The sequence below is a fragment of the Ursus americanus genome, chromosome 21, assembly GCF_024610735.1.
Source record: "Ursus americanus isolate L20-20 chromosome 21, mUrsAme1.1.p, whole genome shotgun sequence".
NCBI classification, from domain to species: domain Eukaryota; kingdom Metazoa; phylum Chordata; class Mammalia; order Carnivora; family Ursidae; genus Ursus; species Ursus americanus.
In genome coordinates this window covers 57,669,973-57,730,920 of record NC_142147.1, presented here as the reverse complement: position 1 = coordinate 57,730,920, position 60,948 = coordinate 57,669,973, and the positions used below count along the sequence as shown (strand labels likewise).

The following is a 60,948-nucleotide window of genomic DNA, read 5'->3' as shown; positions in this document are numbered from 1 at the left end:
AGAGAGAGATCACACAAGCTGGGGGGAGGGGCTGGGGGAGAAGGAGAAGCAGACTCCCTGCTGAGCATGCATCCTGGTGCAAGGCTTGGTCCCAGGACCCCGAGATCATGACCTGAGCCGAAGTGAGACACTTAACTTACTGAGCCACACAGGTGCCCCTCTGCCACTCTTAATGGATATCCTATTAGCACTTTTAATAGCTTTCAGAAGTTTTCACAATCTGAGATAATTTTTTAGTTATTTTGGGATTAATTAGAATTAATCTCTACTCCCCATGCAGACACTGTCACTGCACTTACAGGTGAAATGATAATCACTTCCTGGCAAGCAGATGAGATCACAGACCAAACCTTTATCTCTGGCATACATATCCTATTGAGACACTTCACAGATGCTGTGGCGGCAGTCCTTGTCCTGGGAGCAAATCTAAACTGTGTAAATAGCTTTTCTTTTCAGGTAAGTATCATATTCTTAGAAAATACTTATCTTAGGAAATCCAAGATTATTCTTTTTAAAATTGGCCTTTTGAGCTGGTAAGGGGGGAAGTCTTAGGTAGATGATAGATACACAGACACATAAATGATAGGTAGACAGACAGCAGATAGAAAGATGATAGATAAAAATAGATAGATAGATAGATTAGGTAAGAAGACCAAACACATACAAACAGGAAAGACATTTGTTGAGGAAACCACAGGCATGTCACCAGTCTTGTCAAACCGCCTCAGGGCACCAATAAGCAGATACAAAATTTGCTTTATGTTTCCTAATTTCTCAATCATGTTGGAAAAAAGATTGATACAATACTGACTGGCTCAGTATACAAAGGTCTCCTGTCTTCATCCCCACAGCTGCTGAGCCCTCATTCAATCACCCAGAAACTTATAGATGGACACTGAGGTTATTTCTTTTATTTGTTTGTTTTTGTTCTTTTGGCAGAGTTTTTTTTTCTCTTTCTTTCTTCCTTCTATTTTAATGGATTTTATTTTTTCATTGAAATGTATTTGACAAAGAACATCATTGTGCAAGTTAATGTGTACAACATGTCAATTTGATACATTTATATATTGTAATATGATTGCCATTGTAGTGATAATTAGCACCTCTATCTTGTTACATAATTATCCTTTCATTTTAGTTATTGGAATAATTAAGTTATAGTCTCTTAGCAAGTTTTATGATTATCAGAGGCTATTTCTAATCCAGTTTGTCAGTGGATTGCCTTTTGCACACACACACACACACAAAGCATAAAATGTTAATACCCACTAAAAGTGAGAAAATAAGTTTTAGGATAAATGCTGAAAAGTACTCTGCATAGTGTTGACAAGGCATTTATTTTTGCTTTTTCCCTCTCATTCTTCTGACTTCAATTAAAATCAGCCCCTAGATATTGATGCAATGGGTTCTGGCAAATTGGAATTGGGGATTATCTTCGTCACTCAGACTGGAGTTGGGATCCTAGGAAATTCATTCCTTTTTTGTCTTTATACTTTCTCTTTGGTCACTGGACACAAGTTGAGACCTACAGACTTAATTCTCAACCAACTGGTCCTAGCCAACTCCATGGTCCTTTTTTCCAAAGGGATCCCTCAAACAATGGTGGCTTTTGGATCCCAGTATTTCCTGGATGATGCTGCCTGTAAACTTATCTTTTATTATTACAGAGTGAGCACTGGGGTTTCCTTCAGCACTATCTGTCTCCTCAATGGCTACCAGGTTATTAAACTGAACCCTAGTATTTGTAGGTGGATGGAGCTCAAGATTAGATCCCCAAAGTTCATTGGCTTCTGCTGTTTTCTCTGCTGGATCCTACATCTATCGATAAATTCATTTATTCCTGTAATAGTGAATGGTCCATCAAATAGCAAAAACCTTAGTGTCAAAACTAATGGATACTGTTCCTGGAATGGGGTATTGAGGTTTAACATATTATATACAGTCATATATTTTTCCCTTGACTTTATGAGTTTGGGCTTCTTGGTGTGGGCTAGTAGCTCCATGATCTCCACCCTGCTCAGGCACAAACAGCAAGTACAGCACATTCGCAACAACAGCCGTGCCCCCAGAATGTCCCATGAGGCCAGAGCCACACGCACCATCTTCGTCCTGGTGAGCTCCTTTGTTACTTTTTATTCAATCTATGCTATTTTGACTGTTTGGATGACTGTGGTTGCAAATCCAGGCCAGTGGAAAGTGAACAGCACTGTGCTCCTCTCGTCATGTTTTCCAGCACTCAGCCCCTTCGTGCTCATGGTCAAAGACACTCGAGTCTCTCAGTTCTGCTTTGTCTGTAGGGCAAGGACAAATTGTTTTCCCAATGTGGTTACAGTGATATGAGTCTGTTTTAATAGCATTTAATCATTCATTTAAACATTTGTTAACATTCTATTAACTACTGTGTGATAGGAAATTATGATGTCATGGCAAATAAGGCCAGGAAAAGCCCATTGTCTTATAACAGAGATAAAAAGGAACACCACATACTGAAGTATACAAAGATTACTCACTCTGTGTTAGGATCTTCAAAGGAGAAGTTCAGAAAATTTTGAAATAGTGTAAAAGAGGGGCGCCTGATTGGCTCAGTCGGCTAAGAATTTTGACTGTTTGGATGACTGTGGTTGCAAATCCAGGCAAGTGGAAAGTGAACAGCACAGGCCAGTGGAAAGTGAACAGCTAAGAATCTGACTTCAGCTCAGGTCATGCTATTGGGGTCCTGGGATCAAGCCCTGCACATGGGGCTCCCCGCTCAGTGGGGAGTCTGCTTCTCCTTCTCCCTCTCTCTCTGCCCCTCCCCCCACTCATGCTCTCTCTCTTTCAAATAAATAAACAAAATCTTTTTTAAAAAGTTCAAAAAGAGGGGCACCTGGGTGGCTCAGTCATTAAGCGTCTGCCTTTGGCTCAGGTCATGATCCCAGGGTCCTGGGATCGAGCCCTGCATCGGGCTCCCTGCTCAGCGGGAAGCCTGCTTCTCCCTCTCTCACTCCCCCTGCTTGTGTTCCCTCTCTCACTGTGTCTCTCTCTGTCAAATAAATAAAAATCTTAAAAAAAAAGTTCAAAAAGGAAGGAAATTTTTAAGTTTAAAGAATTTGGGGAAATCTCTCACTTTGGGTCTTACAAAAATACATGCAAGGTTTTTTTAACATATTTTTGAATCATAATTGAGTCCAGTTCTTTCTGACAGAAAGAAAATCACCTGGAAAGATCCTATGGAGCCTCGGGGGACTGAGAGAAATCCTGTGTGTTTAGATTGTCACGAGGTGGGGAGAGCAGCAGACTACGAATAAGAAAAGGATGGTGATGGAGGGTTCTGGGTGAACACTTAGGACAGGCCAAGAAAGCTGAACATTTGTTTAAAAAAAAAAATAACAGGTCAGAATAGGAGTTCAAACTATGGGTAAAAATGTCAGCTCTCCTAATTTAAAATTATAAAATATTTAATTTTAAATTTACTTGCTTAATCAATAACTCTTTAAATATTAATACAGTTTAAATTGCATCAAAAAGAATAAAATACCTAGGAATACATAAAACCAAGGAGGTGAAAGACCTGTACACTGAAACCTATAAGACAATGATGAAAGAAATTGAAGTAATTAATGAAAGAAATTGCCATGTCTACTGATATTCCATCTCTTATCTGAAATCATTTCATGGTGTCTATTCCCAGTGATTCCCAGTTCTTCCCTTTTTCCTTTCTCTTATTTTTTGCTTTTTTTTAGTTCTATCATATATTTTTATTGTACTTAGTGACTTCATAAATTTAGTCTTGTTAGTGTTAAATTAAAATGGCTTTTTTCTATAAATATTTTGAATTGACTCATCTATATACAGAGTTAAAGTGAATATTCATACTGACACACTACCCCACTTCTCCCTCCTCATCTCCTCAATCCAGGGAAGGAACGCTGTCTACAATTGATGAAGATTCTTCCAAAAAGATTGTAACTCAACTACAAATATTGTGCAGGGTCTCTCTTAACTCCCCTCTGCTTGCCTTCCTGCTGAGCAAATTTTTTCTCTGAATTCCCCTCTCAGAATTTACTAATCAGTGTCCATGGACCACATAGCATCTCTGTCGATGGGATCAGTGCTTCCACCTCCAGCAGCTTCCACTGGGGAAGTAACAGTGTCCCTGAGTCATTCTTCTTCTTCCCAGCCCTTGACACAATAGCCTCCCTTTCCTCACACATCACACCAAAGCTGTGACGGTCAGCCAGTGCTCAGCCCACAGGTGAAAGGGCAAGGGAAGGATCAAAGAAATTGAGGGTCACGTGAGAGAAATAGAGTCAATTGTGGGAATTTAGGGGGTCAGAGGTGATCATAGAATTAAATGCTGACATCTCTCTTATCAGTGGCTGTCTTTGGCCCAATATGTCACCCTGGATTTGGGAATTATATTGTGGGTTTGGAAATTATTGTGCTGCCTGGACACCAGAACTGAGTCTTTGAGAAAGGAAAGGAGAAGATGGAGGATGTGTAAATAAGGAAGATGAATATTCAGATATCTGATACTCTCTCTACCAACCTTCAGAAGTCAGGCTGGTTTCTAATTCTCTTATATGACAACACTTCACAATTAATGACGATAATTGGGTGTTTAGTCAACAATGAGACTATATATCCCCAGCTCAGCTCAATGAAAACCACTTTGTAGTCCTGGAGGTCCTTCCCAAGCCTGAGAAATTCAGTTCTCTCCCATTATCATATTTCTAATGCTAGGACCTCAAGTACCCAGTAGGAAATGGAATCACTCTCTATAATAGAAGTTGACCTGATGATACATGTTCTCTCTTCTTGTTTGTGACTTCATCTTACAAAAAAATCTCCCTGGGGTACCTGGGTGGCTCATTCAGTTAAGCATCTGCCTTCTGCTCAGATCGTGATCCCAGGGTCCTGGGATTGAGCTCCATATTAGGCTCCCTGCTCGGTGAGGAGTCTGCTTCTCCCTCTTCTTCTCCCCCAGCTTGTGTTCTCTCTCTCTCTCAAATAAATGAATAAATAAAATCTTAAAAAAAATAAAAGAATATCCCTATCTCCAGGAGACCTATCTAGGGTGGGATCTTGCTGCTTCAAGAAGTAAGATTTTCTTCCTTTCTTTACCTGGGCTAGAGGTTTCATTCCCCATCCTGTGCTTTCTCTTGGACTTGCAATGAGACTTCCAGGAAACATAGGCTGCAAGTTAACAATCCCCAAAGAGTGTTTTCCTATTCATAACCACCTTCAGAGTCTTATATTACTGCACTAATAGCAATAATGATTTTCAGACCTTTCCAGGTATTGTTTTAAAAACTCTAAATATTTTCACTCATTTAATCCTCATTGTTACTTTGCAGTCCTCAAACAGCCAAGACACTCAAACCATGTCATTTCAAAAGCACTTAGGCAACTTGCTTTTAACACAAATGCTTAGGCTCTTTCTTACCTCAGTGATCTAGGGACTTCTGTGTTCTTGTTTCTCCAGTGATTCTGATGTACCCCCAAAGTTTGAGAATACCTGCACTAGAAGGAAATGCCAATTAAAGAACTATCTAGTGTAAGACACAAGCACTCGAGATCCACCTCAGACATAAAGTCACACATCAGAGAACATGATGTCCCCTGCTCATCAGCTATTGACCAGGGAGACAGGCACTCCCCCACATATAGATTCACCATCACATTCTAACCCTCCTCTAAAACTGCAGAGCTTTGTTCCTATCAGGACACATTTAAGCAAGTTTTCTTGATCTTCCTTGCTCATCTTATGGAAAAGAAACCTGAATATCTTAGGTATACTTCACATGATTAATATTTTAGGTTTTGACCAGATGTGTGCTGTCTGAGGTTGGGTTTTGTAGAAGCAGAACCTGGCACAGGGTTCAATGACATGTGATTTATTGAAGAGAAATTATCAGGAAAAATTGAAGCGCGGAGAACGAGGCAAGGGAAGGAGCCACACAGGGCTGCGGCCTCATGTGGAATTTACATCAGCCTGATCCCTCACACATCTCTAGAGTGTAAATGGTACCACAGGTGGTCCTAGTTTGAGGCATAGGAGCACTCCTTTTGTTACTCTAGGTCAAGCAGTATTTACTCCCCAGATAAACTGCTTCTGTGTTTACTTTTTCTAAAACATTGGACTTACCTGTAACTGCAGAAATCCATATATGAAACATTTTACTTTGTATTATTTCTGAACATTAATTTCTTCTTCTGTTGAGTCTGGGTTGCAGAGCTATGAGCATTCTAGAAATCAATCTATCAGTGAATTAAAATGCTGACATTTTTTACAAAAAAACTAGAGTTCTATATTGAAATGTCTACAGTCTGCCTCATTTGGGTGTTTAATAGATTCTAAAACAAAAAATGTTCAAAAGTGAGATCCTAATGTTTCCAAGCTCTTCATTGGCACCACCACCACCCCTTCCCATCTCAGTTAAGGACAAAATCCATCCTTCCGTTTGGGACACAACCCTTGAGTCATCCTTGACTAAGCATGACATATAAGCTGACCAGTGGAGGAGAAGCCACATTCTGATCTGAGGACATGGAGCTGTGTAACAACAATCATGTGCAACTTCTCATTAACAAAGACGCTATAGAATGAGAACACAGGGCACCTTCTCAAAGTGAATTTTTATTGAATAAATGTTAACACATAGCATGAGGTAATTAGTAACACTGCATAATTTTGCTAGGAGACGAAAACTGGTAAGGAGTAATTTACTTTTCACAAATGGTTTTCAGAGATAATTTCAATTCTGCTGGTAGATACTATCATTGCAATTACAGCAAACAGATTGAGATCAAGAAAACCCATTTATCTTGGAGTTCAAATGGTCACTTTCTGCACATTCTCTGACCGTGGCCATTACAGTCACCGTCCCAACAGAAAATGAAATTTCACAAATATTTCTCCTTTTCAAATAGATCTCAGGTTTCACACTACTGAAAGAAACAAGATATATCTTGGAATGTGGGGTAAAAAATACCCCATTGATGAGACGGTGCTGCTCGCTAGGTTGGATAGGTATACAATCTGTGAATATACAGGCAGAGAAAAAAATGTATTTTCTGAGGGAAAAGGAGACAGTGCCTTGGCCACGTGATTTAAGGCTGTCTGACAGTTCCGCCCTCTTTCCCTCTCTCTCAACTGCTCCCCGGCAGTGTTTTCTCTATTGTCCCTGCATGATTGAACCCCACAGAGTTGACTCTCAAACTTCAGTCTCCCTAGAACTGAAGAGCAGCAAGACAGAGAGTCCGCCGTGTCCTTTTGGGAGCCTAAACTTTGGGTACACATGAAACAATACGTCTAAGCATTTCTCCTAATCGGAGAAGCCGTGCCCCAGAAACCGGGTGGTGGCCAGTTAAGAAGGGACGAAGCCTCGCCGCAGCCCCAGAGTCTGAAGGCGTCATGTCCCAGAGGCCCTCACGCAGGCGCCACTGGTCGTTTGAGGTGATTTCTGGAAAGGCGCCCCTTGAAGCAGCAGGCGGAGCTGCGGGAACCATATTACCCAGCAGGCTCAGCGGCAAGAGGCGGTAGCTCTGGGCCAATCACAGCACAGGGCTGGGATCCCTCGTCACGCGAGACCTACGGCGCCTTCCTCGTGGAGGTTGTACTGGGTGTTCCTGGTTCTGTTCACGAGGTCACGGCTGCGGGACCCTGAGTGGGCTTGAGGCCGCAGGCCAGAGAGGCTTGAGAAGAGGCGTCGTATCCCCTTTGCACCAGGGCAGGGCTGAGGGTGTGTGGGGCAGGTCAGTGGAGCCCTTGGGACCCTCCCCGGCCTCCCACCTACCGCGGCCCCCGATCCACGCACAGGGCCCCACGGAGGCTGCAGAGTAGCAGATGGACCCGGCACAGGTGAGTGGATGACCCCTCAGGCCCTGTGGACCCCCAACCACGCAGTCCCAGCACCTCCATATCGAGGATAGTGTTGTCCTGGGTCTCGTCACTTTCTCTAACTGTGTCGTTGTGTCTAGGGGGCCGTCTTGATACGGAAGGGTTCCCACCTCTGTCGATCAGTGAGGTGTAGAGGGGTGTCTCAGACACACGCACCAAGAGGTGCAAATGCGGGGAGGTGAGGCTGAGCTGGGCGGAATCGCAGCTCTCCGTTTTGCGTGGGGGAACAGACAGCCTCAAGGTTGGGAGCCAGGTCTGGAATGACAGGCTGAGGAGCCGGGTCTTTTTGAGGTTGGTGGGAGCCATGGAGGATTTGAAGGAGGGGAGGAACGTGATTTGGGTCAAGTCTTTAATAGGCTTCCTCTAGCTGTAGAGTGGAGAGTAGGCAGGGGTGAGAGGAGGCAGAGACAGCAGGGAGAAGGCTCCTGCAACCCCCTCATAGTACCTGGAATTCTCTTTTCCCCACGTCACCCTCAGCCACCCTTGCAGCTGAAGCATGTGTCATAGGTGTGCAAAACAAGTTACAAAGCCTACAGCCTGGGTTCAGCTCCAGGCTCTGCCACTGCACCTCAGTGGGATAGTCGGCTTCCTTGGCTGTGAGACGGACTGATTGCAGTGTCTTCCCTCTGGGGTCCTGGTGGCAGATGTGGGGGGCAGAGTGTGAAAGGCAGCACAGCATATGCAGGGAATGCCCAGTAAATGCTGGTTGTGGTCATTCATTTCTGTAATTTCTGGGGTCGAAGGAGGCCTTTGACCTGGTTGTCTCCTCATGGCAGTGTGGGTGAGAGGGAAATGGGGCTTCCCAGAATCCCCCTGTCCCTGCACAGTCTGAATGAATTGAGTTTCAGAAAAGAGCCCATTTAACAATGTAGAGACTTCAGGGGCCGTTCTGGCTATGTCCCAGGGCTTTTGAGTGAGTCTCATCAGTGCCTTTGTCTTCCACCTCTTGGGGTCAATGGGAATATTGACATTTCCTCCCCTTGGCTTGAGGGGGTCAGAGAGGGCATATGTGTGATGTGTGTCGTCCAATGTCAAACACTGCCCAGGTAGCCTCACTCTGAGCACTGTTCTCAGGAAGCAGATCCCCTTGATCTTAGGAGCTTACCCCAGGGGAATCCTGCCCTGGGGATTCCCCTGTCTCAGGCCTGCATCCAGCCGAGGACTAGGGGAAGAGAGAGTCTAGGGGCAGACTCACAGTGGGAGCAGTATTTTTGGAATCACTGCTTCTCTGCTGGGATGAAAAGGGCCCTTGGGCACTGGGAGCCAGGAAGGTTACTGGGTTCATCTTGCAGTTGCCATCTGTTTTTTAGGAGTAAAGCTGGCTTGCCACTTACAGTGGCAAAATTATTTTTCTGTTTAAGACATTTACTTTTATGTGAAAAGCAGATGCATTAAAGATTCAGTGGTGGCAGTGTGCAGGAGCGTGGTATGCATTTAGATGTAAACACACAGTAGACCCCAGATCTCTCTCCACTACGTGTCCCCCTCCCTTCATTCCAGCCATTCCAGTGCTCCTCTTCAGCAAGGCCATCCCCAGCTTTCCTTTTAAAATGGCCCCGTCTCTCTAATCTTGTCCCTTTTTTTCTTGGCCTCAGAACTCATCTGCATCATCTTGCTCAATTATTTAGGCCTTGTTGGGGATCTTTCTCCAACGGGGGCTGTGATTCCTCTTTGCTGCTCTGTCACCAGGCCTATGACAGGGCCAGAGCTGTAACAGGACCTCAATAGCTAGTTGGAGAATGAGACTCCCCTCAGTGGGCTCTCATCACACTTAGAATCTATGTTCAACCCCCCCCCCATGGCCTGCTACACCTGTCCCTGTGACTGCTCTGTTCCACCCACGTGTCTTCCTTTCCTTTCTTCCCCATTTCATGGTCCTGCTGCTATGCCGTCCTCCACTTGCCAAGCTCTTGCTCACTTGCCAGCCTTTGCCCTTGCAGTTCCCTCTGCCCACGACACTGTTTCTGGAACTCTGCAGGGCATCCCTATGCATTCCTCAGGCCTCTGCTCAAATGCCACTTCTTCCATCTTTCTAGTTGTAGCTAAAGTACCCCCTGAACCCACATGCTTGGGAGCTAGCATTTTTGTCCAGAGTTGAGTGCCAGGTTGAGATTTACCGGAAAGGAGGAAAAATAATCATAATCAAACAGTGGTCATAGCTGAATTTCACTGAGCCCTTGATTTGCTTTGAGGGACAGTTATTATATTTCATCTCATTCAGTTCCCGTCTCCTCAGAGTTAGGTTCTGTTATCATCCCTGTTTGACAGAAGAGGAACTGGAGGCTCAGAGACGTTAAGTTACCTACCCAAGGTCACACACCTCTTAAGTAGTTGAAACTCACATATTGTCCATTGGCTACCAGAGCCTGTGTTCCCAACCACAGTGGGCTGGGGATGCCTGAGGATGACACCTGTATTAAACTTTGTCAGGTGGGCAGGGCTTTCTCCTGCAGGTGAGCTTGAAAACAAGGAGGGCAAGAGGAGCCATCCCAGATAGAGGGAACCTCGTGGACAGAGGCAGTGAGGACAGAGTTGTTTAAGGAGGCACAAGAGGGCCTCGTGATTGCCAAACCCCCCTCTCCCCCGCTGAGATGTGTCTTGGGAAAGGGAGCATGTGTGGTCATTTGCTGGATGTTCCCCCCGCCCTTACCCAGGACACACATCACAGCCAGTCAGAGGGTGCTGTGTATGTTCTTATGGCCTCAGTGGCGTTATTCTCACTCACTGGGGTTCCTTGGTCCTTACAGTGTTCATGACTCAGGGACACATGCTGTCAGGACTCAGGAAGGGAAAACTGACTGATAGCTCACTGTGGAATCTCCTGGGGAGTCTGAGAAGGCTGGAGGCCCAAGCGGGTGTGGGGAGCTGGCCCAGGCCCTGCCTCTCCCAGGATGAGTGGCGCCCCCATCAGTGCCTCTCCCATGAGGAGGGTGAGGATGGCTCCAATCCTCTGTCCATGTCCATGGAAGTATGGTCAGGGATGCCAAAAGTAGATTAACAGCAGCAGTTATTAGAAGTGCTTCACCTGGGGCGCCTGCGTGGCTCAGTCGGTTAAGTGTCTGCCTTCGGTCGGGTCATGATCTCAGGGTCCTAGGATCGAGCCTCATGTTGGACTCTGCTTCCCCCTCTTCCTCTGCGCTTCTTCCACTGCTTGCTAATGCTGTCTCGCTGTCTCTCTCTTTTTCAAGTAAATAAATAATCTTTATTAAAAAAAAAAAGTGCTTCACCTGCAGTGATGGAGGAGTGTGAGGGTTACCACAGACCTGGGCCAGAAGGACCTAGGTTCAAATCCCACCTCTGCTGTGTAGTTTGGGAACTCTCAGGTGACTCTCTGTAGCTCCCCGAGCCTCAGCTCGCTGACTGTGATGTGGAGATGATGATGGCATTTAACTGCATGGCGATGTAAGGGTTAATAAATGTACAGAGCACTGTCATGAGCCAGAGACTCTAGTGTTGGCTTTATGAATGTTTTCCCTACGCCCCCAGGCACCCCAGTAAGGGAATTATTATTATACTGACAGGGGAGATCGAGGCTCAGAGAAACTGAACGGCTCCCCCAAGTTGCATGGCAGGCCAGGTGTTGATTCAAGAGGTTGAATCCAGGGGCGCCTGGGTGGCGTAGTTGTTAAGCGTCTGCCTTCAGCTCAGGGCGTGGTCCTGGCGTTCTGGGATCGAGCCCCACATGAGGCTCCTCTGCTAGGAGCCTGCTTCTTCCTCTCCCACTCCCCCTGCTTGTGTTCCCTCTCTCACTGGCTGTCTCTCTGTCAAATAAATAAATAAAAATCTTAAAAAATAAAATAAACAGGTTTGTTTAAAAAAAAAAAAAAAGAGGTTGAATTCAAACTTGGGAGTCTGCTCCAGAGCTGCGGACAGTTAATCCCTTTACCACAGCATGTGAAGCCCACAACCCAGGGCAGGCACACAGGAAGGACCAGGGAGGTTTAGCTTTGGCTTCTGCTTTTCTTATTGTTGGAATTATCATCATGATTATTTCCATGTTCCTCTGACATCCCAGACCACTTACTGTCTGCCCTCACAGTCCTCATGGGAATGCGATTGTATGTATCATTCTCCATTGTTTCCACTATAGAAGGCTTCTCTGTCTGCCTTCATGTCTGCCTCCCCCTTAAGTCCAGCTCAGAGCTCGGCCCTCAGGAGGCCTCAGTGATTCAGGGCTGGACCTCTGTGCCCCTTCACCAGAGACTAAGTTATAGGCTCTGATCCTGCCTAACAGCCGTAAAGCAAATAATGCCACTGTGTTTGATTTTCCAGGCACCAGTGACCTTCAAGGATGTGCTTGTGACCTTCACCCAGGAGGAATGGGAATTATTGGACCTGCCCCAGAGGACACTGTACTGGAAGGTGATGGGGGAGACCTGCAGGCTTCTGGTCTCACTGGGTAAGTCTTCTCCTCGCCTCCATGTGGGGACATGCAGCGTCCTTCTTGGTTTCTTCTTCTTTTCTGAGGCCTGACTGGCAGAGCAGGCCTTTGGAGCAGCCTGCCATCCTCCCCATGGTCCCCGCCATGTTCTGGGCTCACTTCCTCCTACCTGTTCTCCATTTGTCTCCATCAAGAATCACCAAGATGGTGGCTGTTCCTTTTTTGATTTGTCAGATTTTTTTTTTGTATATTCCTGATACTAATCTTTTACCCATTATGTGTGCTGCAGTTGTATTCTTAAAAGCTTAGCTTTTTAGAAATTTTCTTTAGGGGCGCCTGGGTGGCACAGCGGTTAAGCGTCTGCCTTCAGCTCAGGGCGTGATCCCGGCGTTATGGGATCGAGCCCCACATCAGGCTCCTCTGCTATGAGCCTGCTTCTTCCTCTCCCACTCTCCCTGCTTGTGTTCCCCCTCTCGCTGGCTGTCTCTATCTCTGTCGAATAAATAAATAAAATCTTAAAAAAAAAAAAAAGAAAGAAATTTTCTTTAAAGCATCTTTTGATTAAAAGAAATTCGTATTTTATTTAGTCAGATCAATATATCTTTTGTTTTATGATTGCTGCTTTTCATGTCTTGCTAGGAAATCTTTCCCTACACCAAGGTCAAATTGTATTCCTTTTCTGTTGCTTACTAATCTGGAATTAACTTTGTGTATGACATGTGGTAGAAATGCAGTTAACTTTTTCCTGCGTGTGGGTTACCAGGTTTTTAGCTTCATTTGTTATATAGTCCCTTCTTTTCCCACTGATCTGCTGTGCCACCATTGCAGTCTGTGAAAGCTGTATGTATTCATGGGTCTGTTTCTGAGCACCATTGTGGCCTGTTGCCAGTTTTCCTTATGTCTATGCCAATACCACGTTGTCTTGATGTCTGTACTTTCATCGTAACCCTAATACTGGGAGGGCAAGCCCCATCTCCTTATTATTCTTTTTTCAGTAATATTCTTGGCCTTTAACTCTTGCATATAAATTCTAGAATCAACTTGTTGAGTTTCATGGAAAATCATGTTATCTGGACTGGTGATGAACTTATAGATTTGAGGAGAGTTGACAAGCTTGTTATTAACATCTCCATTCGTATAGCTTCTCTTTAATATCTTGAAGTAAATATTTCAAATTTGTCTACTAGCTTTCGTCTATGTTTTAGTCACCTAGCTGTTTCTCACACACAGTAGATTTAATATGTCCCCCTGTCAAGTCCTGCTCACCCTCAGCCTTGTAGACACTGTCCTGGGAGTGGAGGTGGCTGTATTTACTCTCACCCTTCCAAACTCTGGAGTCTGCACCCTGTCTGCGTTCCCAGCCACATCTCCGCCATCCTCTCGTGCTCTGAAGTTCCCTCAGCATCCAAGATTCTCTCTAGACTCTGCATCTTTGTGCACTCTGCTTCCTTTGGCTGCAGTGCCCTCTCACTTTCTATCTGTGGTAACTCTTGCTTTGTTAGGACTCAGATCTCAAGATACCTCCCAGTTGTCTTTCTCTCTCATTTGGCCTAGGTTAGATGCCCCCTTCCCTGTGTTCCCTGTGACATCCTTTCTTAGAACAAACATAGCACACGATGTCGTCATTTCTCTCCCCTCTGGATAGTGAGGAAGGGATTCTTCTCTGGCCCCTAACCCAAATTCTCCCCAGGGTTGTCCCTTTAAAGATGTCAAGAATCCAAGGACCAGCAAACAAAACAAAACAAAACAAACCCAAAACCAAAAAACAAACCTGAGTTTCAGAGATGTGAAAATATAGCAGGTATCAGTGGCCCTGTTTCCATCTTTCTTTTCCCAATGGCTTGGTGATTTTCTCCCTTCTATGTTGGCGTTGCTAATAGGTCTTTTTTGTGTATTTGATTCCCTTCAGATGACAAAGCAAAAACCAATACCACAAAGCCTTCTGCTCCTCAGCCAGCCTTGTTTGAGGGACGCTCACCCCACAGGTTACTGACTGAGGAAGACTCCAGTGTTTCCACATTGGGAGAAGCCAGGGGACAAGAAAGACCATCAGAAGAACAGGGAGGGCACATAAGGACAGGGACACTCCCCTACAAGGAAACCCTCCCTGGAAAGGTAAACCCTGAATGTGATGATTTGGGAACAGGTAAAAATCTGTGCACAGATGATTTACAGGAGCAAGTCTCTCCAGGAGATGCTCTCCTTGAGTGTGAATCACATAGATCAAAGAGAGACCCCTTGATTCATGGAGGAAAGAAATCCTACAAATGCAAGGAATGTGGGAAAGAGTTTATCAACAATCACTTCCTTCTTCAACATCAGTGGATTCACACTAGAGTAAAACCCTATAAATGCAAAAAGTGTGGGAAGGCCTTTCTCAGGAAGGCAGATCTCACTGGACACTACAGCATTCACATTAAGAAGAAGCTCTATGAGTGCATCGAGTGTGAGAAGGCCTTCAGCCGCAGGTCACACCTCACAGAACACCAGCGGGTTCACACTGGGGAGAAGCCCTTTGTGTGCATCGAATGCAGGAAGTCCTTCAGCCGCCGGTCACACCTCACGGAGCACCAGCGGATTCACAGTGGAGAGAAGCCTTATGTGTGCAGTGAATGTGGAAAGGCCTTTGCCCGCCACTCTGATTTTGTTCGGCATAATAGAACCCACACTGGAGAAAAACCCTTTGAGTGCAAAGAATGTGGGAAGGCCTTTGGTAACAGCTTTTCTGTAACTCGACACATGAGGTCTCATTCTGGGGAGAAGCTCTATGAGTGCAGTGAGTGTGGGAAGACCTACAGCTACAGCTCAACCCTCAGTACTCATCAAAAGATTCATAGCGGAGTAAAGTCCTACAAGTGTAAGAGATGCGGGAAGGCCTTTGACCAGAAGGCAGGCCTCAGTCAACATCAGAGAACTCATACTGAGTTCTTCTTAAAGAGACCTTTTTAAAGTAACTACAGTGGCAAATTGTTTGACTGGAGGGAAAATGTTACTTGGCATCTGAGAGTTCATTTCCATGGCTTTCCTGCGTACCGTGTCCTCCTTCATGTGCAGTTTGTGCTGTGGCTGCAGCATTACCTTTACCGAGGCTGAGCCCTGGCACTACAGAGACTGGACGCCAGTCTCCCAAAATATGACGTGGCTCTCAGCAGAGGGACCTTTTCACGCCTGAGAGTGCTTTGCTGTCATGTAGCCCATGAAGAGACCTGGGCCTCAGTTTGTCCCAGAGCAGAAGCGATGTGCTTTGCAGTGGATGAAGGGTCCTCTCCCCTCATGGTCCATGTCTCCCCATCTAACTTTTTGCTTTTACAGGGGCCTGCTGTGCTTTTGCTGGTGTGATGGGCAGGAGTCACGAGAACCCCATCCTTCGTGCCCATTACCCCACATGTGCCTTGTGTCATGGAAATACATGGGCCTTGCTGTCTAGAAGGGAAAAACACGTGGTAACACAGAGGTGTGGGATAGCAACTCTGCTGCGATTACAATAATGTGCTTAATCCGGCTCAAAACAGGCATGGAGGACAGATGTCCATTTGGAAGAGTGGTTCAGTGGCTAAGGGCTTGGGCCCTCGGGACAGTTGGAATTCCAGCACTTCCAACCTGTGCCGTCACCATCTGGATGACCTCAGTCATGTCATTTACCCAGAGGCCTGTCTTGTAAAAGTGAGAAGATGTATGTTAAACTGTGAGGCATGGGCAGAGGAGCAGACAGTACACAAAGGGTGATATCATGCAGACCCATGAGGAATGGAGGAGCCCCAGCTATGTTCGAAGATGAGGAAGAACTTTTTTGGCAAAGGGAACAGTGTGTACCAAGACCCTGAGGCAGGCAAGAACTGGCCTTATTAGAGGAAACAGCTGAAGGCCAGTGTGTCTGGAGGAAATGAGTAGTGAGCAGTGAGATGGAGAGAACAGGGCCAGATGTACAGGGCTTTGTGGATTTTATTCTGACTGTTCTGGGAGGCCGAGGATGGGATTCAGCAGGCCAGTGGCACGATCTTGTCTCTAAATTTGCCCTTGGCTGCTGTGCGGAGAGTGGACTGAAGAGGCAAACATTGATGTGGGAGAGCGACATGAGGCCACTGGGTGGTCCAGGGGTATATTGTCATTGGACTGGCCCATGATGGTGGCATTGGAGTCAGTGGGGAGATGACGACTTGGGACATGTTAGGAGGCAGAGCCAACAGGACATGTGCATAATTGGGATGATGGGTGAGCCCCAGGGAATGACTTTCCCTCCTCATTCCTCAAGAGAGAGCACTTTGCATCCATGGGAATGTGACGTGGCCTGTCCTTGTGTTCCAGGTTTTCAGTCAGCACCTAGTGTGTTGAGTGAGCAAGTGAAGCTGAAGACTTCTTTTCTTGGACAGAAAAAAGGCAGGACTCCTTCTCCCCTTGATGGTCACATGGGCAGTGAATTTGCCATGGCTTTATTTCTGTGATGCTGAGGGGCCCTGGCCCTGCCCCTGCCCAGATTGGATGAGTTTGGGCAGGAAGCCATGCAGGGCTGATGAGCACCCTTCTCTGCTGTGCTTCTTAGTAGTGGCCATGACAGTGCAACTCAGGGACTTTTGGGGTTCTTGGTTTCTTCCTCTGTAAACTGGGTGATCTCATATCCGTTGTGAGGCTCAGCTTCATTATCTATGAAACCAGAGTGTTGAATGACACACCTCACCAGGTGGTTATTTAGGTTAAAGGATTGTGTTGTAAAGGACCTGGTGTCAGCTGTGGATATTCTTAAATGTTAGTGGTTGTTAAAATTATTTTCACTAATATGTTACCCCTTCGTGCCATCCTATTCCTTTCTCATCAGGGGATGTGCTGATGGGATTTGTTTGTAAAAATATACTGCAGGTACTGATGACATCTCAGCTGACTTTAGACCTTAAGAAGCTTGATTATAGATTCTGGTGACTCTCAGCATAAGATCTTGGTTCCCCAGCAACCAAAGCCAGGACATTCTTTGCCCCCTGGTTTCTTTCCCTGGTGGAGATGGGGTGGCCGAGGATGCCAGAGAATGTTAATTGTTCTTTGAATGGAAATTCAAAACCTGCCCTTGAAATTTATTGATGAAGATTAAGTATCTTGTGAAGGGAGGTTTTAACTCTCAAAAAGTACTGACTGTTAATTTATTTCATACTTACCTAATATAATATTTTACCTCTTTGGGTTTAAATATGTCCTCTTATTTTGTGGCTTTCTTTGCTTCACTTGTTCTTTTTCAGGTCCTTAAAAAAAATAATTGTTACTTAACAATCCAGATTTTTTTTTAATTCTAGTTTAAAAAGCTTATTCTGTTTGTTATTGTTTAAGCTAAAATTTACAAACACTTACTTAAAACAGTAGAGGACAGACTTAAAAATGCTTTTCCTTCTTCCCAGCCAATATAAGGGACTTAGAAGATTAACTAGTATGTTCTAGCTCAGTGTATGCATTGAGATTATGCACGTTAACTCCATCAGTCTGACTCCACAAGGAAATGTTATTCATGTTTAATGCAAATAATGAGGAGATGTATCAATCTACATATGCATTCCCCTCTTGGGTCCTCATTCCTTCTATCATTGTAAATACTTCATCTGAGATTACTTTCCAAAGTTCTTAAATACTACCCTTAGGATTTCATTTTATGTGTGTTAATCTTCCATTAAAGTCCTCATTTTTGGTTTGAACTAGTCTTATTTTGTACTCTTTCTTGAAAGACAATTTTGACATATATAGAAATCTAGGTTGGCTTGGTTTTTTTCTTCAGCAGATCCTTGAATAGGTCCTTCCCCAGTGTCATAGAACCATAATTATATAGGGACTGAGTGGCAACAAGTAACTTACTTTGTGTATGGTTTTAAGAATAGAAGTATTAGGGCTGGCTGGCTGGCTCAGCCAGTAGAACATGTGACTCTTAATCCCAGGGTACTGAGTTGAAGCCCCAGGTTGGGTGTAGAGATTACTTAAAAATAAAATCTTAAAAAAAAAAAAAGAATAGAAATATTAACATTAAGATGGAGGCATGGAGTTTTGGTTTATCACCCAAAGGGTAGTAGTGCTGAATATGTAGGAAGAATAATAAAATGGATATCTGATGAATTGTATTAGAAAGTGGGTAGCTGCTCTCCAATCCAGTTTTCCCTTTATGGACACACAGCTTCATTTACATGCACCATGTAAATGAGTTTTGGGCAATGGAATATAGGCAGGAATTATTATGAAATTATATCTTCATCATGTTTTCTCATTTGTGCTCCTCCACAGGGTATCTTCTCCAGCCTCAGTGATTTCAGTTTGCACACACCTCCCCAGGACTTAGCCGCAGGGTCAAGCGTGGACTGGGGCCCTTCTGGATGCATTTTTAACATATTCCCGTGTGATGCTAATGCTACTGGTTTGGGAACCACTGGGTTAGAGCACTATTTAATGTTAGAACACAATGATGCTGCAAGTTATCTTTATATCACCTATTTTTAAACCTTTTAAATATTATTGTTTATATAGTATTGGTAACCATAGTCACCATGCTGCACATTTCCAGGACTTTATTTTATGGTTTTTAAGTATATTTTTTCCCCACAGAGGCTAAGGAGGCTTGCCTAAGGCCACTAAGGAGAAGTCTCCTATTACAGCTGGCCCAGGTTGGGGCTTCGCCTAAGGTAGCCACAGAAATCTGGGCCGGTCCTTGTGTTTGGAGCCCTAGAGCAGTATTTCCGAAGGTCCCTGGCAGCGGTTTTCGGCCAAGGTTGTGGAGAATGGGAAAGGCCCATCCTAACCTGGTCACGGGCAGGACAGAAACCACATTACCCAGCAGGCTGTGCCTTGTGCGTGGGTGGCAGGCACTAGTCCCGTAACAACCCAGGAGCCAGGCGTTTCCTCCGTAGAAGTGGTGGCGGGACTTCCGAAGGCGTCAGAGAGGTTGTGGTGGGTCTGTGCCTGTTGGCTGAAAAGGGGGGAAGGAAGGAGAGTAGGACCCACCTCTGCGCTTTTGTGTGAGCCCTGACCCTAGCCTTGCCCGCACTGTCCGGGACCCGCACCGGTCCTCCTTTCTCCAGGTGCCTGGCGGTGGCACCCTCGGCCTTGAGTGCCTTTTACGGAAGTGCGGCCGAGGTAGGGAGTAGGCCGGCCAAGGTCACGCCCTGCCTGGGGCCCGGCAAGATGGGCAGTGGACTAAACTCAAGGGCCCAACTGGTCCCGCTCAGTTCAGGCAGTGGGCTGGCGGTGGGCGAGTGGACGCCAACTGCTGGGACCCTCGCCCTACTGGTCTCAGAGCGCTGTTATAGAGGATCCTGTAACCTAGGGCTTCCCGATCTCCCCTCTGCCCACCTGAGTTTGGGCTCCTGGAGGCCAGTCGCTCTTGGCCCAAGGTCCTTAATCAAGACCAGGAATTGTATGGAGCACTTTCTATCTCTGGAACCAGGTAAGATGAAGGAAGGTTTTCCAGTCACAAGAATGAGCATGAACATACACTTGAATGTGGTACTGAACTGGAAATGTTCGCAAACGCAGGTCCACAGTGTCTTTTATGGTTCCATACAAATTTTAGAACTGTTGTTCTAATTCTGTGGAAAATGCCTTTGAAATGTTGGAAGGGATTCTGTTGAATCTGTACATTGCTTTGGTTAATATGGACAGTTTTAACAGAATTATTTCTTCCAATCTAAGAGCACAGAACATCTTTCCATTTATTTGTGTCTTTTTCAATTTCTTTCATCAAAGTCTTGTATAATATTCAGCATACAGGTCTCTCGCCTCCTTGGTTAAGTTTGTACCTAGGTATTTTACTCTTTTTGCGGCAGTTGTAAATGGGACTGTTTTCTTAATTTCTCTTTCTGCTATTTTGTTAGTATAAAAAAACATGACATTCTTATATATTGGATTTTTTACTTTATAGAACTTTAACTGAATTTGTTTGTTCTAATAGTTTTTTGGTGGAGTCTTAAGGATTTTTTTATATAAAATCATGTCATCTGCAAATAGTGAGTTTTATTTCTTCCTTTGCAATTTGGATGCCTTTTACTTCTTTTTCCTGTCTGATTGCTCTGGCTAGGACTTCCAATGCTATGTTAACTAAAAGTGGTGGGAGTGGGCATTCTTTTTCCTGATATTAAAGGAAAAGCTTTTGGGGTGCCTGGGTGACTCCATCGGTTGAGAATGTGACTTGATTTTGGGTCAGGTCATGATCTCAGGATTGTGGGATCAAGCTTGGGGTCAGGCTCTGCACTCAGCATGGAGTCTGCTTGAGATCTCCCTCTCCCTCTGCCCCTCCTCACCCCGCTAACACGCTCTCTCTAAAATAAATAAATCTTTTTTTTTTTAAAGTAAAATCGGGGTACATGGGTGGCTCCGTTGGTTAAGCATCTGCTTTCGGCTCAGGTCATGATCCTGGGGTCCTGGGATCAAGCCCCACACTGGGCTCTCCACTCAGCGGGAGGCCAGCTTCTCCCTCTCCCTCTGCCTGCCACACCCCCCTGCTTGTGTTCTGTCAAATAAATAAATAAAATCTTTAAAATAAAAAAAGGAAAAGCTTTCAGCTTTTCAATGTTGAGTATGATAGCAGTAGGCTTGTCCTATATGGCCTTTATTATGTTGAGATATATTCCATCTATACCCAGTTTGTTGAGAGTTTTTATCATAAATGGATGTTGAATTTTGTCAAGTGCTCTTTTGTGTCTGTTGAGATGATCATACAACTTTTATCCTTCATTTTATCGATGTGTAGCACACTGGTTGACCTGCTGATGTTCAATCATCCTTACATCCCTGGAATATGTATTGTATTCCCTAACACCGTGACTTCTGTTTGGTATTTTCTTATATTTTCTCTCTCTTTGTTAGAGTTCTCACTATACTCATTTATTCTTCTCCCGAGTTCAGTAAGCATCTTTATGACCATTACTTTGAGCTCTTTATCACGTGAATTACTTTTCTCTGTTTCATTAAGGTTTTTTTTCTGGGGTTTTGTCTTGTTCTTCATTTGGAACATATTCCTCTAGTTTTTCATTTTGCTTGACTGTATTTTTTTTTCTTTCTGTTTGTTTCTATGTATTAGGCACAGTAGCTCTTTCACCCAGTCTTGAGGGAGAACTTTATCATTTAACCTTCCCTTAGCTCTTTCTTTTAAAGATTTTATTTACTTATTTGAGAGAGGGTGAGAGAGCATGAGCAGAGGGTAGGGGCAGAGGGAGAGGGAGAAGCAGACTCCCTGCTGAGCAGGGAGCTTGATGCACAACTGGATCCCAGGATCCTGGGATCCTGACCTGAGCCAAAGGCAGACACTTAACGACTGAGCCACCCGGGTGCCCCAAACGGTCCTTTAGCTCTTCATTATCTCTCAAACCTTTGTCATTATCTAAGTAGCCTGATTTATTCTTGATACGACTTCGTTGTTGAGGGTGTGCCAAGACCCATAAGTATTCCAGAGGGAGGACAGTAATACCTAGTTTCAGGCTAACTGGAGGCTAGATCATAAGGCAGCAGTTCTTAAGATATGCAAGTACATACAGTTGCATTGGATCATAATCCTAAGCCCTGCTGGCCTTGAGGTCAGGTGATCTACAGGTGTCTCTTTGGTGACAGTTGCAAACGTTGGGGCTCCAGACAAGTGCATGAGCTCCCTTCCAGGAGGTACTGGCTCACTGTAGCAAGACCAAGGAAGAGCACAAAGATGGTGTCCTCTGGCCTACGTTCCCTAGGAGCATTTCCATATCCTCCAGATGCATGGTAAACCTGAAGCCTGCACCTCCAAGATTAGTAAATAGGTCTTTTCCACAGGAAGATGGGGTGTGTTTCAGTCTCCTGTCTGTGCTGTGCCCTGGGGGTGGTAGCCTGCCAAGAACTTTCTCTGATTGTTTGGGGCTTTGTGAGGCCCAGAAATGCTGTTTCCCTGGCCAGAGCCAGGTACTCAAGGGACGTCCCTTCTGTGGGCTGTGTGTGCGGTGTTCAGCCACCCTGCTTTGGTGGGGGCCACAGGAGTGGGACGGGGGCAAGGTTCACACACTGGTGCTAGCAGGTTAGAGAAAGAGTATAAAGCTGGTGCCCCCCAGTGCTGGCACTAGTAAGGTAGAGGGAGAATGCAAAAATGGTGTCTCCACCCCAGGAGAGAGTTCTAGCATGCTCCTGCTCATCCAGCAGATGCTTTAAAATTAACACATATTATTAACACATTATTAACATTAAAATTAACACATCTCCACATATACTGTAGGAGCTTTTCAAAACTGCTGCTTTTGTATTGGATCCTGGGCTGAGTGATTCTGCGTGCCAGCCTTTTAAGAGTCGAATCTCTAGGCACCTGGGTGGCTTAGTAGGTTAAGTGCCTGCCTTCAGCTCAGGTCATGATCCCAAAGTCCTGGGATCGAGTCCTGCATCGAGCTCCTTGCTCAGAGGGAGCCTGCTTCTCCCTCTGCCTGCCACTCCCCCTGCTTGTGCTCTCTCTGTTGCTAGCTCTCTGTCAAAAAGAGTGGAGTCTCCATTCCCTATAGCCTATGATTCTCCGGACATAATGTCTATTCATGTCTTCTGCCCATCTTTTAATTGGATTATTTGTTTCCTGCGTGTTGGATTTTACCAGTTCTTTATATATATTGGATACTCTTTATCAGATATGTCATTTGCAAATATTTTCTCCCATCCTGTAGGTTGCCATTTAGTTTTGTTGATTGTTTCTTTTGCTCTGCAGAAGCTTTTTTTATGTAGTCCCAATTGTTTATTTTTGGTTTTGTTTTCCTTGCCTCAGGGGACCTATCTAGAAAAAAAGTTGTTTTCTCTTTGTTCTTTTCGTATTAGTGGGTTTAAAAAAAAAAAAGATTTTAGAGAGATCACATGAGAGTTGGGGGACAGAGGGAGAGAGAGAATCCTCAAGCAGACTCCCCACTGAGCATGGAGCCTGACATGAGGCTCGATCCCTAGACCCTGAGATCATGACCTGGAGCTGAAATCGAGAACTGGCTGCCCAACTGACTGAGCCCCTCAGGTGTCCCTAACAAACTAGCTTTTTTTTTTTTTTTTTTTTTTTAAGTAGGCTCCATGTTGGAGCCCAGTGTGGGGCTTGAATTCACAACCCTGAGATCAAGACCTGAGCTGAGATCAAGAGTTGGATGCTCAACTGACAGAGCCATCCAGGTGCCCCACGTATTAGTGGTTTTTGATTTGTGGTTACCATTAGGCTGTGTATAACATCTTCTGCATATAGCAAGTCTATATTAAGTTGATGGTCATTTAAGTTTGGACCCATTCTTTACTCCTCTCCTCCCCCCCCTCCACACACATTTTAGGTGTATGTTGTCATATTTAGTAGTTTTGTGTTCCCTACCTTCATACTGTCATTTTGGCCTTTCCTTTCCAAAGAGTCCCCTGTAATATTTCTTGCAGAACTGGTCTAGTGGCCATAAACTCCTTTAGTTTTTGTCTGTCTGGGAAACTCTTTATATCTCCAATTCTGAATGTCAGTCCTGCTGGATAGAGTATTCTTGGCTGCAGATTTTCCCCATTCAGCACTTTGAATATATCATACCACTCCCTTCTGATTTGGAAAGATTCTGCTGAAAAATCCCAATAGCCTTATGGGGTTTCTCTTGCATGTAACTGTCTTCTCTTGTCTTGCCACTTTTAAAATTTTTTATCACTATATTTTGGCATCTTAATTACAATATGCCTTGGTATGGATCTGCTTTTGATTTTATTAGGGGTTCTGTGTGCCTCTTAGATATGGATATCTGTTTGGTTTCTTCTTCTTTTTAAGATTTTACTTATTTGAGAGATAACAAGTGGGGAGGAGAGGGAGAAGCAGGCTCCTCGCTGAGCAGGGAGCGTGATGCAGGGCTCCATTTCAGGCCCCTGGGATCATGACCTGAGCCAAAGGCAGACACTTAACCGACTGAACCACCCAGGTGCCCCAGTTTAGGGAATTTCCAGCTATTACCTCTTCAAGTATGTTCTCTCTCTTCTCCTCCTCTTCCTTTTCTTTCTCCTATAATGCGAATGTTAGTACATTTGACAGTTACTGAGCTCCCTAAGTCTATTCTTGTTTCACATAATTTTTCTTTTGTTCATCTTGATTACTTTCCATTACTCTTCTAGGTCATTAATTCATTCTGCTTTTTCCAGCCGGCTGTTCATTGCATCAGGTGTGTTTCTAATCTCGTTTATTGGACTCTTCATCTCTGATTGTTTGTTTATCTCTGTGTTAAGGGTCTCACTGGTATCTTCCACTCTTTTTGGCCCCTCACGCTTTCCACGCTAACTGCTACAGGTACTTGTTTTCCCGGTGCATTCTCCTCTGTGGGAGTGTCTCTTGCTCTTCTCCATCAGCGCAGCTCTCTCCCCAGCACAGCAGCCACGATCCAGTTCTCTCCCAAACCATGTCTCCACACTTCCCACCTTCTTTCATGCGCCTTCTTCTCTAGCTTTGGTTGTGGAGTTGGTTCTACCAGTCTTTAGGCTGATTTCTGGGATATTTAGGATGGTTCCTAGTCTGCCACCATCACTCCCCTACCTCCAAATTTTTTTTTGCTAAGGTTTTGCTGTATTGAGGTTCACTCTGTAATTTGTTTTAGTATCATCCACATTTAGTATCATGTTAGTATCGGGTTCCCTTAATTAGTTGGGAGGTGTTTGAACTTTTTTTTAAAAAGATTTTATTTATTTGAGGGGCGCCTGGGTGGCACAGTCCTTATGCGTCTGCCTTCGGCTCAGGGCATGATCCCGACGTTCCGGGATCGAGCCCCACATCAGGCTCCTCTGCTAGGAGCCTGCTTCTTCCTCTCCCACTCCCCCTGCTTGTGTTCTCTCTCGCTGGCTGTCTGTCTCTGTCAAATAAATAAATAAAATCTTTAAAAAAAAGATTTTATTTATCTGAGGGACAGCGAGAGAGAGCAAGTAAGTATGAGCAGGGAGAAGGGCAGAGAGAGAAGCAGACTCCCCACTGAGCAAGGAGTCCGATGCAGGGCTCGATCTTGGGACCCCGAGATCATGACCTGAGCCAAAGGCAGATACTTAGCTGACTAAGCCACCCAGGTGCCCCTGAGCTTTGTTTTGTAAGACTTTGTATACAGTTGGTACTGTTTTAGCTTTAAATATGCTATAGAAGTTCCTACATGTTCCAGGGACGACCCTAAGCTGAGAGCCACAGAGAAAACTGAAACATAAGTCCTATAACCACAAGAAATTGAAATTGTCCAACAGCTCAAATAAGTGGAAACCAGAATCTGTCTTAGAGACTCCAGAAAAGAACACATCCCTGCAAACATCTTGATTTTAACTTATCGAGACCTGTCCTGTGTAGGACTTCTGATCTACAGAACTATAATATAATGTGTTGTTTAAGCTATAGGTTTGCGGTCATCTGTTAGGACAGCACTAGAAAGCTAATACATCAACATCATTCTGTGAGCATTTCTCGACTGATCCAAGAATATTTCCTAGGCTCATGTACCTTCCTGTACCAACCTGGAAATAGCCTCTAAGGATTTCTGGGTTTTTTTTTTTTTACTGAAAAACTGTACCAATAACTGTGCATTAAATATGCTCACGCCTATTGGAATGCCACTGCTGTCTAGGCTCTCTCAGAAGAGTTAGTGGATATGTACACAGGTAACTATGTCTACATACACTGAAAATCTTTATGTACATTTAAATCCACAAAGATTTCACAGGATTGGGTAAGGACTCATAAGACTCCAGCATACTCAGATAAGGCTTTTATTTACAAGCAACGATATAGTACCATAAGAGAAAAAGAATATAATACGAAACATGCAGTTGCTAAGAAATAAATAAATTGAACTTCCTGAAAATGAAAATTCTGCCCTAGGAAAGAGATTGTTAAGAAATGAAAATTTTAAAAAAAGAGAAAAAAAAAAACAAAAATCAAAGGCACAGACCGTGAGAAGACATTGGTAAAGCATATATCAAATAAGGAACTTCTATGTAGAATATATTAAATCACAAAACAATTAGAAACCAACCAATTTTTCTAAAAGTAGGAAAAAAACATGAAAAGATAATTCACTAAAGAAGATGTATGGGTGGTGGATAAACACAAAGACTAATGCTCAACACTGAGTCATTAGAGAGACAGGTTAACACCACACACCTACTAGAACGGCTGAAATGAATGGCCCATGTGTTACATACAAGGATCAGCAATGATGTGAAGAAACTGGAAATCTAATACTCTAGGAAGAAATATGAAATGGCATTAACCATCTAGAACACAAGCTGGCAAGTTCTTATAAAATTAAATCTTTAGATCAACTTCCTGCATGACAGTGTGAGGAGCTTTGCAGGCCTGCTTCCCATTGACACTGGGGAAATTATAAAAACACAAGTTAAAGTCTCTGGAAATGGTCCTACAGTATACAGCAAATGAGGAAACACTTAATCAAGAACATCTAATATTCAGTAAGAACAGCAAGAGCCAGTCACATTTGAACTAAGACCATTCCCTCTCTCCCCACTCCAATGATAGAGATGGAAACTCCACTCCAGACTAATACATCTAAGAACACAGGACTCCCTCTCCCTAGAGCTCCCAGGCAGAGGCTTAGCTTCTCAGGAGGCAGTATGTCAGCATATTTGGATGAATGATGTTCAATTGCTGGCTCCCTCATAAAGGCTACTTTCAGAGCTCCTCTCAGTTTTCAGTTAGGTTAATCAGGAGACTGCATGTGTACTGCACTCCTAAGGCCTCTCTCTAGTCTGAACATTCTGGTGCTCAACAAGGTTAAGCCTTTGGCTGAAGCCTTTCTTCACGTTTATTCATTAGGCCTATGTGGACTGAAGTTTCTGTTGCTGAATCAGGGCAGACCTCTGGTTAAAGGCTTGTCCACATTAGCTGCATTCAAGACTTTTCTCCACTGTGAACTTTCTGGTGCTGAATGAGGTTGAAACGCTGGCTAAACGATTTCCCACAGTTGCTGCACTCATAAGGCATTTCTCCCGTGTGAATCCTCCGATGTTTAACAAGGCTGGAGCTGTGGCGAAAAAATTTCCCACATTCCCTGCACTCATAAGGTCTTGCTCCAGTGTGAACCCTCTGATGTTTAACGAGGCTGGAATTCTCACTAAAGAATCTTCCACATTCATTGCATTTAAAAGGCTTTTCTCCAGTGTGAACTTTCCGATGTTGCATGAGGCTAGAGCTTTGGCTAAAAAACTTACCACATTCGCTGCACTCATAAGGCCTTTCTCCAGTGTGAACCCTCCAGTGATTAATAAGGCTTGACTTGTGGCTATAGAATTTCCCACATTCACTGCACTTATAAGGTCTTTCTCCAGTGTGAACTCTCTGATGTTTCATGAGGCTTGAGTTAAAGCTAAAGAATTTCCCACATTCACTGCACTCATAAGGCCTCACTCCAGTGTGGATCCTATGATGCTGAACAAGTGTGGAATTATGCCTGAAGGCTTTTCCACATTCACTGCATGTAAAAGGCTTTTCTCCAGTGTGAACTCTCTGGTGTTGAATGAGGTCGGCATTGCGGCTAAAGGATTTTCCACATTCACTACACCCATAAGGCCTTTCTCCAGTGTGAACTATTTGATGTATAAAAAGGTTTGATTTATGGCTAAATAATTTCCCACATTCACTGCATTCATAAGGCTTTTCTCCAGTATGTAGTCTCTGGTGCTGAACAAGTAAGTATTTCTGACCAAAGGCTTTCCCACATTCGCTGCATTTGTAATGCCTTTTTCCAGGGTGAAAGGCCTCCCCACTTTTGGTGCTCCTTTGTGGCTCCCCTCCGCCACGGGTCACCTGATGGTTGAGAAAACCAGAACTAATTGGGAAGTCCTTCCCACCCTCCCCACCTTCTCTTCTTGAAGGTTTCCCTCCACAATGCAGCTTCTGGTGTTGAAATTTTGCTCTGAGCACTCCTGCTATATAAACACTCTGTTCACGAGGAGCTTCCTCAGCCTCTGCTCTATGCCGCCAACCTGAAAGCAAAGAAATTAGTGGGAGGACATAGCATGCTTACAAACGTGTCACACACCCCCAGTAAATAGTCCATCGTATTGCTGGCAGAATCAGGCTTGAGGCTCAGAGTGAGGAAGGGCCTACTGTGCCATGCTGGACCTGGCAAGCTCGCAGATTGGTGGGAGGCCTCATGAGCTGCAAGGACACAAGGATGGAGGAGGGCAGCTCAGGGAGGAGAGGCTGGGTCTCCAACTACCCCTCTGCAAATGGCCTTCAGCAAGGCTGCTGATAACCCAGGAACACAGGGCAGAAGGGTGTGGTCAGGGACTATTAAGGATACACGCACACCTCATGACACGTTCTGTGAAAGCCTGTATCATAATCTCGAAAACTTCATGTTCTCCTCCTGCCTCAACCTCCCCACAGACAGGCCATGAACTCTGCGACCACATACACTAGTGGGATGTGGGCCCCTGCCACAGGTCCTCCTTCCCACCCTCCCCCTTGACTGGGACCTAGCACCATTCAAACGCGCCAGTGAAATCCCCTCACTCCTTTTCTTGTGCATCCCACCCTGACTCCCAGTGAAGGTCCACAGGTCCTCTCTACTTCTCCCAGCCTGGCTGAGCCCACTCCCTTGGGACTCCCTCCCACGTGACACCCCACCCCCACCCCCCGCAGCGTGCAGTGACTGTCTCTCTAGGACCTGTGAATATAATAAATTTTGTTATTCCTGCACCTCTCCTGTCGTGGCTGCGCCTATTCTCATAAGAGAATACGAAACGATTTACATAGCAAACAGGATGGTCTCTGATGCCAATCATTCACAGGTGAGGGAGGACCTAAGAAATGCCCCTTAACTGCTTGGCTTACTAACTGGCTGTCTACCACCTGGGAAGGCTGGGTGTCGTGCTGGCGTTCCCGTGTGCTGCTCTGAGCTGCTCTGTGTTGCCTCTCTCAGGCACTGCCAAGGCTTTCCACCCTAAATTGTGGAGCTCATTCTCCTAAAATACCCTGAGACTTCACTACTGGCCAGCCCTGACTCAACAGGGTGCTGGTGAGGAGGGGGGAGTATTCTCCTGGTGCTCCCTGAGTAAGGAACAGACTGGTAGAATTGGCTAAAAACATCATGAAGTCTCCAGTGGAATCGAGGGTGAGAGTAAGCAAGGGTGAGAGTGGAAGGGTAACCTCCTTGCAGCCGCCAAAGAAACGATGTATATCAGTTGTTGGCTCTTAGCTGATCTGTCTACAGAGGAGGGCTCAGTAACCCTCAGGAGATAACTCCTGTGGACTCATGGCACCAGGACTGGGAGGTTTTTCACGTGCCCATTCAAGTCCATGCTGCTCCTCAGTCCGAAGCAGGGATACTGCCTCTCCTTCATGGGAAGTCCACCATGGCACCCTGTGAGGGTCAGTCCTGGCGGCAACCCCCTCACTGTGTGTGGCTGCTGCGGCTCTCTGCCTCCCAAGCCCGTGGGCATCAGTGGGCCCCATCCCTGGAGTTAAGTGGCTCAAGTTCTTATGGCCCAGGATCTCTAACACCTCTCAATAACCAGAGGAAGTCAGCCAATAATTCAACAAGGGTAGACACCTTCGAAACCCTTCTGGGTTCTGCTTCATGCTGCTGCCTATCAACTTGCCAACTCTGCTCCCAAGGTCTGGGACCAATCCCAAAAGGACATCCAGCCACCGCAGCTCTCCTCAATGGATTCCAATCCAGCTGAGGTCACCTTAAGAGATGGGGGGGGGGGGGCACAGGAATGAAGCAGCCAAGATCTTTCCAGACCCAGGAGGTCAAGAACACAGATCACAAGGAATTAGAAACTAAAACTCATGTCTTCACAAGACTGGAAATCCAAACTGTTCTAAAAGATTTCATGCAAAGAGATGGGGTAAAGGAGCTCACTGGTTACCAAGAGCATTTAATACGGGCTTGCAGCTCCTGCTCACAGAGAGCCCCAGAGATGAGGCAGCTGCTGGCATTACTCAAGAGCCTAAGATACATAATTTACTTAAAGATCCTCTGGCCCGCCAAGTTCAATTTTCACATGATATTTTGAGCTGAAGGCACCTATTCTCGTACACCCCACCACCACCGGCCCCCAGGAAAAGCATTTGCTCATAGGTCCTCACTCTCTCCTTCCCCCTGCTTGGTTGAGCCCACTCCCTGGGTGCTCCCTCCCCTGTGAACCACCTCCCACGCACCCCCCCCCCCAGCATATCGTGACTGTCTCTCTAGACCTGTTGAGCATAATCAACTTTGTTTTCTCCTGAGCTGCTCCTGCGTCTCCTCTTGTGGCTGTGCCTGACTGACCACCTCACGAAGAAGACAAAGGCAGGCCACTGTTGGGGAGTAAGGAGCAGTAGGACAGATAGAGAGGTGGGGGACGGCTCTGGGTCAGAAATCAGAGTAGACATAATAAGTGCGCAACTGAGAAAAGATGGAAATCAGCTGTGGACCGTGCCTTGGCACCATATCATCAGGGCCCAGCCAAAGGATTCCTGGCATGACCTGAGCCCATCCCTGAGTTCACGCCTGCCAGCTCCGCCCTCCAAGTACCTCTTGGCATGGCTGCAGTCAAGACTTCACAGGGAGGCAAAAAGGGTTCTCTCCACCACTCCAGTTGGGTAATTTCATGTGTCCTGGAAGATGCAAGTCCTAAGGGAGAGAGAACACAGAAGGGTCAAAGTGACCGACCCCACGACAGCCCACAGAAAAGAAAACGAAATATTACAGAAGAATCTTGGAGGAGACTCTTGCAAAAACAACCCAGTGAAGCAGTTGCCATGTCGGTGCAGGCACATCCCATGTGTCAGCCAAAGGAGAGCAGAACCTGGTGCACGGAGCTGCCAGAGATCTTTCCAGCATCCCCGGGCCACGGAGAGGCCAACAGGGTGTGATCCATCAGGCTGACTGCAAGACTTCTAATTCCCACATCTTTTCCTGCACAGCTTTGGGGCAGCAAGTATTGAGGCAGCTCAAGAAGGGAAGGGGTGGTGCACACAACCGAGGCTATCACAACACGTACTCAAGTGCACAGGGAAGGAAGAAATGCCCACAGTCCAGCTCTGGGAAGGCGAGACCTGCCCCTGAGGTAAAGGGGAAGAGCAGAGCCCAGCCCAGGACATTAGAATGGGTTGTGAGGACCTTACCCAGAGAGGCCATCAGTGAAAAGTTCTCCAGCATCACATCACGGTACAGGAGTCTCTGGGCTTCGTCAAGGAGCCCCCACTCCTCCCAAGAGAAGTAGACAGCCACATCCTCAAAGGTCACATGGCCCTGTCAAGACAGGATAGTTGAGCTGATGTGTAGTAGCTTCCTTTCCCAGCACTCTAGACATCCTCACAAACGTCCACCCTCCTCCAGAGTTCCCCCACCTCAGAGGAAATACCAAGTCCTGGTGCCACTGATGTGACCTGCTTGCTCCTCACTGTCCCAACAGGCACTGTGTTCAGTCCTCAGCAACAACAGGTGGGCAGGTAATAGCCATCTGAGCTCTAGGCCTGCCAGACAATTCACCTGGGGTCTCCCAGATTGTGCTTCCCCAACAACTAACTTGGGCCACTATTCTCCCTTCAGCCCCCAGTACAAGAGCCTGGAGCCATCAGTTTACACTCCCACCCAACATGCACAATGCTGTACCACACCTCCCTTCACTGCCATCCCTCCAACCCTCACTGCCACCAGCACCCCCTCCACCACATCATGCATCTCCCTGGCCTCACCACACGCTAGTGTGTACATGCCATCCAGAGGGTGCTTGGCAAATATAATCAGAATCCCATTCTGTCCCAGAATTCCAATGACGTTGACTGCCAGAGGCAACCGGCAAGCCTGCCTTCAAGGTCTTCCTGCCTGGCCCATATCCTTGCTTCATCCTCAGCCACCAGGAATCACACACAGATTTCAGACACCCTCGGCCCTCTTCCACATCTGTGCTGCGAAGGTGTCCCCTTACCCATCTCAGTTTCCTCTGATGCTTAATTCAAAGCCCAAGCCCAAGTCCACTTGTCTCTCATGCTAGGCCTCCGATTGTCCCAGAGGATCCCATTTTATCTTAAACTAATCCCCTGGTCCCAGCAAGGGTCAGAACAAGAGCCTGGGGATCCCAGAGCTGAAAAAATAAGCAGTGGCACCAGCTTCACTGTCACCTCACTGCCTTGTCTCCACATCTGTCTCATGTCCACTGGCCAGACCCTCTTCATGCCTATACCCTGACCACAGGGACACTATTCTCCCTCATGTGTCTTTGTGAAGCCCACTACCCCCATCCAGGTGTCCAGCAAGAGACTTGGCCCCACACTCTCCTTCTTGTTACCTGATGATGCTCCTGCCAAATCTGATCCATACAGCCATCCTGGTCCACACACCATCAGTACTGTGGGTGTCTCCAATTTGACCACATCACCTCAACTCCACACTCATGTGTCCAGGTGCCCACTCGACACACCCACCTGTGGGTCTCTGAAGCATCACAGTTCAACATAGCCCAAACCTGACTCCTGATATTCCCACTGAAAATGACTCTTACCACCAATTCTGACATGGTGGTACTTGCCTGCTTCTAGCTACTGCTACATCTCAGAGTCACTGCTAACCCTTCCACTTCTTCTCCCACCCTCCACATCAGAAAGTCTGCCTGGACCTACTGAAAAAACAGATGCAGATTCCAACACGTGTCCCACCTCCACAGCCACCACTAGCACTCACTTGGACTACTGCAGCCGCCCCCTCCCCAGTTTGCTCTCTGCCGTGCAGCAGGAGGAGCTCATTAAGTCTGGTCCTATCACCTCCCTCTTCTGCTCCAAACCTTCCCTGGCTCCCAGCACTCCAGAATAGAGGCTCCGCTCCTGGCTTCCATTCCAGGTCTAATTTGTTTCCTACTGTTTCCACCAGACATAATAGAGACCTGAGGTTGCATGAGCATTCCCAGCCCAGCCTCACCTCTAGCATTTTCTAATGTTTATCACCGTGAATGTAATATCTTATAAATGCCATGCCACTGCTTGCCAGAAATGGGAACCAATCCATGTAATTCCTGGTCTGGACTCAGGCCCCTGATCTTCCAGGGATCTACGATGGAAGAGGAGGGAGAACAGCAGGCAAAGAGTCACAGAATCTACAGCCCACGCAGGTGGGAACTGAATAGGATGAGGATTTGGGATACCTCCCACTTACCTCTGCATGGTCTGGAAGCAAATCTGCAGCAATACGAACCTATAGAAAAGCAAAGCCATGAGAAGCAGGGAACAGTGTTGGGCCACAAAGGCCCACCCAAGCCCTTCACATCATCTGGGCCTCAGTCCTCAGGGATGCCTCTTACCAGCTGTGTGACTTCAGATAAATACTCAACCTCCATGTGCCTCAGTGCTGTCATCTGTGAAATGGGGATAATAGTGGTGCCCACCCTGTGGGGCTATTATTTGTACTGAATTCCTTCCTATGTGTCAAGTACTAAGTAGTGACTTTTACTGTCCTCATAATTAACACTTCTGTCAACATTTTCAGTGCAAATAAACTGATAGGCATTGAAAATGTGTTTTGTATGTGCCTTTTAACTAAAAGAATATGATATTTAAAACATTTAATTTTAGGGACACCTGGGTGGCTCAGTCAGTTAAGCGTCTGCCTTCAGCTCAGGTCATGATCCCAGGATTCTGGGATCAAGTCCCGCATGAGGCTCCTTGCTTGGCGGGGAACCTGTTTCTCCCTCTGCCTGCCACTCTCCCTGCTTGTGCGTGGTCTCTGACAAATAAATAAATAAATCCTAAAAAAAAAAAAAAAAAGACATTTAATTTTAATCGGATGCTTAGAAGTATATTAAAACTTCAATCAGTAAGTCTTACATCAATTTAACTTGTTAAACCCATGTTATTTTAATGCCTACGTATGTATGTGTATACACACGTGTATACATACACACGTGTGCAAACGTATATATACAAACATATATGTATTTTTACCAGTTAATGTTTAAATAAACACTTCATATAAACTCACATGTTAATGAACTGGGGATTGGGCCTGAAGAAACAGTAGATACTAGTCCTGGTGGCAACCTGGCTGCTTGCTACACACTATCTTAAAGGCAGTCCTGCTGGGGGCCTTTCCAGCTACTCATCCCTCTTGCCCTGAAGGCTGGGGGCACTTAAGCACCAAAAGGGGCTGCTCCACTCACCTGACCTTTCCTTTTCTCCACAAGGACTGGACTTGAGGGCTTGCTGAGCCCAGAATGGCAAGCCCACACCACTGAACATCTCAGTCTCCATTCCAGTCCCGGGTTCTTAGACCCTATAACCTTCCACTCCTGTACACACCAACCAGAACCACTAAGGATTACAGGGATCACCCTTCTGAAAGTAGCCCCACCGTCCAGGCACATCTGAAATAAGAACTTTAAGATTCTCCCTCCCAAGTAGGAGTCCCAGGCCTTGCCCTGGTCCAGGACAGTATCAACCACCTCTTGAATATCTTCTGCCCAGATCCCTCCCCAGGACTTCAGATGTGAGTGAGCAAGCACCCATATGACACCTGCGCTGGACATTACCCTATCCCAAATCCAACTCCTACTCTTTTCCCTGAAACCTGTTCCGTGCACTGACCTCCCCATCTCCATCCTACCAGATATTTTCAGGAAACACTTACAAAAAGGCAAACAGAAACACAGATGGTCCTTCATTCCCTTCTTTCTCTCACAGCCACTTCTGATGCATCAGATGCATCCTGTTCAGTTTTTAAAATCCCTCCTCCAAGATCTATCAGTCCGTCCCTCTACTGCCATCAGTACGGTCCAGTCCTGGTCACAACTCTCCTGTAGTCTATTGTATGGACTTCCTCCACTCTCCTTACACCATCCCTTTGAGTTCCCTAAAAAGCCTTCGAAAACTTTGAGCAACAGATGGGAGTCCGTCCCTCCTCTGTTCACAACCCTCTGTGGCCATCAGAGCCCTCAGAACGAAGGCCCAGGCCTTTCCACTGTAACCTGTCCCCTCTCAAGCTGTTCCCTGTGGACACGAGATAGACCCCAGTTTATGACTCGAGCTCAGGCCCTGTCCTGTGCCTATAACCCTCCCACTCCCTATCACACTGGTTGGCAGAAACGCGGACACGAGCGCCTCACTGTCCCGGACCCAGGGGGGGCCGCTCCCTAGGGCTCAGCTTGCGCGGGGACCGCCCGGGTATCAGCGCCTACCTGAGCCAAGTCCCTCTGCGCGGCCGCCGCCATCGGACTCTGCGGGCGGAACGGCGCCCGGAGGGCGGGAGGACCCGTCTGCGCACCCCCGACCCCGATCCCTCGGGGCGACCGAACCTCGGACCGCCTTCTCTCGCCGCTTCCCGCTCTCGTCACCCCAGCTCCACAGCAGCCTTCCCGAACCTCTAATCAGACACAGCAGCCCCAGAGACCACAAAACGCCCGCCCCCGCGGCCGCGGCAGAAGTCCCGCCCAGCGCGTTCCGCGTGCGAGGAAACGTCCGCTTTCATTGGCAGAGCGCAGGCGGCGCGGCGCGCAGCGCCCTCGGGGTAATGTAGTTCCCACCGAGCCCAACGTGGAGAAAGTGGCCTGCCTGGCAGAGTTGGCGGGCAGGAGAAATCTGGGTCAAGAACTGTCCCTCTCTGTCAAATAAATAAATAAAATCTTAAAAAAAAAAAAAAAAAAAGAACTGTCCCATACTTTCTCTCCTCCAGAGACTATCCTAAATGTAGATGTCCCTGGATTTCAGTTTCCCTGCGCAGCGAGTACTACAGTCTTTGCTTCTCTTGAAGGGCTTCAAGAGAGTCTTGAGAGCCACAATACATTGGTTTCCTCGTATTGAACCAGTTGTACGTTACCAAACTTCCCTTACCAAGGCGATGTCCAATATCAAAGACAGCGGTGGTGAAGCGATGCCTGATGTGTGAGGGAAAAATGACGCAGTTCTGAACGAGGTGGGGGGATAGTTGTGGACCCCAAGTGTTCACCTTCCTCCCTCACCCCACACATCTGTGCCCTTTCCAATTTTAAGGGCCCAACATTGGTGTTCAAGTAGGACAATGGGCTTCAAAACCATAAGCCAACACGCTGTCACTCCCACATTTCCCCCCCTCATCCCTTTCTACTCCGTGTTCCCACTGCCCTTTCATCTCCAGACACAAAGCAAACTCCCTGCAGGTTGGAAGGATGCTGGACCATTGTTGACACCAGGAAGCATTAGTAAAAGAAATGCCACCACTTTAGTATGTGTTCTCCCAGCACCTCCCTTACCACTGACTCCATTTCTTTTGAGTCAGTCTTCATTTCCCCAATTCTTCTGTACCTTTTATTTGTGGGCTGAGCAGTGACTGAATCCATCACTGCTTGGAATGCCTGAGAACAAAAGAAGATGAAGCATTCACTCCTTCCTGGGATTTTCTGGAAGTAGGTGTTAAGTACTAGCAAAAGTACTCTAGAAAGGAGGTGAGGAGTCAGTATTGGAGTTGAGAACATGAAATGATAGAGACCCAAGTGGCATTAGTTCTTTAGTTCAGGCCTCAATGTGGCATGTGACTATAGACTGTCATTTAGGGAAATAAACATAGGTGGTAAAACTATAAAGACATCAAGGGCATGATTATCGAAAATGTCGGGTGAACTCCGGGGGGCAGAGGGTCATGTAAGGGGAGCAAGCGACAAGGAATGCCTAAGAAACATTATATATTCTGTTTTACACAGGATGATAGTTTTATAGGTATGGTCTTTGACGTGGGAAAGACATTAGGGCTCTAAGTCGACGGCCGATTAATTCTGTGGCTCTTTCTTCTGCATGGAGACTCTTCTTATTGCCCTCCTGAATCCTGAATGACATTTGGTAAATCGCCTTCCTCTCAGAGATTTGTAACATACCTGTAAGGAATTGAATACCTCTCTGTATACAGAGTCAGAAATATTATCTTGTAAAAAAGTGTTACATCTGTGTTCTACACAATCACTGATTATACAGGCAGGAGGAATGATTTCTGAGGTAACCAGAGATGCAAACATTGCCCACGTGCTTTAGCAGTGCTTGACATGCCTCTTCATGTTCCACACCGTCGGGTGTCTGGCGTCTTCTCTTGTTCCTGACCCTCAATGCTGAGGCTCACGAAACTAACTCTAGAGATGCAGGCTACAAGATTTATTTGATAACAATGCTTATTAGCTTCCAGTTATAAAAATCTGAGTGAGATTAGCATATGGTGTGTCCATTGAATTTTTCGGTGCGCGTTCTCTGCGTAAAGAGTCCTGAAATAATATCTCTAAACATTTCTGTAACGCGTTACAGATTACACTCATCGGGGATACGGGAACGGCACCTTTAAGGGAAAGCGACCTCAAGAAGACGCAATTTGTAGGCGCCGCCAGCTACGTGGTGGCCTCTGCTCCGGAGCCGCGCAGAGGCCCCTCGCCTGTGTGGTTTCGGAGGAAACTACATTACCCAGGATTCTCCGCGGTGCTGGGCCAATGAAGGCCCGGGAGAGGAGTGTTTCTGTTGGTGCGGGAGACGTCAGGGTGGGATTTCCGTTCCCTCGTTGAGCAGACATTTTGTTTGTTTTTGGATTAACCCAGCAGGTTAGTTTCCAGATCGCTGTGTCAGGCCTAAGTGATACGAGAGAGCAAACGCGAGAGGAGGCGTTGTTTCCCCTGAACAGAGGCGGGCCTGAGGATCGCGTCCTCGCACCTGTCGACCATTAATGACCCCCTCCCCTCCGCGCGCCTTCCCGGTCCACAGGTTCCGGTGGCGGCGGCCGCACTGACGGACGCGGCGCAGGTGGGTGTTGCGTCCTCGCGTCCTCCCGCGACCTCTGTTTCTGAACCCAGAACCTCGAATGAGAGCCGACTCAGGTCCCTGCAGCTTAGGTCCCTGTGTCCAGACAGCAGGGGCGCCCCTGGTTGGGCCCCATTTCAGATCACCGGTATGGTGGGGTGTGGAAGGACGTCGCGGACGGAGGGGCCAGCATGTGCAAAGGCTTGGGAAGCGACACAAACGGAGCCTTCGGGAAACCTGGGGCCGTTGGTGTGTGAAAGGATCAGAGTGTGAGGAGGAGTTATACCTGCAGTCACAGCTTGAGCAGCTCTTCCGTCATTGTGAGCGTGCCGGGAGGTATGGAAGGTTCTTTTTTTTTTTTTTTTTTCATTTTACTCTTTTTTTTAATTTATTTTTTATTTTTTTTAATGATTTTTTATTATGTTAGTCACCATACAGTACATCCCCGGGTATGGAAGGTTCTAAACAGGGGAGGGACGCAATCCGAAGGCTTTAAAAATATTTCATAGACTGCTTATGGAACAAACAAACAAACGAGGTTAGGTGAGGCACAGAAAGACAGACCTAGTCCGAGGTAACACAGCTGTTAGGTGGCCCTAAAGACTTAGGCACAGAGGGTAGGCAGTTAGCCCTGGGTGTTTGTAGCAGGGCAGGGCATGAGCTCCTTCGTGGTTGCTTGTCTCTCACAGTCTCCCTCTTCCCACAGGTTCCAATGAACTCAGAAGTAATTATGGACCCTCTACAGGTGAGGGAAGGGTGTCTGTGCTCTCATCTGTCCCACCCCCACCCACATGGTCTCCAGGATTGTGGTGTCATACAACACCCTACTTACACTCTCCCAGCTCTTGAGTCTGAGGACCCTGGAGATATCCTCAGCCCAGGATTCTGAGTCCAGGCCAGGGGTTATACAGAAGGGTTCCAGTTTTAGGTAACTGTTGGAATAAGATGTGGACAGTTGTTCCAGGTCTAGGAACTAACGTGCATATACTTGGAGGAGAGACTGAGATCGGAATTTTCAAGAAACAACAGGTCTCCCCCGTGTATGGTAGGAATCAGGAGCAGGTGGACAGGAGTCAGGTCTGGAGTGGCCAGCTGACAAGCCAGGCCTCTGTTCTGAGGGTTGTGTAGCCATCGGGGTGTGGAGCAGGGGAGGGAGGTGATCTAATCCAGGTTTTAACAAGCCCCCTCTGGATGCCAAGTTGAGAACAGACTGTATGGTGAGGGTAAAGGGAGCTATGGTGTACAGGAGGAGACCAGGGAGGAGGCTGCTTCAACATTCCACATGAGTGGTAGTAAGGGATGGGCCGGAGGGTAGCTGTGTAGGTGGGAGAAGTGTTGGATCAGATTTTTATTTATTTATTTTTTTGATATGAGAGAGAAAGAGAGAACCCCAAGATTTTAGCCCTTATCAGCTGGAAGGGTAGATGCTCCATCAGCTGGGAAAGTCAGTGGTAGACATAACTCAGATTGGATATTAGGATTTTAAATTTGTTGCCCATGGGAAGAGTCTAAGATGTTCCAGAGAACACCGAATGGAGGTGTCAGGTGACCTGCTGGAGATGGGACTGGACATCTGTGGAGGGGTTCATGATGCAGACATCCAAAAAGTAGAAGATGGTGTGTAGGCGGTTTAGGAGGAGGAATGTACAGTGCAGTGCAGTTAGTGAGCCAGGAAGGTGATGGTGGAGGCCAGTGACTGCGTAGGGGGCCAGAGTCGTGAGACAGAGTATAATCCAAAAGAATAATGCGCACATGCAAAGTAACGTGAACTTAAAGGAGAAAGGTGAGCCCAACTTTGGTTGTCTGATAGCATGATCTTAGCAGCCCCAGGAGAACTGGCTGGCAGGAGGTGGTAGGGCAGAGTGCAGCCCTGCAGGCCAGGCCCAGAGGTTAGATGGTGCCTCTCTGACCACCCGCCTATTGTTGCTGTGGGTGGACACAGTAATCAAAGGAACAATTAGGAGAGTGCGGACACCATTGGCACCCAGTCCCTGTATTTCCTCTGAGTTGAGGAATTAGGTAGGAAGAAGTACAGGAGGGAGATCTGTGGGGGCCTGGATGGGGGTCCTTGGGAGAGAGGCTGCTCATGGACTCGGCTCTCCCCATTGTGGCAGGGACAGGTGAACTTTGAGGACGTGGCCGTGTACTTCTCCCAGGAGGAGTGGGGGCTCCTTGATGAGACTCAAAGGCTCCTGTACCGAGATGTGATGCTGGAGAACTTGGCACTTATGGCCTCGCTGGGTAAGGCCATCACACCCACCCCAGTATCCTGTACTGGGCTCTGCCTCTCCCCTATATCCCAAGGGCAGTCCAGTCCTTCCTGTATCAGAGCTTGTCCTCTCCCTGACTGGGTGCCCTGTCCAGATCCATGCACCCCTGTGCCCCAGTTTCTGACCCCTTCCTCTAGCTGATGTTTCCAATGGCCTGCCTGGGTCAGGAATTGCAGGGACCAGAGTGGTCACCACTTGCTGAGACCACTGAGCTATTTGTGCAAGACCCTACTTTGAGGTTATTTTTCTCATACTTAGTTTTCTTCTCTGGGTTGTGGGTTACCCAGACTAGTGCTGGCCATTTGCCTGTCTCGTCTTCTCCTTAGGATATGAATCTTCCATGTCCCGTGGGGTTACCTCACTGGAGCTGGGCAGCAAGCCCTGGGGATCTGACTGGGCAGATGCTACTCCAGCCAGGACCAGAGAGGCTCAGGGTGGGTGTGGCCCTCGGGAATGGGAGTGGGGAAGGATGTGATGTTGGGGCTGGGTTCTGGTCATTCCCTAACCTCTCTCCCCACACTTTATTTTCCCATGTACACACTTGTCTTGTGCTCTGACCTTTGGCCTCTGCCTGTTGCCCACCTCTGCTTCCATATCTCACCTGTTCCTCTCCACTGCTCCCTCTGTAGTGCTCCCCAACACTGGCCTATACTTAGTATGTTATGAGATGTGCACATACCCCAAATAGTCCTTAAATACCAGCTGTTCAGTGGTAGCTATTCAGTAGACACAGCTGCACGGCTCTCACCTGTCCCCAGGTGAAGTGTTCTTCCTGGGTTGTACCCTACAGGCTGTACCCTGTCCTCTCCTGTCAAGGCCTCTTCCATTCCTTTTTTCTTTTTTTTTTTTCCTTGGACTCTTCCATTCTATGATCTGTAGATGCCAGCTACTGCATAGCAGCCCTTTACTCAACTTGAGCTTGGGCCTCTTGTTCTGACAGCAGTCCTATGACCTTGATTTTGTTTTGGTTAGACACACATTTATAATGAGGCTCCCTCTTCCATCAGTGTCAGTTTGCACTTGTCCTCTCCATTTGTCTGCTTTCAGGTTGTTGGCATGGAATGGAGGATGAGGAGATAGCTTTTGAGCAGAACGTTTCTGTGGGAGTGTCACAGGTCAGGACTCCCAAGGCAGGTCCTTCTACCCAGAAGGCCCGCCCCTGTGAGACTTGTGGCCTGGTCTTGAAAGACATTTTGCACGTGGCTGAGCACCAGGGAACGCACCCTGGGCAGAAATCATACATGTGTGGGGCATGTGGGAAACAATTCCGCTTCAGTGCAAACCTTCATCACCAGAAGCAGCGCAGTGGAGAGGAACCCTTCAGAGGGGACAAGGGCAGCACCTTGCTGGTGAACAGCTCCCCTCCTGAACCATTGGAGATGCCTTTTACTATAGGGAAGGGTTATAAGGACTTCCCAACTAGCTCAAGCATTTTCCAGCACCATGCCCCTCATAGTAAGTGGAAGCCAAACAGTAACACCAAATGTGTGGATGCCTTTCACAGTGGACAAAGGCATTATGAGTGCAGCGAATGTGGGAAAGCCTTCAGCCGCAAAGACTCACTTGTCCAGCACCAGAGAGTCCACACTGGAGAAAGGCCTTATGAGTGCAGCGAATGTGGGAAAACCTTCAGCCGCAAACCCATACTTGCTCAGCACCAGAGGATCCACACTGGAGAAATGCCATACGAGTGTGGCATATGTGGGAAAGTTTTCAATCATAGCTCCAACCTTATTGTACACCAGAGAGTCCACACTGGAGCAAGGCCTTACAAGTGCAGTGAATGTGGGAAAGCCTACAGCCACAAATCCACACTTGTTCAGCATGAGAGTATCCATACTGGAGAAAGGCCTTACGAGTGCAGCGAATGTGGGAAATACTTTGGTCACAAATACAGACTCATTAAACACTGGAGTGTTCATACTGGAGCAAGGCCCTATGAGTGCATTGCATGTGGGAAGTTCTTTAGCCAGAGCTCTGACCTTATTGCACACCAGAGAGTTCACAATGGTGAAAAGCCCTATGTGTGCAATGACTGTGGAAAAGCCTTTAGCCATAAACATGTACTTGTTCAGCACCATAGAATTCACACTGGAGAAAGACCGTATAAGTGCAGCGAGTGCGGGAAGGCCTTCAGGCAAAGAGCTTCCCTCATCCGACATTGGAAAGTTCACACTGGAGAAAGGCCTTAGGATGGCAGGGAATACACCGTTTCCTTGTTCAACATAGTGACTGACAGCAGAGAGAAGCTCTGAGATTAGCCTTCGTGAGTAGCCATCAGCCAGAAGTTGAACCTCATACATTAAAGCATGTTCTGAATGCCACCTATGTGGGAAGCTTTCTGGTGCAGTGTTGCACTCTGTAACCTGTCCAGGAGCCTTGCCAGAGTTCTGTCACTGCCCGTGTCTCTGAAAAACAAAACAAAACAACAGCCATGTATGGAATGGCAGAGTCCCACATTGTGTGTAAGTCCCCCAAACGTTTTCTAATAGGCAGACCTCTGCTCCTCCTCCCTTCCCTAGAGGGAGTCATCAGTACCTGGAGCCCATTAAGGATCCTCACCCCTTCCTGCCTTCTTCTCCACCAGCTAGTACAAGCATGGACGTGACCTAGTTTTGGTCAGAAGGTTGCAAGCTTTGTTCTGGCTGCTTGCGAAGAAGGTTTCCATTTTTCATGGGCTTTGTCGGTCTCATTTTGCACTCATGATAGACTTGTCCAGCCTCCAAGTCACCTGCCTTAGGAATTCCCATCTCATATTGTTTTGTTTTTGCAACAAATGTCTTAGGTTTTAAACTATATTTTGGGGGATTCTGTTCACTCTGTCCATTGTATCGAGAACAGAAGGGGTTCTGCCAGCACGAAGGGAGGAACAGCTTTTGTGAGAGCTCCAAATGTTGTGTCTCAGTGGTGTTAGCAGAATGGCAAGCAAAGAACAGCTCTCATTTTAGCCTAACTTGCATTACTGCTGAAGGCCTCCTATGAAAGAATACTGATCTTGGTGGGCATAATCTTTTGGCCTGTATGCCAAGATTATTTGTGTGATCAAGGTCACCCTGAGCAGTGGGCAGTTGTGACAGCCTCTGGTGTATCTGGGAGCAGTATGAATTGGTTGCCTTGATCCAGAGGGATGTTTCATAGTCCCATATTCTCTTGATGAGAACTTGACCCTCTGGGACCTGCCAGTGCCCCCCTGAAATCTATTATTTAGTAGGCAGATGTCACTGTCCCCTAAAAAGACTAGATAGGTATCATAATTGGCACAGAGATACTGATTAATCTGGAGTTAGGAGCGAACTGTAGGGAATGTGACTCTTAAAAAGGTACATCCACATGTTACCATCACTATGGCTTTGCAATGAGGTTTTACAGAAATTCTCAGGATTCCCATATTAGTGTCTCTTATGGTTATGGTCACTGTTAGAGCAATCAATCGAAGCATTTTCTGCAATTAACGGCACATATTTATAGTATACAGTTTGATAAGTTTTGATACATGTTTGTACCTGCGAAGCCAAGTTTTCTTATTTGTCCTACAGTCCCTCTCCCCCTTACCCATTCCCAGGCAACCGTTCATCTTGCTTTCTGTCACTGTAGATTTCTTTGCATTTCCCAGAATTTTATATCTATGGAAAAATTTAGGTACACAGGTAACACTTTAATACGTACTCTTATGTACCTGGCTTTAACGCTGCATAATTATCTTGTGACTCATCAGTGTCCTGTGCATCAGTAGCTCATTCCATTGCTTTCATACTTTTGCTGAAAGTGTTCCATTTTAGAGACAGTTCCAAATCAAGTGATCCGGTAGAGAGCTCACACAAAAACAAAACCACAGTATCTGTTAAAACCTTTTCCTAGAAGTGATGTGTTAACATTCCTGACTTATTCTAAGTGGAAGGGGACTCCACAACAGGTAGGGATGTCTAAGAGAATCTCTTGGATAGTGGTTACCACAGTCTTAGGGCTTTTTTTTTCTTTACACTTTTAGTCTTTTAATGATTAATTACATTGACTAATTTTAAAAACTTAAACTGACCTCACATTTCTAAGGTGAGCCCCATTTGGTCATGATGTGTTCTTTTTATGTACTTTTGTATTTATTTGCCTTTTTTTTTTTTTTAAGATTTTTGCATTTATGCTCCTGCGGGATGTTAGTCTCTAATTTTCCTTAATGCCTGGGTTTAGTTGGTATCACCATAATACTGGCTTTACACATTATGTTGGTTAAGTATTCCCCGATTTTTAATTTTGCGGAACAGTTTGTGAAGAATTGGTGTTATTCCTTGTTTTGGAGAATTCACCAGTGAAATAATTGGGTCTGGAGTTTATTTTATGGGAAGATTTGTAATTACAAGTTTAATTTTCATAGTAGATATAGATCTATAGAAGTTATCTTTTTTCCCCTACAGTGTGCATTGGTGGTTTGTGTCATTTAAGGAGTTCATTTTATTTAAGCAGTCAAACTTTTTAAACTATTCTCTTACTATTTTACTACCTGCAGAATCTTTACTGATGCCACCTCTCTTATTCCTGTGTTAACCTTAAAAATAAAACTACCAGTTATTTTACCAGAAAAAAAAAAGTTTATTAGGGAATAGCTGAGATTGCAACCCAGGACAAGTGAGTTTTAGCAAAACCATAAGCAAGTCCGGAGAACAAAGGTGAAGAATGCTTTTTTATAGAGGAAAGGGGAAGTTAGGAAGGGCTGTTATAAACTAAAAGTCCCAGTTTTACTGGAGTAAACTGGGTGTTGGAACTACAGTGGTTTCTCATTGGCTGAGCGGTTACTGTCCCTAATTGGCTGCGTTGTTGCCAGGGTGAGGAAGAAATCTTCCTTCCTCCTGCTAGGTTAATAAAGTAGTATTGGCTTGCAAGGTCCATCTCTTCCTGTTGGGTTTGCAATTGACAACTAGTGCAAAACATGAGAGCACCCTGTGCTGTCCTCCCGACTCCATTCTAAATGAGGTTTCCTTTTATTAATTTCCACATTTCCCCCCTTTTGATTAAGATCTTTCTTTGAATGCATTGCCGATCAGTACTCAGAGTCTTTATATTTACTGGTTTTGTCCCTCAGTACTAGGAAGGTTGTCATGTCCAAAATTGGAAGGAAAGTGCGTTGCCAGTGGAAACCATTTAAGGCCACATTTGAGGAATAAGGAAGGTTAGGAGGGAGAAACTCAGATTCTTGAAGCATCGAGCCAGCATCACCTTATTGGGTGATCATTTTTTAAAAATTTAAAAAGCTCAACAGTCAACAAAATACAAAAAATTATACACAAATTAGAAGTTACAATTTCAAATTGTATGACGGTTCTAAACAAGGACCCTAGGTCTGAAAGTCAAACAAAATATTTATTGGCACTTACTCCAACTTAGGGGAGAAAGGTTCTTCCTATGAAGGCAAACCCAGAGTGATGTATTCCTCTTGGAAGTGTTTGTTTAAAGTGATTGTGAAAACAGACTAGCGAATACTGCAAGAGCACACTGAAAGAGTGAACCAAGTGCATTTGGGAAGATAGAGCACGGATATGAACATGAAGCAAGAGCTGATGAACTTTTTGCAAAACAACAAGACTTCAAAGATGTTTTAAAATAGTACTGTCATCTCAAAAAACTATTTGAAAGCAAATGGGTTATTGCTAATACAGCCTGTAAGGTTGCAAATTTAGAGACCATGAATTAGGAGATGAATCTAAAGTCCGTTAATAGTTCAGATGAAAGAGACTTCTGAATTCTGAACCTTCTAAGCCATAAAAAAAAGTAAGTGAAAATTAACTTGTCCCAAGATCATGAGGCTGTTTCTGAAAGGCCACAATCAAAAGATGTTCCCCTTTTTTGCCAGGGCTTGGAAAATGCAGACGGGCACTGTCTTCCCATTAAAGAAGAAGCTACAGTGAAAAAGGTACACAGGCTTGTTTTGCACATCTTGGGAAAGCTGTCGTCAGATGTCTTCTTTGATTCCAAGAAATCTTTACTTTCAAGTCACCAGATGATGTGCAGAGCCAATCAAGGGTCGGTGCTTTCTTTAGAGGTGTTACAGAAACCCAAGAGTCTGTTCCCTGGAGTTTGGTGGCACAAGGGTTGGTTAGCTGTTCCCGACGGGCCTTTCTAGTGGGGCTGAAGAGTCCAGAGGCGTCTTTTCTAACCGCCCGAATCTCCAGGTTGCCCAGTATGATGCCTAAGGTCACTGGGCAGTGCTGTGTGAGAAGACTGCTCCACCAAGGCATGCTTATCTTTACTAGACGTAATTAGGCCTTCACACAGTGTTCTCAACTGTGGGTCAAAGAAGGCAGGGGCCAAGTGCTTTGGACATCGTGTGACTACCTCAAAGGGTGAAAGTCTATGAGTTCCCGAGGGGGTGGATCTGAGGCTTCGAAGATTTCACAGCCATGGCCAAGGTATTGGAGAGTCTCTAGAAGTTTTGCCAACTGAGTCTTAATAGTGCCATTAGTGCATTTAGCGAACTGAGGATTGAGGTTGATATGCACAATGAAAGTGTCATAAAACTGGCCAAGCACAGAAATGTCAAAATACCTGGCCAGTAAAATGGGTTCTCTGGCCACTATGAAGTTTGAGAGAGGTTTTCCATACAGGGATAATCTTTACTCTTTTTAAAAAAGATTTACTGAAAAATAAATAATAAAAAAATTTTTAAAAAAGATTTACTTATTTTAGGGGGGGGGCAGAGGGAGAGAATCTTCAAGGAGACTCCCCAGTGGGTGCGGAGCCTGACATGGGGCTTGATCCCACAATGCATGAGATCATGACCTCAGCCAAAACCAAGAGTTGCACACTCAACCGAATGAGCCCCAAGCACCCCTATGGATAACCTTATCCAAGAGCCACAGAGGAGGCACTGGCCTGTTTTCAAGGGAAAGCTATGATCCATGAGAAAACCCACAAATCACACCTAAAACATTTATAACCATGAGATGGGGTAAGCTGTATGAAACCCATTTGCCAAACCTGAAATTGTGTTGGGTACTTTGAAATGCCCAGGGTCAGTATGGACAGGTACCTGAGATTGTATTTTGGACAGGTGGGACAAGTGAGGTAGGTATGTTAGTGGACTTCTTAACCTTTTCTCAGCAACATTGGTTCATGAGTGCTATCATTTTGTCAGTAGACCAGTGGTTTAACGAATATTCATTTGTTTTTTTAAAGATTGATTGATTGATTTAGAGAGCCTGCGAGTGGGGGAATGGGCAGAGGGAGATGGAGAGAGAATCCTCAAGCAGACTCCCCGTTGAATGTGGAACCAGACACAGCTAAGTCAGAGGACCCCAAGATCATGACCTGAGCCAAGATCAAGAGTTGGCCCGTTAACTTACTGAGCCACCCAGGCGCCTGTAATGTGTATCCATTTGTAAGTAGTGGAAATTTCAGAACTTGTGATATGGCTGAATTGTTATTGGGCTCAAACCAGAGTTATCTCTTTTTAGTAAGGCAACAATTACGTTTCCAGTATTGTTTTTCCCTCTTTGTTGCCAATTGCTGGGTATCTCCTGTCAATTTTTCCAACATTTACCTTTTTGGAGAACATCCCTTTGGACCACGACAAAGGTCTGGGTATTGGTTTCCTTGAGAGCGGCATTTGTGGCAGAGATACTGGTGCGGTGGGTTACTTCGTCCCCGGCGAGTTGTGTCTGGAATGAATACCCAGAGCAGCTGGCAGAAGTATGGCATCTAATAAATTTTGGACATAGGAGCCGTTCTTAACATTATTCCCATCAGAGGTAAGGACACGTTGTTTCCATGACATTCCAGAGTCGTGAGCTACCCCAAAGGCATATTGGCTATTGGCATAAATGTTTGCGGTTTTACCCTTGGCTAAAGGTACAGCTGCATTAAGGGCATAGAACTCAGCTTTCGGGCTGAGGTAGCCAAAGCTGAAGGTTCCACATCAGTGACTTCAAAGGGAGTTGCAGTGGCCTACCCAGCACAGTATTTACCATTTTCCTTCTTTAAGAACCATCAGTAAACCATGAACAGAATAGGCATTGGTTAGCGGAGTTTCCCGTAAGTTCTCATGGAGAGTCAAAAGGTAACCTGTCAACGTTAAGCACTTGTGAGGGGTTTCGTCTGGATCCAAATGTAGTCCTTGTTTCAAGATCAGGCACCCTAAGTATCTAACCTGAGACTGAGTAAATTGCAATGTTTTCTTTGGAGACTTTATGTCCCTTTAAGGCCAAAAACTTAAAACAGGTTAGGTGTGGTCTTCCTGTGAAGAGGTTTGAGAAGGAGAGCAGAGAAGCAAATCATCTACATCTTGCAACAAAGTAGACCCTGCAGAGAACTTTCTATCATCCAAATCAAGTTGTAAGATTTGTGAAAAGTAAGAAGGTCTCTGTGAAACCTTGGGGCATGACTGTCCAGGTGTGGTCTGTTCTTTCCAAGTGAAAACAAAACGATATTGGCTAACCTTATCAAATGGAATACTAAAGATTTTGTTTACTGTGGGCATGGATGTTAGCAGCAGGTGGGAGTTCGGAACAACAGGGTGCTGAGGGGTAACCGGTTACTTGGTATTTGGTCCTGGACAAACCCCCATCCTTGGCCTTTGGGTTTTCTCACAGTTAAGACAGGAGTGTTATGGAAAATAAGGCAGGGGATAATGAGACCTTATAATCTATTATGGGCTTGATACCCTGAAGGGCTTCTTTATTTATAGGGCATTGATTATGGGAAGAGGTTTTGAATCTTGATGGGAGGTACACTGTGGATTTTGCCAATATCTGTTGAGGATTTTTCCCAGAGAGAGGATGGTAGCTGATACAATAGGAACACACGACCAGTATCTCCAGAGTCGGTTGTAGTGCTATCAGAGACAGAATAAGAGATGTCAGATAGTCATTTAGTTCTCCTGATTGGCTATTTTGATTACTACTGTAAAATTCTAGAGTTATTCCACCTTTTGGGGAGAAAGTCTGGCATGATACTTTTCTAAGAAATCTTGGCTCAATAAGTGAATAGGGGCAGAGTACGGAGAAAATGGGTGAGTAGCTCTCAAAGGGCCTAGACAGAAGGGAGTAGGTACAGACACTGGCTCCTGTTGAAGTCTGTTAGAGAACCCCCACTGTCTGAACAGCTCTCGTACTCTGAGGCAGGGGCAGCTTTATAGCAGTGGGGTTACACACTGAGAATGTAGCTCTCGTGTCAATGACAGAGATTCACTCCCAAACCAGAAAATAGTTTCTCCAAGCTGACTAAGAGGGAGGATTGGAAAGAGCCCCTGTAGTTCTCAGACGCCCATCATTGGGAATTAGGAAGACATTAGTAAGATTGGCTAAGGGCTGAAGGTTCCTGGAACAGTCAAATTTGTAACAGTCTGTTCCCCCCCCCCAAAAAAATGCTGGCTTTTTGCAAAAATAGCAACTAGCAGGGCTTTTGTTTTGTTCAGGGACTATCATTTGCTAGGGTCAAGAACTGAGAATTTTGGTGGTCTTTTAGGTGACTCATCTGGGATGTGAGTGGGCTGGTTTGCCATATTAACAAAATCTGGAGTGGGCGATTTCCCATTCCATCTGATCCTTTTAACTAAAAGAGAAAGATCCTGGTTCAGTCCATTAATAAGCATAGAGTCAAATGCTACCCAGGTGGATCAACATCTAAAAGTAGACCAGAATATTCTTAAAAGACAATTTTGTGTTTGTCGTAATAGTCATAAACAGTTTCATCAGGTTTCTGTGTGCAAACCTGAATTTTGTTGCCATGTGTCTGCAGACAAAGAAGATGAGATAGAAGAGAAAAAGAGGCCTCAAGCCATTTTGACTTCTTTAATTGTTTGCTTCAGTTAATTTAGAAACGGTATGTTACAAAGAGACAAACTTAGAACCCTGAATACATCTGGAAGACTTGAGATACCATGTAAGACAGGCATCCCATTCAGGGTTTTTTGTTTGTTTTAGGAACTGCAGCTTTCTAATTGAATTTTGAGTAAAATAAGTAAGTTTGGGGAGATCAAAAGTTCCCCAAAATGGCCACTGAAGCTCTAAATTTCTTGTGGTTAAGTCAGTCTATGTATTCATAAATGTGCTTATGAGTGATCATAGTTTTTAAACATAAAACTGGAGTCCCCAGTAGGGAGGGGTGCCCTCAAAAGCATTTTGATGACTGGGATCTCATTCCTTAGAGGTTTTTCAGGAACGGTCTGGTTCAGAGGCTGGCACAGTCACAGCAGGAACGGTCTGATCCCGAACGGGAGTGGAACTGAAGGCTGGCGCCGTTCCAACCAGAATTATCTGATGCACCAAAAATGACCTGGACTGAAGGTCTACACATTTCAAACTGGCACAGTAATGACAGGAACAGTCCAATCCCAAAAAGGAGTTGGACCAAAGGCCAACACAGTTCAAAATGGCACAGTTCCTACAGGAGCATCCGGTTCCAAAAAGGAGTCGCAGTTCCAAAGGCTCGCGCAGCTCCAGCAGTCAGATTCCCGTTCCAAACATGACTTGCACCGAAGGTCAACACAGCCCCACCAGGAATGGTCCAATTCCAAAAAGTTGCACCAAAGGCCAAACAAGGACAGTCAGAGATTTTTTTTTTTTTAAGACAAGGCCTTAAAACATCCTGAATAAGGGCTGGAGGGCTCAGACACAAAGCATGGAGCTTGAAATCCAGAAGAAAATTTACCGTCAAACCCCAGGATTGGTGAGAAAGCAGTAACAGTCAGCTTTGTGGGTACCAACACCTGTTTGTTCACCAGCCTGAGAGTTGTTGGGGGTCTTCTCTGGATCCCTTTTGGTCCAACAACTAACCTTAACTTTAAAAATAAAACTGCCACTTATTTTTACCAGCATAGAAGGGGGTGGTTATGGGGGAATAGTTGAGAATTGCAGTCCGGACAAGCAAGCTTCAGCAAAACCTTAGGCAAGTCCAGAGAACAAAGGTGAGGAATGCTCTTTCACAGAGGATAAGGGAAGTTGGGAGGGCTGTTATAAACGAAAAGTCCACTGGAGTAAACTGAGAGTTCTAAGTATAATGGCTTCTCATTGACTGAGCTGCCGCCATCATTGGCGCGGCTGTTGCCAGGAGAGAAAGAGATGTAACTGACTCCTGGGGGATAGTAAAGTGGTATTGGCTTGCAAGGTCTGACTCTTCCTGTTGGGTCTACAATGGACAACTAGTGCCAGGTATAATAGCTCCTCCTGCTGTCCCGATTCCATCCTAAATGAGGCTTCCTTTTTGTGACTTTTCATACCTTATATTGGTAATGTCTATACCTCTCTTTTTCTTGATCCAAAGTTTATCACTTTTATTATCCTCTTAAAGCACTTGGTTGCGCTGATTTTTGTTTCATTTTTTTTTCTAATTTGACTTTTTTTTTTTAAACCATTGCCTTTTGCTTTTGTTTAGTTTTTTTTGTAATTTCTACACCCAACATGGGTCTGGAACTCACGACCTGGAGACCAAGAGTTGTGTGCTCTTCTGACTGAGTCAACCAAGCACCCTGCCTTTTGCTTTTACTGGATTTCATTTCCTTTGCTACTTTTTAACATGGAAGCTGAGATCCTTTTTAGAAACCTTTTTTCCTAATATAGATGCTTAATACCAAAAGTGGTCCTGTAAGAACTGCTTTAGTTGTCTCCCATAGAACTTAATATGTAATGTTTTCATTTTAATTTAAAATCTTTCACAGTTTCCTTTCAAATTCCTTCTTTCACACCTGGCTCATTTTAGAAATGCGTTATATCAAATATTTGGAATTTTCCTTATCTTTCTTGTAATGTATTTCTAATTTCATTCCATTGCATTCAGAGTACATACTTTATGACTTGAATTATTTACATTTGGGACTTCTGGATGGCTCAGGCGGTTAAGCATCTGCCTTGGACTTGGGTCTTGATCCTGGGGTCCTGGGAACAAGTCCCACATCGGGGTCCTTGCTCAGCATGCAGCCTGCTTCTCCCTCTGCCTGTCAGTCCCCTGCTTGTGCTCTCTCTCTGACAAATAAATAAAACCCTAAAAAAAAGAATTGTTTACATTTATTGGGACTTGGTTTATGACTCAGAATATGGGCTCTCTTATGTTTCATGTTAACTCGAAATGAATGTATATTGTACTGTTTGATGGAGGGCTCCACAAATGCCAACTAGATTAATACGGTTGATAATGTCTAAGTTTTCTGCGTCCTTACTGATTGGGGGGGGGGGGGTGTCCTTTCAACCTTTTTTTTTTTTTTTGGAAGATTATTGACATCCCTGAATATAAAAGTGGATTTGCTGGGTACCTGGGTGGCTCAGTCGGTTGAGCATCCGACTCTTGATTTCAGCTCTGGTCATGATCTTGGGGTTGTGGGATTAAGCCCTACACTGGGCTCCCTGCTGGGTGGGGGGGTCTGGTTGAGATTCTCTCTCCCTCTGCCCCTCTCCTCCCAAATAAATAAATCTTTAAAAAAGGTAAAAAAAAAAAAAAAGTGGATTTGCCTATGTCTCTGTGTATAATATATTAGTTTTACTAATTTTTTTTACTAATTATTGTTAATTTACTAGTTTTACTAATATATTAGTTTTTTATTTATGTATTTTGACCTCTTTTAATTAGGTGAATAACAATTTTCTACTGTTACGTCCAGTTCATAAGCAGGCCTCTTTATCATTAAGAAATGACCCTCTTTTTCTTTAGTAATATTCTTTGCTCTAAAATCTTTGTCTGATATTGTTAACATGGTATAATTTTGGGTGAGCACTCACTTTTGCCTTTTGGGGGTACTGAAAATATATTTCTATAGATAGTCTTGATTGTTTTTTCTGTTGCATGGTTAATGTCTTTGGAAACTATATGATCTTTTTTGGTCTTGATTCTAAACATTTTTAGATAGAATTATTACAGTGTTCATTTTAAGGCTAATTTCTCTCCCACCACTGAGACATAACCATTCTATATTCTTTACCTGATGCTTCATGAGCTTCCCTGCTTAAACCGGTTGGAACAGTTCTCTATATTAGTCTTCGAATTGTTTCCTATTATCCTTTTTTTTTTTTTAAGATTTTATTTATTTGACAGAGGGAGACAGCCAGCACGAGATGGAACACAGGCAGGGGGAGTGGGAGAGGAAGAAGCAGGCTCATAGTGGAAGAGCCTGACGTGGGGCTCGAACCCAGAACGCCGGGATCACGCCCTGAGCCGAAGGCAGACGCTTAACTGTGCCACCCAGGCGCCCCTCCTCTTATCCTTTTGAGTGTTCCCTCCACCCAACCTCTGGTCGTTTCCTACATGTATATACAGCTTAGTACTCAGCCGAATACTTGAGGATGACCCTGTGTATGTATCTGAAGTTCTCTTTCTCCTGCACTGTGCTCTGTGGATTGGCAGACCCAGATTCCAAACTCTGTGTCTTTAGGTCAGCGTGACTTTTGGGGTTTGCCTGAATTTACCATCTTGCATTAAGTTGTTTGCCTAATGTCCTGTGTGTTGAGAATTGGTTTCATAGGGATGCCTGGGTTGCTTGGTCGGTTGTGTCTGCCTTCAGCCTGAGTCATGATCTCAGGGTCCTGGGATCGAGTCCCCAGTCGGAGTCTGCTTGAGATTCTCTCTCTCCCTCTGCCCCTCCCCTCAAGTAAACAAATAAAATCTTTAAGAAAAGAGAATCAGTTTCATATACTTTGTTAATTTGTAAAAAGATTTTCAGGAAAACTTTTGAACCCCTCCAAAGCAGATAGCTTGAATAAATAAGTAAAATTGTAACACCTCCAGACCCAACAGGAAAAAAGGGAAACCGCATATTACAAATATGAGCAAGGAGGGGCGTCTGGGTGGCCCTGACGGTTAAGCGTCTGCCTTTGGCTAAGGTTCCGGCATCCCAGAGATACCGTGAGTCCTGGGATTGAGCCCCACATTGGGCTCCCTGCTTCTCCCTCTGACCCTCCCGCCTCTCGTGGTGTCTCTCAAATAAAGAAATAAAAATCTTTAAATAATAAATATGAGCGAGGAAAGGAAGTACAGCGCTAGATACCTTTGAAACATATAATGGATAATGTGCAGATATTTTAAACAGCTTTCTCAGAAAATGAAAATTTGGAGGACAAAAGTTCTTTGAAAGATACCAACTTACCAGGCCCACTCAAGAATAAATAGATAATCTGAAAAATCCTTTGTCCATTAAAGATATTTAATTAGGGTCGCCTGGGTGGCTCAGTTGGTTAAGCGTCTGGCTTTGGCTCAGGTCGTGATCCCAGGGTCCTGGGATCGAGTCCCACATCAAGCTCCTTGTTCAGCAAGGGAGCCTGCTTCTCCCTCTGCCTACCCCTCCCCCTGCTTGTGCTCTCTCTGTGTGACAAATAATAAATAAATAAAATCTTTTAAAAATTAAATATGTAGGGGCGCCTGGGTGGCTCAGTCATTGAGCATCTGCCTTTGGCTCAGGGCGTGATCCCGGCGTTCTGGGTTCGAGCCCCACATCAGGCTCCTCCGCTGGGAGCCTGCTTCTTCCTCTCCCACTCCCCCTGCTGTGTTCCCTCTCTCGCTGGCTGTCTCTATCTCTGTCAAATAAAAAAATAAAAATCTTTTTAAAAAATTAAATATGTAATTAGTATCCGAGTTTCTAGTAGTGCTAACCTGTGTATAAATGTAAGAAACCTTCTCACTAAAAACTTCGGGCCAAGATGGCTTTGCCAATGAATCCTACCAAATATTTAATGAAGAAATAACTAAATTCTATCAAACTCTTCCAAAAAAAAGTAATAACCTGGAACACTTCTCAGTTAACTTTATAAAACCAATATTGTCCTGATAGCAAAACCAGGTAATGATAGGAAAAGAAAATTACAGACCAATATATGAGCATAGATGCACACACACACACTAAAAAATCCTTAACAAAATTTTAGGAAATTGGATTCCTGAAAATGTCATAATGTAGTGAGATTTACCAGTAATGTAAAGTTGTTTTAATAATTAAAATATATATTAAATGAATATATATTAGTTAGTGTAGTATAATAAAGAACTGTTATAGTTCTTTATTATAGTATAATATAATAATATAATAATATAAATAATATAATATTATTATAGTATAAAAAAGTAACTGCTTTTTTTAAAATTTATTTATTTATTTTTTAGAGACAGCCAGCGAGAGAGGGAACACAAGCAGGGGGAGCGGGAGAGGAAGAAGCAGGCTCCTAGTGGAGGAGCCTAATGTGGGGCTCGATCCTGGAACGCCAGGATCACGCCCTGAGCCGAAGGCAGGCGCTTAACGAGACTGCGCCACCCAGGTGCCCCCGTAACTGCTTTTTGTCCCAGGTTCCTGGCATAGAGCTTTAAAAGTCTTGTAGTTCCTGGAATGATCAGTCTTTTTATGCTAACAAGGTGACTAGTGGTAGGCTTCTAGAAAGCTTCAGGATAGAAACTGGTTACTGGAAAGACCAACCATATGATTAGAAGTTTGAAACTTTGAGTCTGACAGACTGTGGAGAGGGGAGAGGAGCTAGAGAGTGAGTCCAGTCGTGTGGCCATGATCTAATCAATCATGCCTATATAACAGGACCCAGTCAGAACTCTGGGGTCTTGGACCCCTCGGGGTGGTGGGGCTTCCTGGTTGGTGAACACACTGATGTGTAAGAGAGCGCTGTGCCTTGACTCCCCAGGGAATGGTCATAGCAGCTCCACACCCAGGACCCGCCCACACCTTGCCCTATGCATCCTTTCCATTTGGCTGTTCCAGAGTTCTAGTCTTTACAACAAAACTGGGGGCATAGGTATACCACTTTTAGGGAGTCCTATGAGTCATTCTAGCAAGTTATTGAACCCGAGGGGATCATAGGAACCCCTGAAATTATAGCCAATAGGTCAGAGGTGCAGGTGGCCCCTGAGACTTGCCACTGATGTCTGAAGTGGGGGCCTTCTTGTGGAGGACTGAGCCCTTAAAGATATGGAGACGGATGCTAACCCTGGGTAGTTGGTGTCAGAGAATTGATGTCAGAATCAATTTCCTTAACCTGATTTAGGGCATCTATTGAAAACCCAAAGCGAGGGGTGCCTGGGTGGCTCAGTCGGTTAAGTGTCTGCCTTCGGCTCAGGTCATGACCCCAGGGTCCTGGGATGGAGCCTGCATCAGGCTCCCCGAGTGATGGGTAGCTTACTTCTCCCTCTCCTCATGCTCTCTCATTATCTGTCTCTCTCTCAAATTAATTAAAAAAAAGAAAAAGTGCTGAATTAAAAAAACAAAAACAAAGCTAGGGGCACCTGGGTGGCTCAGTCGGTTAAGCGTCTGACTCTTGATTTTGGTTCACGTCACGATCTCAGAGTCATGAGATCGAACCCTGAGTCAGGCTCCATGCTCAGTGCGGAGTCTACTTGAGATTCTCTCTCTCCCTTTGCCCCTCCCCCTGCTAGTGCTCTTTCTAAAATAAAGAAATAAAATCTAGATTTTATTTATTTGACAGAGCGAGCCAGAGAGCACAAGTGGAGAGAATGGCAGAGGGAGAGGGAGAAGCAGGCTCCCCACTGAGCAGGGAGCCTGATGCAGGCCTCCATTCCAAGCCCCTGGGATCATGACCTAATAATATTAGTTTGCTATGGCAGTCATGACAAAATACCACAGATTGGGTGGCCTAAAGGACAACTTTGTTTTCTCCTAGTTCTGGAGGCTGGAAGTCCAAGATCAAGATGCTGGGAAGGTCGATTTCCCCCGAGGCCTCTCTCATAGAATTGTAGTCGGCCACCCTCTCGCTGACTCCTCACATGGTCGGCCCTCTGTGCAGACGCACCCTAGTATCTGTGTGTGTCCCAAGCACCTGTAAGGCTCTGGTTAGATTGGATGAGTGCCCATCCTGATGGCCTCATTGTAACTTAATTACCTCTTTGAAGGCCCTGTGTCCCAGTACACTTATATTCTGAGGTACTGGGGCGGGCTTCAGCGTATGAATTTGGGGGAAACACAACTCAGCCCTGTAATGAGAAAACAGCTATTGTGAGTTGCTGCCCAGGCGTTTTACAGCACGACAACCCCTCTCATAACCGGTCTAGACACGTAGCTAAGCACCTGAGCTTAGGATTCCTGTCATAAGTTCCTGCTGTGCTTTTCCTGGGGCATCTTTTAAAATAACTGCTCAGATTTGAGCCTGAAAAACTAGTGACTGCTGCCCCAACCACCTTACAAGTGACAAGTACTTACTACCCTGCTTTCTGTCGCCTGCTCATTGTGATCTGGGACAGAGGGCTGCCCTTGCCCCGACTCACAGTGTCCCCACTGTGGGATTTGTGGGTAATAAACCTTGTGACTTGACTTCCTTTGTGTGAATGTACTGAAATTATACCTTCAATCAGAATGACCCTGGGTTTCCACTTCCCTAACCTTGGGGCTCTGATGCTGAGGGAGCTACCTGCCAAACCCGTGTCGGTGGGTTGTGCCACCTCATTCATCAGATCATAATCTCCATATTCTCAACACAGCAGCCCGAGGTTTTCTAACACAGTATTACCTTTTATTTACTGTCTGCTGTCTTCTCTATGCCTTACACCTAAATGCCCATACTCCCACGTTTATGCTCTGAAGAATACTGAGGCTTAGGGAGAAGTGACATGACCAAGTGACATTTCCATTTGAAGCCCAACTAACAGTTCATAGCACCCCCGCCGACACCCACATTATCAGCAGAGCTTAGAAGGGTCCGAATTCCTCTCTCTCCCCAGAATCAAAGACCTCAGACACTAGGGAGCATTACCTTTGCTCACCTGTGCCAAGACCCCAAGATTTGACCCTTCTCTCTTTCAGGAACTCTGGATATGTTCAGAGCAGCAGAATTGTTTCATTGCACCCATGTGTTGTCAGGTCTATGTACCACACTTAATGATCAGCTCCTTCCCTGTGCAAGGGTATGTCCCATATGTCATCCATGTTGTCCCACGCTCTAGAACATACTGCTTGGTGTGTGGAGAAAGGACAGGGGTCTTGTGACACTCCTACTCATAGCAGCATGGCCACAGCAGGCCCCTCTGAGTGGCCCATATATATGAAGACTTGACCGGGAGAACTGGATGATGAGGGAACAATCCCCCGGGCATCCTTCACCTGCTGGGATGCACCGGACTCCCGCTTGTAGCCGTCTGGGGCCCGGGTCTCTATTATTAGAAATGATGCAGGAGAAGGGGCGTCCTCGGGCCTTGAGACCTCAGCCACAAGGTCAGTACCAGGTTCTTGACATCCCTGAGAGAAAGGATTCAAGGATGAGTCACCGTAAAGTCACCGTAAAGCAGAAGCAGCTTTATTGCAAAGCAAAAGTACACCCCTGAAGGGGTCGGGGAGTGCAGGCACAGTCAGAAACAGGATCTGAGTCGCCAGGTACATGTGGGGCTCTGGTCTTTATGGGCAGTTATAACAAAGGGGTGGGAAATTCATGTAGGGTTCTGGGAACAGGCGGGACTTCCGAGAACTCTGTACATCATCACACTTGCTCTGGGCCAGCCTACGCGCGGGCGCAGTCTGATTTTTCTCTTGGGGGTACGCCATATGTAGTCAAGAACTAATAGGAGTCCTCTAGCGCCCCCAGGGGAGGGGGGTCATTCTCGGTTATTTGCAAGCGAACTGGGTCTTTCTGCGCATGTGTGCTGTAGGCTTTGCAGCAGCCGGGTGCTTTAGCCCTGAGAAACCGGAGCTATCACACAGGGTTTGGTTTGCCGCATAATCACAAACACTGCCAGGGGTCAGACTCAGTTACCCGTGTTTTGTGTCTCCTGCAGTTACCCAGCGTTTCCCTATTCTGCCTGCCTCAGAAAGAATAACCCTGTGCTTTTTTTTTTTTTTAAGATTTTGTTTATTTGACAGAGACAGACAGCCAGCAAGAGAGGGAACACAAGCAGGGGGAATGGGAGAGGAAGAAGCAGGCCCCCAGCGGAGGAGCCTGATGCAGGGCTCTATCCCAGAATGCCGGGATCACGCCCTGAGCCAAAGGCAGACGCTTAACGACTAAGCCAGCCAGGCGCTCCAACCCTGTGCTTTGAACCAAGAGCCCATTCTCTGCGTCTCATGGACCCCAGGGCTCAGCTACATGCACAGGCACAGCCACCGCCCGGACGCTCCGGAAGTAGAAGAGGTTAGAGTCCTCGGAAGGCAACTCGCTTTCCTAAAGAATAAAAGATCTACACAAGCTATCCTAAAAATGTTATGTTTGTAGAAAATTTTGAGACTTTATCACTGAGAGAGATGTGTGCAATAATGGTATTGGATAAAACACAAAAAAGGTTCTTGCCAACCTCCGCAACACGAAGTATGTATGTGATCATTTAAAAGGCTCCTAGGAGGGGCGCCTGGGTGGCACAGCGGTTAAGCGTCTGCCTTCGGCTCAGGGCGTGATCCCGGCGTTATGGGATCGAGCCCCACATCAGGCTCCTCCGCTATGAGCCTGCTTCTTCCTCTCCCACTCCCCCTGCTTGTGTTCCCTCTCTCGCTGGCTGTCTCTCTCTGTCAAATAAATAAATAAAATCTTAAAAAAAAAAAAAAAGGCTCCTAGGAGGGCTCAAATTGAAGACGTGATTTTAATGTCTTTCTAGACAATACTTTTTTTTTTCAACTAAAAGTCACACTGATTATTTCCTGCAGCTTTGAAATTAGCCCCAAAGGCGATCCAAAGGAGGAATTTCAAAGCACCTGACAGGTAAGAGCATCTTGAGAATAAGTCTATGGTGGTAAGTGTGAAACCCACACATAGCTAGCTGTATGCATACAGAAGGGTTTGCCTGTGTAAGTTCCAGGCGCTTTTCAACACTCCACAAAAATTTTCGTAAAATTAAGCAATGAGATTTCTTCTCCATGTGTGTTTTCCTGAGTTTACTGGGAACTTTACTCAGCTATGTGTTTTTTTGTGTTTGTGGTAGCTGTAATCTGACACCTAGGAAACTTCTGAGGTAGACCCAGAAACACCTGACTACTCAGGAGTAAAGAACGTAAGAAACGCCAGAGATGAGGAGAGAATTAGGACTTGCCTGGCGTGGCCTCGCGCTGCTTGATTATCCCCACCCCTCCGGGGAAAATGCAGATCACCTGAACAAGGGCTAATAATCCACCCTTGGTCCACCATCCCCGAAGCTGTCTCAGTGCATGCTGAGCCCCCCAGTAGAGCCTATAACCTCCCCCTACTCCACCCCTGTCCCCTGCCCTCTTCCCGCCGTGGCTCCTTAGCAGCCATTTCCAAGTTAAGTTTTCTGCCACTGCAGCTTGGGCTGATTTGCTCCCATCATGTGTCCTTGAATGTTTACATTCAGTATTCAAACCGTGTGAGTCTCCACATTGAGCCAAGGTGTGCACCCAGCTCCCGGTTCTGACCACCATCACTGCATCATCAAACCCACAGGGACGGGGCTAGGATGGGGGCAGGGTGGTTGTTCTCTCCAAGCCAGGTTGAAATTATCTTGTCACGCTCAGTCCATGGACATTGTGTTTGTGTATCCACACACCAGGCTTTTGGGTGTCCCTGTGCCATGTCTGTCTCACAAGTCTCCCTGCGGTATTTGTGCACTTGTGTCCTCATACCTGCTACGGTGGGTCAGCACCTCCCTCTGTCCTTACAAGCCCCTGGTGCAAGCTGTACATGCCGGTTGTGTGTCTCACGTCTCTCGCACACTTTTTCTGTCATGGACATGGCATAATGCATGTGTGTGCGTAGTCTTGTTGAGGGGTGTCGGCATGCCTCCGTTGTCCTACAGTGTCCCCAGGATGTATGTATAGGGGCTCACAGGTTCTTCTGAGGTGTGCATAATCTCCCACTTGTCACACTCCCTGTATCTCTAGGAGCGTCGCCATTGCACAGCG

General features: G+C 45.8%; 4 protein-coding genes across 10 annotated transcripts; 3 read left to right on the top strand and 1 right to left on the bottom strand.

Moving 5' to 3' along the window:
• Window positions 1–1,326: 1,326 nt before the first annotated feature.
• On the top strand, window positions 1,327–2,340 carry VN1R1 (vomeronasal 1 receptor 1). Its single transcript, XM_045773956.1, has one exon. It carries the CDS (start codon window positions 1,402–1,404, stop codon window positions 2,338–2,340), a length of 939 nt encoding a protein of 312 aa, XP_045629912.1. The 5' UTR covers window positions 1,327–1,401.
• A 5,488-nt stretch (window positions 2,341–7,828) lies between these two features.
• Window positions 7,829–15,212, top strand: LOC123777358 (uncharacterized). Its single transcript, XM_087853327.1, has 3 exons — window positions 7,829–7,843; window positions 12,155–12,281; window positions 14,173–15,212. The coding sequence occupies exons 1-3, from the start codon at window positions 7,829–7,831 to the stop codon at window positions 15,210–15,212; spliced, it is 1,182 nt and encodes a 393-aa protein (XP_087709453.1).
• Window positions 15,213–26,857: 11,645 nt separating this feature from the next.
• Window positions 26,858–35,582, bottom strand: LOC123777244 (uncharacterized). Its single transcript, XM_045773772.2, has 5 exons — window positions 35,358–35,582; window positions 33,344–33,382; window positions 31,318–31,444; window positions 30,725–30,823; window positions 26,858–28,184 (listed from the first exon to the last, which is right to left on the bottom strand). The coding sequence occupies exons 1-5, from the start codon at window positions 35,388–35,390 to the stop codon at window positions 27,091–27,093; spliced, it is 1,392 nt and encodes a 463-aa protein (XP_045629728.2). The 5' UTR covers window positions 35,391–35,582; the 3' UTR covers window positions 26,858–27,090.
• A 2,088-nt stretch (window positions 35,583–37,670) lies between these two features.
• ZNF772 (zinc finger protein 772) lies at window positions 37,671–54,491 on the top strand. Of its 7 annotated transcripts, none has more exons than XR_015720817.1 (6): window positions 37,672–38,262; window positions 38,633–38,671; window positions 40,041–40,167; window positions 40,523–40,630; window positions 41,244–47,562; window positions 50,329–54,491. XR_015720817.1 is itself a non-coding variant. In XM_045773747.2 (6 exons), exons 3-6 carry the CDS (start codon window positions 38,639–38,641, stop codon window positions 42,386–42,388), a joined length of 1,413 nt encoding a protein of 470 aa, XP_045629703.1. In that variant the 5' UTR covers window positions 37,672–37,929; window positions 38,033–38,262; window positions 38,633–38,638; the 3' UTR covers window positions 42,389–54,491. The 7 variants fall into 7 exon arrangements, 6 of the variants coding, with proteins under 6 accessions (XP_045629706.1, XP_045629705.1, XP_045629714.1 ...); XM_045773747.2 differs by having other exon boundaries at window positions 37,672–37,929; window positions 38,033–38,262; window positions 41,244–54,491; XM_045773750.2 differs by having other exon boundaries at window positions 37,671–37,929; window positions 40,047–40,167; window positions 41,244–54,491.
• The last annotated feature ends 6,457 nt before the right edge of the window (window positions 54,492–60,948 follow it).

Excerpts from the sequence above, each read along its gene's own strand:
- ZNF772 (XM_087853318.1), top strand. The coding sequence starts at position 38,639 with ATGAACTCAGAAGTAATTATGGACCCTCTACAG. Across the intron at positions 40,168-40,522 it reads GGCACTTATGGCCTCGCTGG|GATATGAATCTTCCATGTCC; the intron begins GTAAGGCCATCA and ends TCTTCTCCTTAG. Across the intron at positions 40,631-41,243 it reads CAGGACCAGAGAGGCTCAGG|GTTGTTGGCATGGAATGGAG; the intron begins GTGGGTGTGGCC and ends GTCTGCTTTCAG.
- LOC123777244 (XM_045773772.2), bottom strand. The coding sequence starts at position 35,390 with ATGGCGGCGGCCGCGCAGAGGGACTTGGCTCAG. Across the intron at positions 33,383-35,357 it reads CGCAGAGGGACTTGGCTCAG|GTTCGTATTGCTGCAGATTT; the intron begins GTAGGCGCTGAT and ends GCTTTTCTATAG. Across the intron at positions 30,824-31,317 it reads TTCACTGATGGCCTCTCTGG|GACTTGCATCTTCCAGGACA; the intron begins GTAAGGTCCTCA and ends TCTCTCCCTTAG.
- LOC123777358 (XM_087853327.1), top strand. Across the intron at positions 12,282-14,172 it reads CAGGCTTCTGGTCTCACTGG|ATGACAAAGCAAAAACCAAT; the intron begins GTAAGTCTTCTC and ends GATTCCCTTCAG.
- VN1R1 (XM_045773956.1), top strand. The coding sequence starts at position 1,402 with ATGGGTTCTGGCAAATTGGAATTGGGGATTATCTTCGTCACTCAGACT.